Source organism: Bos grunniens, chromosome 7, assembly GCF_055505025.1.
Source record: "Bos grunniens cultivar Pamir isolate PY7600 chromosome 7, Bosgru_T2T1.0, whole genome shotgun sequence".
In the NCBI taxonomy this organism is placed as follows: domain Eukaryota; kingdom Metazoa; phylum Chordata; class Mammalia; order Artiodactyla; family Bovidae; genus Bos; species Bos grunniens.
Genome location: NC_141171.1, coordinates 9884482 through 9956570, shown reverse-complemented (window position 1 = coordinate 9956570; position 72089 = coordinate 9884482). Strand labels below are relative to the sequence as shown.

At 39.1% G+C, this 72089-nt stretch overlaps 4 protein-coding genes and 1 non-coding gene across 5 annotated transcripts; all 5 read right to left on the bottom strand.

Annotated features, from left to right (window-relative positions):
* Positions 1-1147: 1147 nt before the first annotated feature.
* Positions 1148-1254, bottom strand: LOC147368321 (U6 spliceosomal RNA). The gene has a single exon (XR_015168740.1). It is a non-coding gene; the product is annotated as a U6 spliceosomal RNA (small nuclear RNA).
* A 10626-nt stretch (positions 1255-11880) lies between these two features.
* Positions 11881-12750, bottom strand: LOC147368320 (olfactory receptor 7A17-like). The gene has a single exon (XM_086413555.1). The coding sequence runs from the start codon at positions 12748-12750 to the stop codon at positions 11881-11883; it is 870 nt and encodes a 289-aa protein (XP_086269681.1).
* Positions 12751-40157: 27407 nt separating this feature from the next.
* LOC147368319 (olfactory receptor-like protein OLF4) lies at positions 40158-41081 on the bottom strand. Its single transcript, XM_086408787.1, has one exon. It carries the CDS (start codon positions 41079-41081, stop codon positions 40158-40160), a length of 924 nt encoding a protein of 307 aa, XP_086264913.1.
* Positions 41082-50353: 9272 nt separating this feature from the next.
* On the bottom strand, positions 50354-52784 carry LOC147368318 (olfactory receptor-like protein OLF4). Its single transcript, XM_086413554.1, has 2 exons — positions 51839-52784; positions 50354-50409 (listed from the first exon to the last, which is right to left on the bottom strand). Exons 1-2 carry the CDS (start codon positions 52782-52784, stop codon positions 50354-50356), a joined length of 1002 nt encoding a protein of 333 aa, XP_086269680.1.
* A 15997-nt stretch (positions 52785-68781) lies between these two features.
* Positions 68782-69813, bottom strand: LOC147368317 (olfactory receptor 7A17-like). The gene has a single exon (XM_086408780.1). It carries the CDS (start codon positions 69811-69813, stop codon positions 68782-68784), a length of 1032 nt encoding a protein of 343 aa, XP_086264906.1.
* Positions 69814-72089: the final 2276 nt, after the last annotated feature.

The following is a 72089-nucleotide window of genomic DNA, read 5'->3' as shown; positions in this document are numbered from 1 at the left end:
ATGTAGTTGGTACTAACCACAGGGTTTTAATCTATTGCCTGTAGCTTCCAAGGTGGTTCCCTCTGTTATAGCTTCTTCTGTTTGCTGGTCTCTTCAGTGTCTGATTTCCACCCTGACACAAAGGGGACGGTGGAGGACACTTTTTTTTTTTTTTTTTAGGCTCACTTGTTTAGTCATGCTGTGGGGAGGGAGGGACCCTTCAAACAAATAACACTGGCATGTGCTCACAGTGCGTCAGCCACACTGGGTCTGCCCCCGCTCACGGCGCGTGTAGCCTCCCTGCCCACACTGTTCAGGCTCTAGGTTGCTCCACCGGGAACCATCCGTGGCTGGCCCTGGGCTGCTTGCACCTCCCAGGTCCACACCGCTCAGGTTCAGGCACTCAGGTAGTCCTCAGAGGCGCAGAATTGATTGGGCCTGCATTTTGTGGCCTTCCCAGGTCCAAGCAGCTCAGGTGATGAGGTGTTTGGTGAGCGCGGTTGCTGTGACTTATCACCTCCCCACAGCTCGGTTTTCTGGGTGTACAACAGGCGCACCTTTTCAGGTGGATGTTGACCGTCCAGACCCCCAAGAAGTTTTAGTTAGCAAAGAAGCCTGCTTACAGTTTTATAGATAATGTCTCTCTGGGGCTGCGAATGCCCCTTTCCGGCTCTGGCTGCCTGTCACCAGAGGGGAATGGTCTGCAGCTGGCTCTCTCTGTTCAGTCCTTTGTTCTGTGTGTGGACCTAGCGGTGTCTTAGGTTAGGGCTGGCTTTTTGTGTGGTAGATATCCCACAGTCTGGTTTGCTAGACCAAATTATTTCACTCAGATAGCTCTCAGGGTATTCAGGCCAGATCCTTACTCTAAGCGATGCAGCCCGCAGTGTGCCTCCCTGCCCAGCCCCCGCTTGCTAGTGGCATGTGCAGGCGTTTGCGCTGCTTCTCCACTGGGGGAGTTACCCTAGGGCTTGTAATCTGCGGGTTTTAATTGTTTATTTTTTTTTCCTCCCTGTTATGTTGCCCTCTGTGCTTCCAAGGCTCAGCACAGATTCAGCAGTGAGAAGGTTTCCTGGTGTTTGGAAACTTCTCTCTTTTTAAGACTCCCTTCCTGGGACGGAACTCCATCCCTCCCTCTTTTCTCTCTTTTTTTTTGTCTTTTATATTTTTTAAAAATATGGAACGCTTCACGAATTTGCGTGTCATCCTTGCGCAGGGGCCATGCTAATCTTCTCTGTATCGTTCCAATTTTAGTATATGTGCTGCCAAAGCGAGCACTATAGAATGTTTTGTCAAGTAGTACATGCTTGTTTATTGTTGTTGAATGGATCAGGACTTATTTCTCATTTTATATCAACTTTTAATATACCTGAACAACTCCTTAAATTTGTTTGGAAGGATAAAATTGTTGGTAATAGCTGGCATAACTATCTAGCAAAAAATGAAGTTTTGCCCCCCAACATCTAATATTAATAAAATATTAGTACAATTATAGCCCCAGTGCAAACGTAAACAAAACATTTTTGATTAATATCTCGAAATCTACATATAAAATCTATGGGTGTGTAAAATCATCATAAATAGGCAAGATGCTCAGAAGTGAGACTATAGAAATGTACAACTAAATAAAATTTTTAAAAAGTTATGGCCAAAAATATGCCTCAATAGTCACACACAAACACATAAAACTGGAGAAATTTTACTATCTGAAATATCTAAGATGTGAGAGCATCTGTGGATGGTGCCAGTGTCAATTCCTGGTTTTGATATTATGGTATTTAAGATAATGGAAGAAATTGGGCGAAGAGCTCATCGGACATTTCTGAATTTTTCTGTAATGTCCTGTATGTCCACTATTATTTAAAAATAAAAAAGCTAATTATAAAAAGTCATTTGAAAAAATAATTTGTAAAAATTACTTGAGTGTCTGTTTAGTGTAGGAAAATAGGCATATGAGTATATAACAGTAATAGGCAAATCAAATATATATATACTTGGTCACCATTTTGATTATATGTATTATATAATATTAAATATGTTATGTATAATATATTTATGTATATTAAATATATATTTGCTCTAACTCCATATATAGTTTAAGAAGACAACAAGGAAGCTCTTATATACCATCATCTTGGGAAAAACGTGGGCAAAGAACTTTGGAACTGGTAGCAAAGATGACAGTATTTTAGTGGAAAATCTGAAGACAACTCTAACTATTCAAAATACGGATACACTTTAACTCAGGATTCTCCAGCGCTGGCACAATTGACAATCTGATCCAGATCATTGTGGTGGGATCTGTCCTGTGCATTGTAGGGTACTTTGCAATATTTCTAACCACTTCTGAGCCCTCCATGTGTGACAACCACAGTTACAGTGAGAGTTTGACTTTCACTATCTTATATTTCTGTATCACTGATATTCTAGCAGTTTAATTTTAAAGGACATGAAGGACCATCAAAGGGAGAGTAGCACAGGCACACGATGACAGGTTATGCATGTGTGTATATACGCTCGTTGTGTCCGACTCTTTGCGATCCTGTGGACAATAACCCACCAGGCTCCTCCATCCATGGGATTCTCCAGGCAAGAATACTGGAGTTGATTCTATGCCCTCATCCAGGAGACCTGCCCAACCCAGGGACCAAATTCACATTTCCTGTGTCTCCTGTGGCTCATGCATTACAGGTAGATTCTTTACCCGCTGAACCACCTGGGAAGCCCATGATACAGTCATATAAATAATAAATCATTAGAGTCGTAATTGGAGGCAAGTCTATGAGAAATTATTAAGAAGGAAAAAAGATAGGGAAAATGATTGCACTAAGACATGAGGAGCAATTTTGATGTGCAAAGGGTCCTATTCATGCTTTGTATAAAAGTGTATTGGCATGTATATGTAGATAGTATACAAAGATAAGTTTTACAATAAGTTAAGAATTTATGGGACAAAATGTCAGTGGGAATGAAGTTAGTCTATGTCAAGTTGTTTCAAAACAACTGTATGTAACAAAATTGGGTTAAAATCTAAAGAAAATTATATAGAAATATGAAATAGTAATGATTTAACAACATCAACATGGGTCACCAATACAAAATTAAATTGCCAAGACTTGGGGATAGAAAAAAAGAATATAACAGAATGAATTTTTAAATGTAGTAGAATGCATTGCCTAAGTTATTTCCTCTTATATGAATATGTGTGGATTTTTATTTGTTTTAGGAAGACACAAGTGATCTTTAGTTAAATGGTAATGAAGCATGCCTTCCACATGAAGGCCAGGTTTGATGCAACTTTCAGAAACAGATCTAATCACACACACACACACACACACACACACACACACACAAATAATGGAAAGCAAAACAAAAGAAAGCAAAGGAAAACAGCAATATAAAGACTTGGAGAAATTAAATAGAGTGATTTATTAGCACTAAAGATGTAGTTACTTCACTGCCATTTTATTTAGAATAAATTCATTTAGAATGAAGAATTCTAACCTGAGAACTCATTTCTTTCAGAAAAATTAAAAAAATGAAAAAGCAATGGAGGGAGCGCATGAGCTTGATTGACATATTGGTCACATGAAAACTATATACACTCACAATTTCTCTCAAATACATCTCTACATACACATACAGGCATGCATGTGTGCTAAGTTGCTTGAGTTGTGCTCGACTCTTTGTGACCCTATGGGACAGTAGCCCACCAGGCTCCTCTGTTCAAGGAATTCCCCAGGCAAGAATACTGGAGTGGGTTGCCATGCCCTCCTTCAGGGGATCTTCCCAACCCAGGGATCAAACCAGCATCTCTTATGTCTCCTCCAATGGCAGGTGTGTTCTTTACCATTAGCACCACCTGGGAAGCCCCCTTCAGTTCAGTTCAGTTCAGTTCAGTTCATTTGCTCAGTCGTGTCCAACTCATTGTGACCCCATGGACTGCAGGACGCCAGACTTCCTTGTCCAGCCCTTATACATACATAAATCAGCTAAATAGCAAATAGCCAGTCTACGGGGGTAAAAAAAAAAAAAAAACAAAAAAAACAAAAACATAACAATTCGTTGTTTGAAAGATTGAAAGTAACAACAGAAAAATTCTCCTATCTGCCTATACTAAAGCAAAAAATTCACACAGATAATTTGAAATAAAGTAAATGACTAATCAATCCACATACATATTCATCCTCTCAGATAATGAGATAGTTTCAAGGTAAGCACATCTGTATCCCCCCTTTACACTTCTTAATTTTTTCTTTTCTTTTTTTTTTTTCACAGAAAATAATGTGAAAAATATCTCTCACGCCTGCTGTTGCAAAGATATATTTGCAAGCACTTCTTGGCGTGAAATGTTCTCACCATTACAGAAACATTATGGGAATATGCTCCATTTTAAAAGTTAAAAAGAAATGCTTTCACTTTATTTTATAGCCCTCCAACTAATACCCTATCTCTCTATTCCAGGTAATTAAGATATTTGGGCAAACGTTCTACTCTTACTGGAAGGAATTTATGTGTCTCCCCCATTTTCTAATGGGGCTTCCATTCTTAATACTTAATGGACATCACATAGCATCGTCTTCCTGAATTCTATGTTCACTACTCTTTTTAGCATCATTAAAATACATTGATATTTTAATCAAGCAAGAAAACAACCACATTTCCAGTTTTTTAAGGAAACTCCACACTGTTCTCCATAGCAGCTGTACTAGTTTGCATTCCCACCAACAGTGTAAGAGGGTTCCCTTTTCTCCACACCCTCTCCAGCATCTATTGCTTGTAGACTTTTGGATCGCAGCCATTCTGACTGGTGTGTAATGGTACCTCATAGTGGTCTTGATTTGCATTTCTCTGATAATGAGTGATGTTGAGCATCTTTTCATGTGTTTGTTAGTCATCTGTATGTCTTCTTTGGAGAAATGTCTATTTAGTTCTTTGGCCCATTTTTTGATTGGGTCATTTATTTTTCTGTAATTGAGCTGCAGGAGTTGCTTGTATATTTTTGAGATTAGTTGTTTGTCAGTTGCTTCATTTGCTATTATTTTCTCCCATTCTGAAGGCTGTCTTTTCGCTTTGCTTATAGTTTCTTTTGTTGTGCAGAAGCTTTTAAGTTTAATTAGGTCCCATTTGTTTATTTTTGCTTTTATTTCCAATATTGTGGGAGGTGGGTCATAGAGGATCCTGCTGTGATGTATGTCAGAGAGTGTTTTGCCTATGTTCTCCTCTAGGAGTTTTATAGTTTCTGGTCTTATGTTTAGATCTTTAATCCATTTTGAGTTTATTTTTGTGTATGGTGTTAGTGTTTTGGTTTCATTCTTTTACAAGTGGTTGACCAGTTTTCCTAGTACCAATCCCACTGCTGGGCATACACACTGAGGAAACCAGAAGGGAAAGAGACACGTGGTCCCCAATGTTCATTGCAGCACTGTTTATAATAGCCAGGACATGGAAGCAACCTAGATGTCCATCAGCAGATGAATGGATAAGAAAGCTACGATACATATACACAATGGAATATTACTCAGCCATTAAAAAAAATACATTTGAATCAGTTCTGATGAGGTGGATGAAACTGGAGCCTATTATACAGAGTGAAGTAAGCCAGAAAGAAAAACACCAATACAGTGTACTAACACATATATATGGAATTTAGAAAGATGGTAACAATAACCCTGTATACGAGACAGCAAAAGAGACACTGATGTATAGAACAGTCTTTTGGACTCTGTGGGAGAGGGAGAGGGTGGGATGATTTTGGGAGAATGGCACTGAAACATGTATAATATCATATATGAAATGAGTCACCAGTCCAGGTTCAATGCACGATACTGGATGCTTGGGGCTGGTGCACTGGGACGACCCAGAGGGATGGTATGGGGAGGGAGGAGGGAGGAGGGTTCAGGATGGGAAACACATGTATACAATGTGATATATTACAAAACCAATACAATATTGTAAAGTTAAAAAATAAAATTAATTAAAAAAAAAAAAAAGAAAACAACCACAATGGTCTCTGGGATACACTGAGATAAATATTTTCTCAGGTAAATGTTCTTGGGTTTCATTGTATTTGTCATTCTTCTGCAGTGTGTTTTGGGCTTTTGAACTCACCTGCATGGGAACGTTGAGAGGAAAGACCTCGTGTGGAAGTCTGAAACCCTTCCTGGATGGTTGGTGATGGAGACTGAAGCTCTGTCCCCAGACAAGTCAGCGGGAAAGGGCCAAGCATTAGTCCTTCACCAGACTTTGGACTCTAAAAGCAACAACTTGTCTCGTCCATGCCCAGGTTGTACAAGTTCAGGGATACAGCAGAGGAGATATTCACAGTTCTCATTATGTATATTCCCCTCTAGTTATTAATACAATGACCTGTAAGCACATGAAATTCCTGAGGGAGTTGGTCTGGACAGAAAGGATGTTTTTCCCTATTGATAGTCTGTTCTCAGGACACCAGGTAATAAAGCCAGTAAAACTAAATTTGTATTAATATTTCTCTATTAACTCTCTTGCCCTCCAGCTATCTAAATCTCCCAGCACTTTATCCCAATCCCGAGCTTAAGTTTTCTCTAGCCTGTGAGACTCAGGTAACTTGACTAGGTCCCTTGGTTCAATAAAGCATTGACCTATGGTGGGGACTTAGCTCATGAAATCCTTAGAAAAGCTTTTTTACCCTTTCTGAGAGGGACAAGTGTGTTCCTTTAATGTTAAACATTGGGCAGTTCACTCCATGGCTTCCTGAAACTTTTGCTAAAACCTTTAGGAATTCCATATTACACCTGAAGTTAAGAGCTAACAATTAGCCCTTGATTTAAAAAGGTTTGTAAGTTGTGAGATATATTTAGATACTGCCAAACACCATAACCTACCTCAACAGGTTACAGAGATTATCAGATTTAATTTTTAGAGAAGCTTCTTCTGTGAGGTAGTATTACTATAACTCCATCCTCCATTTCAGGAATGAGGTTCAGAGGAATTTCACATTCTGCTAAAAATTACAAACCTGTTTTGGGATGGAGTCTTGACTGGAATTTTATCAGGATGTTTCCAGTTCTCTAACTCTGGTTTACAGTTCCCAGTCAGAGAACTGGGTTTTGATCCTGGAGATATGTGGCAATGTCAAAGAAGATGCTGCTAAACACCCACAATACCCAGGACTCAACACAGATAATTGTCCTGCAAAACTGTTAACAGCTAGAATGTTATAAACACACTTTAAACCAGCACTGCTTCAAGTTTCTAGCTTCCCAGGTGGCTCAGTGGTTAAGAACCTGTCTATCAATGCAGGGTATGTGGATTCGATCCCTGAGTCAGGAGATCCCCTGGAGAAGGAAATGGTAACCCACTCTAGAATTCTTGCCTGGGAAATCTGGACAGAGGAGTCTGGAGGGCTACAGTCCATGAAGTCTCAAAGAGTTGAACACAACTGAGTGACTAGCACACATACACAGCTCCAAGTGTACTGTGCATACACGTCACTGAGGATTCTAATTCAACTATAAATTCCAGCTAAGTAGGTGTTCAGTGAGCCCAAGGGCCTGGCATTTTTAACAGCTACCAGGAGGTGTGATGCTGCAGGTCCTGGTCTGTGGGTCACACTTTGAGTAACAAGGCTATAACTGTGAGTAAGTCATAGGTAAGTTTAGGTGTTCTGTACCAAAAGAAAATCCACTTTTGTATGTAATTTTGAAAGCAAAAGGTTTTACTCACTGCAGAGGTTGTAATGAAATCTGTTTTTGATTCTTCATATAAGGATTCTTGTTGTTTATTCAGTCCCTAAGTCATGTCCAACTCTTTGCCACCCCATGAGCTGCAGCATGCCAGGATTCCCTGTCCTTCACTATCTCCCAGAGTTTGCTCTTGAATTGTATCAAATCACATACATCAAGAAAATACTTTGTAATAACAGGCAAAATATATGTCTCAAAAATATGTCCACATCCTAATCCTAATAACTTTTAATATACATACATAAAGGCAAATTGTTGCAGAAGCTAATAGAAGTATTCTTGTTCAGGTTTCAGAGACTGTAATAGGCCTTTGACTGAACAGAGACCCTGAAGGGAGTTACATGCCAAACTGCTGACCAACATAAAGGTGTGTGTGCTCCATCATGTCCAACTCTGCCACCCAATGGATGGTAGCCCACTGGGCTCCTCTGTCCATGGGATTTTCCAGGCAAGAATACTGGAGTGGATTGCCATTTCCTCCAGCAAGGGATCTTCCCAACATGGGGATTGAACTTGCAACTCCTGCATTGGCAGGTTGATTCTTTCCCACTGAGCCGCTTAGGAAGCCCCATGAATTACCTGGGTTTGTATAAAGTCATTACAATGGACTTCTGAATGTGGAGGAAAGAGGAAGAAAAATTGGAGTCAGAGATTTGAGGATGCTACACTGCTGGCTTTGAAGATGAGGAAGGACCATGAGACAAGGAATGAAGGTGACCCTAGAAAGTAATCTAGGAAGGCAAGACCTTCTTCCCTGGAATGTCCACATGGATCCCAGATTTCCCAGACATCCTGTATTTGGCTCAATAAATGAGCTCTGGCTTCTGACTTCTAGAACTTCACCTGTAAATGCAGGTACAAGTTTATAATTAGAGACATAGCTCAACAACAAGTGGAGGAGCACATAGAGAAATGCTTTTATAGTTAAGACAGAAGCAAGGCAGAGATGCACAGCTGGAGAGAAAGGGGGTGGGTGTCCCCCCCCAGTGAGGAGGAGCATAGTAAAGTGACAATTAAGTGATTTACACGGGTCAGTTCTTTCTGGTCATCGTTTACCTTCAGCCAATTATTTGGCTTCTTTTTCCACACCTGACCTACCCTGGGACTCTCCCTTGGATGCACCTGCATCCCTCAGCCAAGATGGATCTCAAAGTGAAGGCTTCTGGGAGGAGCAAGACTCTTAATGGCCTGGCATTATCCCCTGAGTTTTGACCTCCAAATAAACTTTCTGAGCATGTGCAGGGTCTCCCTTCTCCTTAAAGCAGGGGTGGGGAGAGGGGGAGGGGGGAGTGAGATCCCTTAATCCTTTGCTTTGTCCTGGCCATGTCTATACATGAAGATGTTTACAAGAGGTGAAGACTGGCTGTTTACCCTATTTACCCTGTTTCTGTTGTTACTTCCATTTCAGAGGTCAAACGAAGCCCATTGTAAATGCCTTAAACTGGAGCCCACCTATCTCTTGTCTCAGGAAATGCAAACAGGAGGCCAGTTGTAAATATTTAACCTGAAGCCCATCTATGTCCTGCCTCACTTTGACCCTATATGGTCTAACCAGTACTGTCAAGGTGCTGTTGAAATAATATATTAGCAAAAGAGTGATGACATATACTAAAATATGGTTATTAATTTCAAATTTCATTATAATGTCTCCTTTCACCTTATTTCTTTCCCTTTTCATCTATACTCCTGTCTTGGCTTCATGCAGAAATGCTACTCTTCAAGAACCATTATCTTTTTGACTTTCTGTAACAGTATGTAGATCCTAAACCCGTTGTCTTATTCTTTAACTACATATGGATATTTTTGCTTGGTTATTAAAATCTTTTCTTGAGTGGTCATTAGCTTACAATATTTCCAAAACTCCCTTAAAGTCCCCTCTCTATCTTTAACCCTCTAGTGATATTTCTAAACTATTTAATTATCCTACTCTATCCCTAACAAGTGTGCTTAATTAAGAGAATAAATACATAAATAACACACACATGTACATACTTCATAATTTTGAATGTGTAAGTGAAAAGTGAAAGTGAAGTAACTCAGTCATGTCCGACTCTTAGTGACCCCATGGACTGCAGCCTACCAGGCTCCTCCATCCATGGGATTTGCCAGGCAAGAGTACTGGAGTGGGGTGCCATTGCCTTCCCCGTTTTGACTACACAAGTACTTTTATAGTTTCAGATTTTCTCACAGCATTCTTCTTTACAAATTATGATAATTTTTTTCATATTACCTTTGGAAGTAAGGAAAGGGGGGCTGAGGAATTGCATTTCTAAAAAATACATAACAAAACAATAAAATTATCATACACCTTCTCAAGTTGTGTAAAAATGGAAGCAGGCAGTACATACCGTAAACTGTTAAATGACTTTCTAAATTCTTCAACTGGTACACTGTAAATGAGTACAGTTTACTGCTTGTAATTTTGCTTTAATAAATTTATTAGAATTTTAAAAATGTAATGTCCATGCCAAGGTAGGATATGGAGCAAATATAGCTGAGTCACAGCTGACTGGAATGGGAGATATCTCTTCTAACAGGCAGAAATTAAGGTTTCACATGTGTGTATTAAGATAGTAAAATTAAGGTAATTCACATTTAAAAACTTTATTTCCCCTTGCAAATTAGAAGCTTAACCTCCACATATGAAAGTTGTTCAGTGACAAATTCTTCAAGACAGAAGAGCGGTACAACCACACACAACATCGTGGATGAGCCTTTGAAATACAAGGTAGAGGTTCATGCCGACTACAGACTCATGAGAAGCCCTGCAGAGATCAGAACAACTTCACACTGTTCCATCTCATTGGAAAAGAGAGATACTATATTAAACAATTTTATTTTAGGCAAGTTTGTATACAGCAATAAGTAAATGATGAAATAATCAAAATGGATGAAACTGAGAGCAATAATAATAAACTGATTCTATGTATTCTAGGACCTTGTTCTGAAGTTGAAGATAACATTCATAATCACTCAGTTGTTCAAGTTTGTTTCATATAGCTCTTTGAAAAAGGGACTCCAGTGAGGTCCCTTTGATGCCCCATGGCGAGGTTGGAAGGACATGGATGTTTGCGCAACACCTGTGTCCACAAATCACATACCTGAAGAGAATCTGAGTTTTCTGTGTCATCCTTTAATAATGAGGATAATACTTAATGGATATTATTGATACTGTTCATTCTCTGCCCCCATAGAGGCCTGACAAAATTATGAATAGATGGAGATATTTTATTAAGAGAAATGGAAAGAATAATAATTACTGATAGCACTAGAAATTTCTAATCAGGAATAAAAAATAAATAAATATATATATATATATATATATATATATATATATATATATCCCACAAGTCCTTCAACTTAAAGAATGTACCTTTCAAACAGATACTCATAGTCCATATTTTAATGAATCTATGAATCACCTGAAAATATAGATTTAGTATAGTAATAAATGCATGATTTCATATTTTGCTTTGTCTTAACTAAAGTGAAGTCTAGGGTCATATTATATCAATCTATTTTTTCATATTTGTCTTTCAGTGTAGATTTAACTTGGAAACATGTAGTATATTATCAGTATTTGCCAGTAATGATGGAAGACACAGTGGACACCAGCTGTATATCAGAACAAGATCCTAATAATTAGAAAAAGATCCTATGATCAGTGATAACAACGAGTAATTTAAAATTTGTATTATCAAGAAGAGTAATTAGGACAGGCATATGCACAGAATGATGTTGTGAAAAATTGTAACTACGTTCTCAGTTTTCCTCTTTTATAAACGTATTAATAGTTGCGAATGCCAAAAGTAGGGATCTTCCCCCAGAGGGGTTGAATAATTCATAACTCTTCTTTTAGTCAAGCAAAAGAAAACAATGCTCACTCTAGCCTTACTATTTCATCTGAGGAGAAATTATTCTTAAGATATCATGTAGTCCCTTGATATAAATGGGAATTTCCAATGTTTTATATCCAAAACTGGAAACATGGGAAAATAGGAAACTTAAAAGGGACAAATATAGGATATCAGACATCACAAAGCATAAAAGTGAGTTACATAAATTGTACAAAGTTGAAATCAAAATAAAAATTTCAAGAAAAATAGAAGAGGCATCTTCTCTTTCCACAATCTGACCAAACAATGGCAACACTGGGCTCAATGTTTGAGCTCTGCTACTACAGGTACTTCTTAAGATCTGTGACAATAGGACCTTTTAAAATTACCTTTCCAAAGAGTTTTTGCAGACCCTTCTTTAAGTCTTTATTCCTCAGACTGTAGATGAAGGGGTTCAGCATGGGTGTGACCACAGTGTACATCACCGAGGCTGTTGCACTTGAGTGTGAGCTGCGAGTACCAGCCAAGCTAAGGTAAACACCCAAGCCTGTACAATAAAATATCGAGACAACTAAAAGGTGCGATGCACAGCTGGAAAATGCCTTATACTTCCCCTGAGCAGATGAGATTCTATGTATGGAGGAAACTATCTTAGAGTACGAGTAAATGATACATATAAGGGAACCACCAGCCAGGAACACAGTTTTAAAATACATCTCCAAATTATTGAGAAAAGTGTCAGAACAGGCAAGTTGGATCATCTGATTGAGTTCACAGAAAAAATGGGGAATTTCTAAGACTGTACAGAAGGACAGTCTCAACATCATTAAGCTTTCTAACAAGGAATTCAGGACACTGATGATCCAGGACACCAGCACCATCAGTCCACAGATCCGAGGGCTCATGATGACCGTGTAGTGCAGGGGGTGGCAGATGGCCACAAAGCGGTCATAGGCCATCACAGTCAGGAGGAAGACGTCCAATCCTATAAAGAGTGCAAAAAATTGCATCTGGATAATACAGCCTTCATAGGTTATAACTTTACTCTGTGCCCAAATGTTCTTCAACATCTTTGGGATGGTGGTGGAGGTGAAGCAGATGTCTACAAAGGACAGGTTGGAGAGGAAGAAGTACATGGGGGTGTGCAGGTGGGGGTCTGAGCTGACGGCCAGGATGATGAGCAGGTTTCCAAATATAGTGATCAGGTACATGGAGAGAAAAAGCCCAAATATGAGGGGCTGCAGTTCAGGTGACTCTGAAAATCCCATAAGAAGAAATTCTGAATTTGCTGTTTGGTTCCTTACTGTCTCACGGTGGGTATGATTACCAGGAAAGTGGTAAATATCATGACTGTTTTCATACAAACTGGCATTATTCACATTTTTTAAATGGGACCATATATCTTTTGCCATGAAGAAGTTAATTTCAGTATTTTGTTCATGGATTTGAATCTTTTTAGGGATTTCCCTGTGCCATCTCTAATTAGCAAGTTTTTCCTCAAGATGTCATGTATTCAAGTTTTTAATGAGAAATTCTTTCACGTATTTGAGGAATTTGTCTTGAATTGAGACAAAGACCAGGCACTGTACATGCAATAAATGCACTGTTCTGAAAAACAAAAATTCCAAATTCCAGTTATGGAGAAGAGAAGCAAATAAAAAACAATATAAAGTGTGTCCAATGGTTATTGATGCTACGAAGATAAAGCAGATGTAATAGAGACAGTCAAATAAAGATGCTATTTTTAAATACATGTTCAGGAAGAAACTTCAAACAAGGTGATATTTGAACAGATTTCAAGGAGGAGAGAGCCAGTGACATGAGCATAACTGGGAAAGTGTGTGCCTGGCAAGGGAAGAGTCAGTGCAAGGGCCTGGAAAGTCCTCATGTAAGATGGTTCAGTCCAGAAAAGGAAGCCACTCTAATAAGGGACATGAGCAGGAGGGTGAGAGAGGAGAGATGGCATCAGAAGATGTAGAAAAATGAGATGGCCTTCCTGCTACTGCTGAAACTTCAAGACACAGAGTCCCCGTATCAACATTATGTACTTTCAGCACTTATGAAATTCAATTTTAAAAGACTATATGAAACAAACTGATAGATATCCAAAACCAATCTCTATATATTTATACATACATGTGTGTATATATATACACATATATATTTTAATTATAATTTAATATCAGTGTGGGTCATGTTGCAGTGAAATAGGAAAAAAGAGGAGTGAGTTTTTCCTGTCCCTTTCCTGAGAATGAGGAAGACACAGATAACACTGAGCAGGCCTGAACATTCCCAGTTTTTACTTCAAGTGTTCCTAATCTGTAGTCTTTAACTGAGTTTGCTTTTCTGCCCCCAAAGTCTGCAGGAGCTACATTTTGCACCTATTATCCTTTTTTGCTGTTGTTGTTGTTCAGTGGCTAAGTCATGTCATACTCATGCCACCACATGGACAGCAGCACCACAGGCTTTCCTGTCTAACCCTAACTCTAGCCCTGATTATCCTTTGACTCTATGCTAAATACATCCTTTACCTGGTGCTTACCTTTATAGCACTCTCCCCCTTTTAGTTCTTTCTACATATCAGGAAGAAAGTCACAGAGTCCCCTGACCACCAGACTCAATTACTAGATTACTGATGCCAGCCTATGACTGTTTTTGAAGCAATATAAGAGGAAGAAGACAAGATCCTTGCACATTTGTTGCTCATCACCAACCCCTGACTGTGAGCCTTCATCTTGTATAAGCCTCTATGATTTCAGTGAGGGAGCAGTGAGCAGTGGCATGAAGCAAGATCTAAATTCCCTGCCCAGGAATTGAACCTGGGTAGCCGGATGAGAACCAGGAATCCTAGTTACTGTCTACTAAAAAATATAATCACAGCCTGAAAGTAGAGAGTTATTTCATTTGGTGGGAATGTTAAGGACTCAGAGCCAGGGAGATAGAATCTCAGTAGCTCTGAGAAAACTGCTCCAAGGAGGCAGGAGGGGATGTCAGGCTATATACAAGTTTGCAACAAAGGGAGCAGGCAGTCTGAACATCAAAGATCAGATATCAAGTCAAGGAATTTCTATTCTATGTATGAGAAGATGCAAGCCTCTGGGCTCACTGAATTCATTCCTTTCATATGCATCTCAGCTATCTGGGGCCAACCCTGTTTCCTTGCTCACCTTGCCTCTTGCATTCCCCCAGCTCCTCAGCAATCAACTTGCAGATGGCAGCATCTGCTGGATCACAGCTTAGGGAGCTCACATTCACATTTGGAGGCCAGAAATTGCTGATGGCTGTGACATGTCTTGTTTCTTGATATGGCAGGAGACATTTTCATTTCTCACCGCCAAACCAGCAAGGGCTATAGGCTAGAAGCTGCTTTTCTCTGAATTTTTGCTCCCACTGAAAAGTGTGTTTATCACAGAGGCAGAAACCATAAATGCAGGTACAAAGTTTATTATTAGAGACACAGAACAACAAGTGGGAAAGCATATAGAGTAATGGTTTGTTTAGTTGAGGTAGAAGCAAGGCAGAGATGCACACCCAGAGAGAAAGAGTGTGGGCATTCCCCACTAGTGAGATGATTAATCACTTATATAGGCCAATTATTCTGGGTCTTCATTTTCCTTCAGGCCAATTGCCTGCTTTCTTTTTCCACACCTGACCTACCCTGGGTCCTCCCATTGGATGCTCACACACCCTGCAGCCAAGATAGATTTTGAAGTTAAGGATTCTGGGAGGAGCAAGACTCATTATGGTCTGGAATTATCCCTTGAGTTTTGACCCACAAGGAGCCCTTCTGAGCATGTGTAGTGTCTCCCTTGTCCCCCAAAGAGGGAGGAACAGAAATCCCTTAATCCTTTACTCAGACAGAGTTTTGCCTCCCTTTGTCCTTGCCATGGTTATTTCCCTGAGATGTTTACAAGAGACAAAGACTGCCCATGTATGCTGTTTCTGTTGTTACTTCCATTTTAGGGCAAACAGGACGCTAGTTGTAAATTCCTCAATTGGAGGTCACCTATCTCTTGTCTCAGGACATATAAATAGGAAGCTGGTTGTAAACATCTAACCTGGGGCCCTTCTGTCTCCTACATCACCTAGACTCCTCAGGGAGAGAGGCACAGTTCTTGAGGCATTAGCCTGCTGTGTTCCCTCCTCTGCCAGCTGAGAATTAAAGCCACCTTTCTATTTCCTCCAAATTCTGTCTCTGTATATTTTATTCATTTTTAGTGGGCAAGAAAGCCAAGACTTTGGCTTGCAAAAGCCACTAATTCACTTATAGATTACCAAAATCTTGGGAATAAAATTAAATAAGAGAAAATTTTTTTAAAATATTGAGAGGAAGTAGTATCTAAATAAGTTATCATTTCTTCTTACACAAAGGCCTGTGTGTGTGTGTGTGTGCGTGTGCTTAGTCTCTCAGCCACTTAGTCTCTCTCAAAGCTGACTCTTTGAGACCCCACGGACTGTAACCCACCATGTTCCTCTGTCCATGGAAATCTCCAGGCAAGAATACTGGAGTGGGTTGCCATTCCCCTCTCCAAAGGATCTTCTCCACCCAGGAAACAAACCCAGGTCTCCTGCATTGCAGGCAGATTTTTTACTGGCTGAGCCACCTGGGAAATTCCATTACACAGAGACAAAAGGAATCAAATACACATATGGAATACAAAGGCGATTTTCATCTAATGTAAAGATGATTGCCTTAACAAATAGTTATTTTGGGGCAACATTTAGAAATAGATCTAATCACCAAAGAAGGAAAGGAACAATGAGAAACAGTAGATATGAAAAGTAGTTGGATATATGCAAAGAGTGATTTAATAACACCAAGTATGCAAAAGAGGGGCTTCCTAGATGTCTCAGTGATAAAGAATCTGCTTGCCAATGCAGGAGACTCAAGAGACATGGGTTCAATTTTGCACATACTTATATATATATATATATATATATATATATATATATATATATATACATACACATATTGATGCTTATGAACTGTGGTGTTGAGGAAGAATCTTGAGAGTCCCTTGACTTGCAAAGAGAACAAACCAGTCCGTCCTAAAGGAGATCAGTTCTGAATATTCATTGGAAGGACTGATGCTGAAGCTGAAGCTCCAATACTTTGGCCACCTGATGTGAAGAACTGACCCATTGGAAAAGACCCTGATGCGGGGAAAGACTGAAGGCAGGAGGAGAAGGGGACAACAGAGGATGAGATGGTTGAATGGCATCACCGACTTGATGGAGCAAGCTCCGGGAGTTGGTGTTGGACAGGGAAGCCTGGAGGGCTGAAGTCTACAGGGTCACAAAGAGTCGGACAGGACTGAGTGACTAAACTGAATTGATATATAAATATACATACAGTAACTAAATGGTAAAGAAAAAATTGATTAAAAATTCCAATTCTTTGAGGATACAAACAAAAAAAGAAATAAGAAAAAAATTTTTGAATTTTCTATAAAAGCAAAGGACTTAAGCAAATAGAAAAACAGTCAAATAGAGAATGTAACTAGCTAAGTATTCTAAAAATATATTCAGTCTTACAGGTAGAGAAATGATTGCAAACTAAGCTGGTTAGCATTCCCATTTTCACACAATATTTTTTTATTTGAATATTAACTCAAGATATTGTGAAATGCTTATGTCACGAAAGCTATTTTAAGGTAATGTTTGCCTGCACTCCTTGGATAGGATCTTAAAAAAAAAACCAAAACACTGTACTTACATCACTGTACATGCCTCCACAACACCCTGATCCTCTCTTTCAATTAAAGGCAAACTTCCTTGGACTTAAGTTCTACTTTTACTGGAATAATTTAAACCTCCCATTTCCTCTTCTAATTGAATTTCCATCTTCACTATTGGGGCTTACCAGGTGTCTCAGATGGTAAAAAATTTGCCTGCCAATTCAGGAGACACAGAAGACAAGAGTTACATCCCCGGGTCAGGAAGATCCCCTGAAGAGGAAAATGGCGACCCACTTCAGTATTCTTGCCTGGAGAATTCCATGGACTGAGGAGTCTGGTGGGCTATAGCCCAAAGAGTTGCAACGACCCTTGCATTGTAGAGTTTAATGTTCCCTTTTACTTCTGGCTTCATAAATTAATATATTTAGTTGTTAAGCACAAAAACAACCCCAGTGATCTTAGCTCTGAATTAGTCTGTACTGCCTCTCAGGTAAACTCAGGTAAAGGTTCTTGCCTTGTATTCCCTTTCACCTTATCTTGCAATATTTACTGGACTATTGAACTCACCTGGGTGGAATCTCTGAGATGAAGGTCTCAATATAGATGTCAAAATCCTCTTAGATGGTTGATGATGGAAAAAGAAGGCGTGTTTCCAGATGTTACAGTGGGACAGAGTCAAGCATTGGTTTGCCAGCAGGAGTTATGACTCCAAAAGCAACAACCATGTCCTGGCTGGACTAAGGTTGCCCAGGCTGAGGGATGCAGCAGAGGATATATTTACTGCTCCCTGTGTCTTCTCATTAGCACATTTCCCTTGTTATCACCACCTCTAAGTAATTCATTCCCCATAGGAGTAGACAGAAAGATTTTCCTTTTTATTCTCTTTGTCTACAAGACAATGTAACAAGCCAGACAAATCAGTGTTTATTACTCCTTCCATGAGCTCTTCTGTCCTCCAGAGGAATAAACCTGATGATTCCAGCACCCAATCCCATCCATGAGTTCACATTTTCTCCAGAGTCTAGGCTTGAGGCTTCTTTCTTGTTTAGTCCATAATCAATTGTATGTGTGCTTGCTCAGTCATGTCTGACTATGTCTACCCCATAGGCTACAGGCTCCTCTGTCCATGGGATTCTCCAGGCTAGAATACTAGAATGGGTAGCCTTTCCCTTCTCCAGGGGATCTTCCCAACTCAGAAATCGAACTCAGGTCTCCCACATTGCAGGTGGATTCTTTGCCAGCTCAGCCACAAGGGAAGCCCAAGAATACTGGAGTGGGTAGAATATCCCTTCTCCAGGGGATCTTCCCAGCCCAAGAATATTGGAGTGGGTAGCCTATCCTTTCTCCAGGGGATCTACCCGACTCAGGAATTGAACCAGTGTCTCCTCCATTGCAGGCAGATTCTTTACCAACTGAGATATCAGGGAAGCCTGCACATTCATTAGTAGCACTGTTTATTATCCTATGACACATTCAGAAATAATGATATTTAGGCTTGGGGAGATTACATTTTTCACAATTACATTCAAAACAAAGAAAGACTATTTTGCACTTCCTTGACACACATGAATAGAATAAGGCAGAATGTACTTGGTTTGTATATGGTTATTCCATTTGTACAAACTGTACACTTTACTTTATTTTTCCAGCTCTATTGACAGGTAGTTCACCTATCATATTGTGCAAGTTTAAGGTATACAGTATAATGATCTGTTATATTGATATATCCCCAAACAATTACTCAATAAAATTAGTTAATACCTTGGTTGCCTCTGGAAATTATTTTTTCTTGGGTGACAACAGTTAAGATTTACTCTCTTAGCACATTTCAAGGATATACTTGAATGGCAGTTAACTACTGCCACCATGCTGACTCTTAGATGTTCAAAATTTATTCATCTTATAACTAGAAGTTTGGATTCTTTGACCAACATCTCCCAAAATTCCCCACTCCCCAGGTTCTGGAAACCAGCATTGTATTCTTTATTTCTATAATGCTGGACTTGTTAAGTTCCACATATATGTAAGATAACACAGTATTTGTTTTTCACTGACTAAATTATTTCACACAGCATGATGTCCTCAAAGTTCAACCATATTATCACTAGCGGCAGGATTTCATTCTTTATTACTGCCAAAGATATTATAATATACATACAGAAAACATTTTTTTAAAAATCCACTCACAGACCAATGGACACTTTGGTTGTATTCTTGTCTTGCATATAGTGAGCAATGTTGCAATGAACATGGTTGTACATATCTCTTCAACGGAATTAATTTAATTCTTTGGATATATGCCCAGGCATGGAAGTACTAGATAATATCCCAGTTTTAGGGCTTTCCTGGTGACTCATATGGAAAAGAACCTGCCTGCAATGCAGGAGAGGTAAGTTCAATCCCTGGGTTGGGAATATCCCCTGGAGAAGGGAATGGCAGCCCACTCCAGTATTCTTACCTGGAGAATTCCATGGACAGAGGAGCCTGGGAGACTATAGTCCTTGGTGTGACAAAGAGACAGGACTAGATGACTAACATTTTCAATTTTTTTCATTTTTAAGTGACTTTTCTACTTTTTTTGCATTGTGGCGGTACCATAAATTACATTAACACAAATAGTGTGCAAGAGTTCACTTTTCTGCACATCCACACCAACACTAACATTCTCATTTTGTTCAGTTCAGTTCAGTCTCTCATTCATGTCTGACTCTTTGCGACCCCATGGACTGCAGCATGCTGGGCATCCCTGTGCATCACGAACTTCCAGGACTTGCTCAAACTCGTGCCCATCGAGTTGGTGATACCATCCAGCTATCTTTTTTTATTATTTTTTTATTGAGGTAGTATTTCAATATTTCATTTTATTGAGGTGATATTAGCTTATAGTATTATAACTGTTTAATGTTGCAACATTAGATTCTGAATTCTATGTACACAGTGGTATGCGTAGCACCAACATTTTTTTTTGTTTTCATCTGTTAATATTATTCACCTTCTTTATTCATTTTGTCCTCCATCTATCTCACTTTCCTTCAAGTAACCACTACTCTGTTCTTTTTATCAATATGTACATTTTTGTTTTGTTTGTGAATTGCTATTTTTTATATTCCACATGTATGTGATATTATATAGTATTTGTCTTTTGCTGTCATTTCTTTCACTTAGCATAATACCCTCAAGATCTTTCCATTTTGTTGAAAATGCTAAAGTTTCACTCTTTTTTACCTAAGTAGTATTGCACCGCATGTCTAGGTTTATATATGCGCACATACATATCCTTTATCTTTTATCCATTATATATATCCTTTACCCACATTGCCTGTATCCATTCTTCTGTTGATGAGTACTTAGGCTATATCTATATCTTGACTATCATAAATATGCAGCCATGATCATAGTGATGCATATTAATTAGTATTTTCATTTACTTGGAGAAGGGCCTTCCCTGGTGGCTCAGTGGTAAAGAGTCTGCCTGCCAATGCAGGAAACACAGGAGATGGGGGTTCGATCCCTGGATCAGAAATCTCCCCTAAAGAAGGAAATGGCAGCCCATTCAATTATTCTTGCCTGGAAAATCCCATGGACAGGGGAGCCTGGCAGGCTACAGTCTGTGAAGTTACAAAGAGTTGGACACAACTGAGCACACCTGCACCTTTTACTTGGATAAATACTCAGGAATGAAATTCCTGGGTCATATGTTAGTTCTAAAATTTTTGAAGAACCTCCATACTGTTCTCCATAGTGGTTACAGCAATTTACATTCCCACCAACAGTGTAAGAGGGTTCTGTTTTCTCCATGTTTTCACCAGCATTGTTGGTTCTTATGTATTGATAATAGACAATCTGACAGATGTAAGGTAGAATCTCATTGTGGTTTTTATTTTTTAATTTCTCTGTTCAGTTTTTGATTGTTGTTGTTCTTTTTACACAGTACTTCTTTCCCATCAATCCCAATGATTTTTTTAAATTATTGTAAGATAATTACTTTACAATATTGTGATGGCTTTTGCCATACAACAACATGAAATGACCATAGGTATACATATGTCCCCTCCCTGTTATACTCTCCCTCCCACCTTCCTCCCCCTCTTACCACTCTAGGTTGTCACAGAGCACCAGCTTTGAGTTCCCTGAGTTATCCAGCAAATTCCCACTGGCTACCTATTTCACATATGGTAACATATATATTTCAATGCTCTTCTCTTCTGATTTGCATTTCCCTTAAAATTAATAATGTTGATCTGCCATGAGTCTTCTTTTGAAAAAATATTGTTCAGTTGTTCTTCTCATGTTTCATTGCTTTTTTTTCTTTTTCATTTATATAATATTGAGTTGTATGAACTGATTGTGTATTTTGGATATTAACTCCTTGTCAGTTGTTTTTTGTAACTACATACACCTTATCTACTACAAAAAGATATAGCTTATCTTTTTGCTCGGTAGATGGTTTCATTTTCTATGTAACTGTTTTTGAATTTAAGTAGGTCCCATTTGTTTATTTTTTGCATCTATTTCTTTAGGCTTCTCTCATAGCTCAGTTGGTAAAGAATCCACAGGAGTCCCCGCTTCGATTCCTGGGTCAGGAAGATCTGCTGGAGAAGGGATAGGCTACCCACTGCAGTATTCTTGGGCTTCCCTTGTGGCTCAGCTGGTAAAGAATTCACCTGCAATGTGGGAGACCTGGGTTCGATCCCTGGGTTGGGGAGATCCCCTGGAGAAGGGAAAGGCTATCCACTCCAGTATCCTGGCCTGGAGAATTCCATGGACTCCATGGGGTTGCAAAGAGTTGGACATGACTGAGCAACTTTCATCGTCATCATCTTTTGCTTTACAGCAGAGTTCTAAAAAATATTACCATGTTTATGTCAAAGAGTATTCTGCCTAAGTTCTCTTCTAAGAGTTTTATGGTTTCAGGACTTACAATGGGATTTTAAAACCTCATTTTTATACATAATGTGAGGAACCTATAAGGTGCTAAGATCTAAACACAACTTTTATAATTAAGAAGCATTTTCAGATGAGGGATGGATAGCTATTAGCTAGTAATAGAAAGTTGAAGTTGCTAGTTGTTTTGGAAGAATTGTCATGAATCCAAGCCACGTACAACCCAAGAATTTAGATTAAAAACCAAACAAAGTTAACATTTCTTGAAGATGGGAATTATTGTTTACTAAAGATATTATGGACTGTGATCCACCAAAGGCAATGTTTTGATTAGGGACCTAGTCAAAAGGGTATCCTCAATCTTAGACCCTGGAGAAAACTTGAACTCAGAGTTGGGATGAGGTGCTGAGATCTTAAGGGTTATAACTTTGGAAGGCAGTAGATATCATAGAGGATGATTAATAAATACTGAATCTATCTGGCTCACAACATTGTGTCCTAGATAGGGGGAATGAGTGGAATACTTTTTCTGTCCAGACTAGTGATTTCTCTCAGGGAAATCAATTATTAAAGGTGGTGGTAACAAGAGGGACATAAATGTTTCTTCTGCTGTGCCCCTCAACATGTACAACCTTGGGCTGAACAGTATGTGGTTATTCATAACTCAGTGCAGGACAAACATTTGACAACACTCTGCTGTCTTGTCTGTGAGTAGAACTTCTATCTCTATCATCAACCATCCAAGGCAAATTTGGACATCATTGTGGAGGCCTTGCCCTCAGGGACTTCACCCAGATGAGTCCAAGAACCCAGAAAATACTGCAGGAGAAAGTTAAAGGGAGTGGAAGTCACAAACATTTACCTGAGTTCACATGACAGCCAATTCAGACTAGCCTGAAGCTAAGATCACTGCATTAGTTTGTTCACTTGAGTATTTATTAAATGATGATGACAAAGATATAAGTGAATATTGAACTCAGTCATGTAAAGGACAAAGTCAACCGTTAAATGATGAAAATGGAAGTTTGATTTAAAAAGAGAATATGAGGTAAAATTGCTTCCACTAAAAATAGAAGATAATTCCAAGGACCTATGTGATTAACTGAAATAAAGAAGTAGGGTATTTAAAATGGAAGGATGCATAGTCCCATCACTTCACGGCAAATAGATGGGAAACAGTGGAAACAGCGTCAGATTTTATTTAGGGGGGGCTCCAAAATCACTGCAGATGGTAACTGCAGCCATGAAATTAAAAGACGCTTGCTCCTTGGAAAGAAAGTTATGACCAACCTAGATAGCATATTCAAAAGCAGAGACATTACTTTGCCAACAAAGGTCCATCTAGTCAAGGTTATGGTTTTTCCAGTGGTCATGTACGGATGTGAGAGTTGGACTGTGAAGAAAGCTGAGCACTGAAGAATTGATGCCTTTGGACTGTGGTGTTGGAGAAGACTCTTAAGAGTCCCTTGGACTGCATGGAGATCAAACCAGTCCATTCTGAAGGAGATCAGCCTTGGGATTTCTTTGGAAGAAATAATGCTAAAGCTGAAACTCCAGTACTTTGGCCACGTCGTGCGAAGAGTTGACTCATTGGAAAAGACTCTGATGCTGGGAGGGATTGGGGGCAGGAGGAGAAGGGGATGACAGAGGATGAGATGGCTGGATTGCATCACTGACTCGATGGACATGAGTCTGAGTGAACTCCAGGAGCTGGTGGACAGGGAGGCCTGGTGTGCTGTGATCCACGGGGTCGCAAAGAGTCAGACACAACTGAGTGACTGAACTGAACTGAACTGATAGTGATATAAGGACACTTTTGAAAATACAGAGCATATTTGACTGTGATGACAAATATCCGGACCAAGGAATGCTGACAATTTTTCATGAGAGCAGTTCATGAAACAAATAGTTCACAGCATCTTTCCTCTTTTAGTATTCAAATAAAAATATAATTATTATATGAAAAGGAGTGTGCTAATGAGCTTACTTTGCAATTATTCCATTTCCTGTAGGACTGACTATATTTGTAGATTAATTAGACAGCTACTTTCTCCATGGAAAACTGCCTGATCAAGTCCTTTTGTATTTCTGGTTTACTTCATTCAAGCAAAGAATTAGATTTTTCTTTATCGTATGCTATTTGGAATCAGGTTTCAAGTATTCATTCCAATCCCAAAGAAAGGCAAGGTCAAAGAATGTTCAAAATACCACAAAATTGCATTCATTTCACATGCTAGCAAAGTATTGCTCAAAATTATCCAAGCCAGGCTTCAATAGGACGTGAACCGTGAACTTCCACAGGTGCAAACTGGGTTTAGAAAAGGCAGAGGAACCAGAGATCAAATTGCCACTGGATCATCGAAAAAGCAAGAGAATACCAGAAAAACATCTTCTGCTTTATTGATTATGTCAAAGCCTTTGACTGTGTAGATCACAACAAACTGAAAATTCTTGAAGAGATAGGAATACCAGCCCAACTTACCCGCCTCCTTCAGGATTCGGAACACGTGTACACCCGTGGTGGATTCAAGTTGATGTATGGCAAAACCAATACAATATTGTAAAGTAATTAGCCTCTAATTAAAATAAATAAATTTAAATTAAAAAAAAAAAAAGAAGAAGAAGCAACAGTTAGAACCAGACATGGAACAACAGACTGGTCCCAAATTGGGAAAGGAGTACATCAAGGTTTTATATTGTCACCCTGCTTATTTAACTTATATGCAGAGTTCAGTTTAGTTCAGTCACTCAGTCATGTACAACTCTTTGCAACCCCATGAACCACAGCACGTCAGGCCTTCCTGTTCATCACCAAATCCCAGAGTCCACCGAAACCCATTTATATTAAGACAATGATGCCATCCAACCATCTCATTCTATGTCATCCCCTTCTCTTCCTGTGCTCAATCTTTCCCAGCATCAGGGTCTTTTCAAATGAGTCAGCTCTTCCCATTAGGTGGAAAAAATATTGGAGTTTCAGCTTCAACATCAGTCCTTCCAATGAACACCCAGGACTGATCTCCTTTAACATGGACGGGTTGGATTTCCTTGCAGTCCAAAGGACTCTTAAGAGTCTTCTCCAACACCACAGTTCAAAAACATCAATTCTTCAGTGCTCAGCTTTCTTAATAGTCCAACTCTCACATCCATACATGATCACTGGAAAAACCATAGCCTTGTCTAGACGGACCTTTGTTGACAAATGATGTCTCTGCTTTTTAATAAGCTGTCTAGGTCGGGCATATCTTTCCTCCAAGGAGTAAGTGTCTTTTAATTTCATGGCTGCAATCACCATCTGCAGTGATTTTGGAGCCCAGAAAAATAAAGTCTGACAGTGTTTCCCCATCTATTTCCCATGAAGTGATGGGACCAGATGCCACGATCTTCATTTTCTGAATGTTGAGCTTTAAACCAACTTTTTATCTCTCCTCTTTCACTTTCATCAAGAGGCTCTTTAGTTCTTCTTGACTTTCTGCCATAAGGGTGGTGTCATCTGCATATCTCAGGTTATTTATATTTCTCCTGGAAATCTTGATCCCAGCTTGTGCTTTTTCCAGCTCAGCGTTTCTCATGATGTACTCTGCATATAAGTTAAATAAGCAGGGAGACAATATTCAGCCTTGACGTACACCTTTTCCTATTTGGAACCAGTCTGTTGTTCCACGTCCAGTTCTAACTGTTGCTTCCTGACCTGCATACAGGTTTCTCAAGAGGCAGGTCAGGTGGTCTGGTATTCCCATCTCTTTCAGAATTTTCCATAGTTTATGTGATCCACACAGTCAAAGACTTTGGCAGAGTCAATAAAGTAGAAAGAGGTGTTTTTTCTGGAATTCTCCTCCTTTTTTGATGATCCAGCAGATGTTGGCAATTTGATCTCTGGTTCCTCTGCCTTTTCTAAAACCAGCTTGAACATCTGGAAGTTCACAGTTCAGGTATTGCTGAAGCCTGGCTTGGAGAATTTTGAGCATTACTTTACTATCGTGTGAGATGAGTGCAATCGAGCAGTAGTTTGAACATTCTTTGGCATTATCTTTCTTTGGGATTGGAATGAAATCTGACATTTTCCAGTCCTGTGGCCACTGCTGAGTTTGCTGGCATATTGAGTGCAGTAATTTCACAGCATCATCTTTCCAGATTTGAAATAGTTCAACTGGAATTCGATCACCTCCACTAGCTTTGTTTGTAGTGATGCTTTCTAAGTCCCACTTGACTCCACACTCCAGGATGTCTGGCTCTGGGTGAGTGATCATACCATCCTGATTCTGGGTCTTGAAGATCTGTTTTGTACAGTGCTTCTGTGTATTATTGCCACCTCTTCTTAATATCTTCTGCTTCTGTTAGCTCCCTACCATTTCTGTCCTTTATTGTGCCTATCTTTGCATGAAATGTTCCCTTGGTATCTCTAATTTTCTTGAAGAGATCTCTAGCCTTTCCCATTCTACTGTTTTCCTCTATTTATTTGCATTGATCACTGAAGAAGGCTTTCTTATCTCTCCTTGCTTTTCTTTGGAACTCTGCATTCAAATGGGTATATATATCTTTCCTTTTCTCCTTTGCTTTTTGCTTCTCTTCACAGCTATTTGTAAGGCCTCCTCAGACAGCCATTTTGCTTTTTTGCATTTCTTTTTCTTGGGGATGGGCTTGATCCCTGTCTCCTGTTGAATGAACCTCCATCCATAGTTCATCAGGCACTCTCTCTATCAGATCTAATACCTTAAATCTATTTCTCACTTCCACTGTATAGTCATAAGGGGTTTGATTTATGTCATACCTGAATGGTCTAGTGGTTTTCTCCACTTTTTCAATTTTAGTCTGAATTTTGCAATAAAGAGCTCATGATCCGAGTCACAGTCAACTCCTGCTCTTGTTTTTGCTTACTGTATAGAGCTTCTCCATCTTTGGCTGCAAAGAATATAATCAATCTGATTTTGGTGTCGACCATCCAGTGATGTCCATGTATAGAGTCTTCTTTTGTGTTGTTGGAAGAGGGTGTTTGCTATGACCAGTGTATTCTCTTGGCAGAACTCTATTAGCCTTTCCCCTGCTTCACTGTGTACTCCAAGCCCAAATTTGCCTGTTACTCCAGGTGTTTCTCAACTTCCTACTTTTGCATTCCAGTCCCCTATAATGAAAAGGACATCTTTTTTGGGTGTTAGCTCTAGAAGCTCTTGTAGGTCTTCATAGAACTGTTCAACTTCAACTTCTTCAGTGTTGCTGGTCGGGGCAAAGACATAGATTACCATGATATGGAATCGTTTCCCTTGGAAACGAACAGAGATCATTTTGTTGTTTTTGAGATTGCATCCAAGTACTGCATTTCAGACTCTTGTTGACCATGATGGCTACTCCATTTGTTCTAAGGGATTCCTGCCCACAGTATGCATGTATATGCAGAATACATTATGTAATGATGTATATGCAGAGTACATCATGTAAAAAGCCAGGCTGGATGAAGCACAAGCTGGAATCAAGATTGCTGCGAGAAATAGCAATAACCTCAGATACACAGATGACACTACCCTAATGGCAGAAAATGAAGAATAATTAAAGAGCCTCTTGATGAAAGTGAAGCAGGAGAATGAAAAAGTTGGCTTAAAGCTCAATTTTCAGAAAAATAAGATCATGGCATCTGGTCCCATCACTTCATGGCAGATAGATGGGGAAACAATGGAAACAGTGACAGACTTTATTTTGGGGGGTTCCAAAACCACTGTAGATGGTGACTACAGCCATGAAATTAAAAGACACTTGCTCCTTGGAAGAAAAACTATGACCAACCTAGAGAGCATATTAAAAAGCAGAGACATTACTTTTCCAACAAAGGTCCATCTAGTCAAGGCGATGGTTTTTCCAGTGGTCATGTATGGATGTGAGAGTTGGACTATAAAGAAAGCTGAGCACTGAAAAATTGATGCTTTTGGACTGTGGTGTTGGAGAAGACTCTTGAGAGTCCCTTGGATTGCAAGGAGATCTAAGCATTCCATCCTAAAGGAAATCAATCCTGAATATTCATTGGAAGAACTGATGCTGAAGCTGAAACACCAATAATTTGGCCATCTGATGTGAAGAATCAACTCATTAGAAAAGACCCTGATGCAGGGAAAGATTGAAGGCAGGAAGAGAAGGGGAAGACCAAGGATCAGACAGTTGAATGGCATCACTGACTCAATGGATATGAATTTGAGCAAGCTCTTTCTCCTTTTCCTTTAGCTTCTCTTCTTTTCTCAGCTATTTGTAAGGCCTCCTCAGACAACCATACCCTCTAGGTCTAGCCATATTGTTGTAAATAGTGAGATTTCACTGTTTTATACCTAAGTAGTATTCTATTGTATAGAACACATTATCTTTGTCCAGTCTTCTGCCAATGAACACTTAGGTTGAAACCATAAGTTGATTATCTTAACTTTGTGGCAGTGAATTTAGTAATACATATTATTTAGTGTTTTTACATCTTTTGGATAAATACTCACATGTGGAATTATTTAATCACAGCCTAGTTCTATTTCTAGCTTTTGAGGAACTTCTGTACTATTTTCTATAGTGTCTGCACCAATTTACACCCCTACCAACAGTGTACAGGGTTTCCTTTTCTTGAGATCCTCTTCAGAATTCATTAATTGTAGACTCTTTGATCGGAGAAGGCAACGGCACCCCATTCCAGTACTCTTGCCTGGAAAATCCCATGGACGGAGGACCCTGGTGGGCTGCAGTCCATGGGGTCGCTAAGAGTCAGACACGACTGAATGATTTCACTTTCACTTTTCACTTTTATGCACTGGAGAAGGAAATGGCAACCACTCCAGTGTTCTTGCCTGGAGAATCCCAGGGACGGGGGAGCCTGGTGGGCTGCTGTCTATGGGATTGCACAGAGTCGGACACGACTGAAGCGACTTAGCAGCAGCAGCAGCAGACTCTTTAATAATAGTTATCCCCACAAGTGCAAGGTGACATCTCATTCTTTTTTGGTTTGCATTTCTGTAGGAAATAGTGATATTGATCAACTTTCCATGTTTTGGTTATCTATCTGTATGTTTTCATTAGAAAAAAAAATGTCTATTCAGGTCATTTGCCTACTTTTTATTGAGTTGTTTATTTTTTATATTGAGCTCTTTATATATTTTGGATTTTGATCCCTGCCAGTGATATAATTTGCAAATATTTTATCCCATTCCATAGATATCTTTTCATTTTTTAGTTTCCTCTGCTTGAAAAAACTTTTAAATTTAATTAAGTTCCATTTGTTTATTTTTGCTTTTATTTCCTTAAGCACAAGACAGAGATCCAAAACAATATTGCTATGCTTTATGTCAAAACATATTCTGCCCATGTTCTCACTACTCAGAATTTTATGATTCAGGTCTTACATTTAGGTCCATAATCCATCTTGAATTTTTTTGTTTGTATGGGGTGTGAGGAAATGTTCTAATTTCATTGTTTCACATGTGGCCATTTAGTTTTCACCAGCTTCCCAAGTGGCTCACTGGTAAATAATCTTGCCCACCAGTACAGGAGACACAGGTTCTATCCCTGAGTCAGGATGATCCCCTGGAGAAGGAAATGACAATCCACTCCAGTATTCTTGCCTGGGAAATCCCACCAGCAGGGAAGCCTGGAGGGCTCATCCACGAGGCTGCAAAGAGCTGGAGATGACTGAGCATGCACAAATGTTCATTCAGTTTTGGCAGTGCAACTTGTTGAAGAGACTGATCTTTTCTCCATGGTACATTCTTGCCTCCTCCTTTGCCATCATTTAATTGGTCACAACTGTTTGGATTTATTGCTTGGATGATCTATTGATTCATGCATTAGTTTTTGCACCAGTACCATGCAGTTCTGATTATCATATCTTGGTATTGATAGTATGGTCTGAAGTCTGGGATCCTTATGACTTCAGCTTTGTTGTTGTTGCTGTTGTTTTCCTAGGATTGCTTTGGCAATTCTGGGTCTCTAGTAGTTTATGTGAATTTTAGGATTTTGTTCTACTTCTGTGAAAAATATCATGAGTATTTTCATTCAGAGTGCATGAGATCTGAAGATTGCTTTTGGTTGTATGTCATTTTAAGAGTATTTTCTCTTCCACTCCAAGAGCACAGGAATGTTTTTTATTTTTCATTTCTTTGTATCATCTTTGATTTATTTCATTAATGTTTTATACATTTTGCAATACAGATCTTTCACCTCATTTGTTAAGGTTATTTCTAGGCATTTTTAAATTTGATTTTAACTATATATATATATATTTTACCTTTCTCCTTCTTATAGTTGATTATTAGTGTATAGGGAGCTCTAAATTTCTGTATATTAAAATTTTATCTTGCAGCTTTTCTGATTTCATTTAATAGTTCTAATACACTTTTGGTGGAGACTTTGGGTTTTTCTATTTAAATTATTTTGTCTTCTACATCATGGCTTAATGAAAGACTCCTTTTTGTCTCTCCCCTTCAATCAACAGCCAAGATAACGTCCACAACACAACAAAGGTGCCTCTGCACAACATACCAGGTTATCAGAGAACTCCACAAACCTGTACTTCTAAGGTGGGGACATATAGGAGGTGCCAACTACATACAAGAGGGTGATAGAGCCTGTGACTCAGTATTTCTCAGACCCTTTAGAAAAGCCTTAATCCCAGTGGCCCAGGCAGCATATTGGTAACAGTGGCAACAAGCAAGGTACCAACAATTCCAGAGGCACAGGAAACTATAATTAGGATGAAAGAGAACATCTTTGACAGCAGTTGGAAAGTGCATACTTTTTTTTTTAATTTAAATTTATTTATTTTATCTTTTTTGCATGAGTCCACCTCACAATCTGGACTGCATTTTATTTTATTTTTTTAAGTTTTTTTTAAAATATAAATTTATTTATTTTAATTGGAGGTTAATTACTTTACAATATTGTATTGGTTTTGCCATACATCAACATGAATCTGCAACAGGTATACACGTGTTCCCCATCCTGAACCCCACTCCCACCTCCTTCCCCGTACCATCCCTCCGGGTCATCCCAGTGCATCAAATGATAATGAAGGGCTGCTCAGGTAGAAAGATTGAAAAACCAAAAGAAAAAAAAGAAAAAGGCATGCCACCTAGTGGATTAAAAAAGCAACACATTTTTAATTTAGAAGGAAAGAGAAAACTGCTCCCTTTTTCAAAGGCACCACCTGAGAGGAACAGCACATATCAAACACGAGAAAGAACCACAGAAACATTACCACCCAAAGAAAACAATAACTGTCCAACAGCCAAACTCCAACACTATCATGAAGAAATTCAATATAAGAAAACTGAGAAAGGAGGCTGAATGAACCCAGGAATAAAATTAATGACCAGAAGGAATGCTTTTCTAAAATATTGAAACTTTAAGATAAAACTAAACAGAAATTCTAGAGCTGAAAAGCAAACAATAAGCCCGATGAAGAATGCATTAGAAATCACTGGAAGCAGGACAGAGTTAGTGAGTTTGTAGATGGAAAGCTAGACATGATACAAATAGGAGAAGAAAGAGAAATGAGATATTAAAAAATGAGGAAATTCAAGGAGAGGTAACTGACTCGTTAAAGAAGGGCCACTTTAAGGTAATGAGTATCTGAAAAGGAGAAGAGAAAAAAGAAAAGTGTAGAGAGTTTACTCAAATAAATAAAGCTGAACATTTCCCAAACCTGGGCAAAGAATTGGAAATACAAGTCCATAAAGTTAAGATCATCTTATTACCTCAATGCACAAAGACCTTCTCCAGGACACAGCATATTAAAGTTGTCAAAAATCATGAACAAAAAATCATTTAGAGGCTGAGACAGAAAAAACAGGATAGTAGCCTTCATGAAACACTCATTAGGCTAAAAGAAGATTTCACAGCAGAAATTCTACAAGCCAGGAGGGAATGGAATGGCATTCTCAGAATTCTGGAAGAGAAAAACTTTCACCCCAAAATATTCTATCCATAAAAATTATCATTAAGATATGAAGGAGAAATACTTTTTCATACAAACAAATGCTAAGGGAGTTTTGCAACACTAGACCTAACCTACAAGAAATGTATAAAGAAGCTCTTCAACATGAAACAAAAAAGGCAAAAACACACAAAACTTTGAGTAAGGTGACAAATAGAGTCATAAAATTATAAAATGCTACAGAACAGAGTTTTAAATACCTTATTATCATGTAATGTGCAAAGAGGAGAAAAAGCAGAAAACAATTATGGCTACTTCAATTAGGTAACAAGCTCACAACATAAAAAGGCAACTAAAACACAAAACAGGAAGAGGGAAATTAAGGAATGCATGTGTGCAACAAAAATAAGATGCTATCAGTAGGAAAAGGACTATTTTTACCTATGAGATGTTTACCATAAACCCATGGTGACCACAAAACATAAATCTAGACTAATGACTCAAAACATCAAAAAAGAGGAAGTTGATTAAAACAAATCATAGAAAAATGACCAAATTCAAATGGCAGACAGAAACTCAGGAAAAAGAAAAAAGGAGGGTGGGGAATAGGATAACCAGAATAGAAAAGATAAAATAGCAGTACTAAATCTTCATGTGTCAATAATCATTCTAAATGTGTTGAATGCACCTATAAAAAATAGAGTGGATTAAAATACAAGACCCACATACATACTAAACCCAAGAGACTCTTCATGTCTAAAGATATAGATTTAAAATTAAGTGACGGAGAAGGAGAGCACAAGCAAATGGCAACACAAAAGATGTAGCCATAATCATACCAGAAAAAAATGGATTTCAAGATAAAAGAGGAAACAAAAGACAAAAATGGACAGAATACAATGCTACAGGGGACAGTTCATCAAGAACACGTAATCGTTTTTTTTTTATTTACAAGCACCTAAAATAGGAGCACCAAACATATAAAACAATAGTTAACAGACCTAAAGGGAGAAATTGACAGTAACACAATAATAGCCCATGACTTTAACAATCTTGATATATGAATAAATATCATCCAACTAGAAAGTCAAAAAATAAGTATCAGCTAAATTAAACAGAGAAAAGAAGGCAATGGCAATCCACTCCAGTACTCTTGCCTGGAAAATCCATGGACAGAGAAGCCTGGTAGGCTGCAGTCCATGGGGTTGCTAAGAGTCAGACACGACTGAGTGACTTCACTTTCACTTTTTACTTTCATGCATTGGAGATGGAAATGGCAACCCACTCCAGTGTTCTTGCCTGGAGAATCCCAGGGACAGGGAAGCCTGGTGGGTTGCTGTCTCTGGGGTCACACAGAGTCGGACACGACTGAAGCAACTTAGCAGCAGTAGCAGCAAATTAAATATAAGGCCAGATGCATTTGATATATTTATATAGAACATTCCATCCTAATGTATAAGAATATAAATTTTTTTCTCAAGTGTACATGGGGCATTCTCAAGAATAGGCCGTGTTCTGGGGACACAAAACTAGCCTCAATAAATTTAGGAAATTTTGAATCACATCAGGCTTCTCTTCCAATCATTAATATATAAAACTAGAAATCAAATAAAAGAGGAAAGATGGAAACAAAAAACAGAACTATGTGAAAACTGAAACACATGCTACTGAACAACTATGAGGTCAATAAAAATACCAAGGGAGAAATAGAAAATCACCTGAAGACAAATGAAAATAAAAATATCACATACTTATATCTATGAGATATACTAAAACTGAACTAAGATAGAAATATTTGGCAATACAGGCAATACAGACACAAGAAAATTTCAAGGTAAACAATTTTTATTTGCACCAGAAGAAAGATCACCATACAATTTCATGTTAGCAAAACATGTCAAATTGTTTGCTTTTATAATGGCTTGCTGTGAACACCATATGATATCACTTATATGAAGAATCTAAAATATGACACAAACGTAACAAATGTCCTTATCTCTGAAACAGAAACAGACTCACAGACATAGAGAACAGACTGGCAGTTGCCAAGGGAGAGGGAGTGTAGCGGGGATGGATTGAAAGTTTGGGATTAACAGATACAAGTTATTATATTTAGCATGAATAAACAGCAAGGTCCTACACTATAGCACAGGAACTATATTCAGTATTCTGTGATAAAGCATAATGAAAAAGGATTTAAAAATAAAGCATATCTGTGTATAACTGAATCACTTCACTATATAGCAGAAATTGACACAACATTGTAAATCAACTATACCTCAATAAACTATTAAAAAAAAATGACTTGTTATGCAACAAGAGCTTACTGATACAACAGCCAAAAATGAGCAGAAGTGAAGAATTTTGACATTTGGTTTGCTATCAAGACAACATTAATGACCATTTTGTTATTCAAGTTTAATTTAGATGACATTATTAAAATGTAACTCCATTAAAGTTCCCTTTCAGGTAACCAGAGGAGTTTGAAAGAAAATGAATGTTTGTGGATAAAAACTTATGACCCTAAAACACAGGACTAGACAGGAATTCAATTGTTCTTGTGAGTCACCCTTTTATTATAAAGACTGAAGAGATTCTTTACCATAGAGAGGACATAAAATGGTTATTATTTGTAATGTACATGCATTTCTCCTAAGTTAGTATTATGCCTAACTTAGAAAATAGGAAGATATTTCTTTAGAGCAGCAGCAGAATTCATGTATAGGCAGCACTCTAAGTTTTCAACCAGAAACCAGAAGATAATCTAATAAAAGCACATAAAATAAGCCATTGAATCCTTCACTCCAACATATAAACCTCCTCTCACTTGAATATTGATTTTCCATAATTTAAGGAGTTGACATATAACAAAGATTTTGCTATATCGTATTTCATAATATTGTGATGGCCTCTGGCATACATCACCATGAATGGGCCATAGGCATACATATGTCCTCTCTGGAAAGGAGAGGTCACATTCTTTATGTCAAATATTTATTCAAATTTGTGTTGCCTATTATCCAACTGGTTTATTTAAGTGACTTATGTCATCTAAGACAACTAATGCCTTATTGATTTTCTGTTTGGACCATCTGTCCATTAATATAGTTGGGTTTATAAATTGGTACAGCCACTAAGGAAAATGGGCTTCCCTCATAGCTCAGTTGGTAAAGAATCCGTCTGCAATGCAGGAGACCCTGGTTTGATTCCTGGGTTGGGAAGATCTGCTGCAGAAGGGATGGGCTACCCACTTCAGTATTCTTGGGCTTCCCTTGTGGCTCAGCTGGTAAAAAATCTGCCTGCAATGTGGGAGACCTGGGTTTGATCTCTGGATTGGGAAGATTTCCTGGAGAAAGGAAAGACTACTCACTCTAATATTCTGGCCTGGAGAATTCCATCAACTGTATACTCCATGAGGTTACAAAGTCAGACATGACTGAACAACCTTCACTCACTCACTCACTCATTCACTCTGGAAATCAGCAGGGAGGTTTCTCAATGACCTAAAAATAGAACTATTATATGACCCTGGAAATTACTCTTGGGAATAGTTATATAGTTAAGTCACTCAGTCGTGTCTGACTGTTTGCGACCCCATGAATTGCAGCACGCCAGGCCTCTCTGTCCATCACCAACTCCCAGAGTTCACCCAAACTCATGTCCATTGAGTCAGTGATGCCATCCAGCCATCTCATCCTCTGTCGTCCCCTTCTCCTCCTGCCCCCAATCCCTCCCAGCATCAGAGTCTTTTCCAATGAGTCAACTCTTCACATGAGGTTGCCAAAGTACTGGAGTTTCAGCTTTAGCATCATTCTTTCCAAAGAAATCCCAGGGCTGATCTTCTTTAGAATGGACTGGTTGGATCTCCTTGCAGTCCAAGGGACTCTCAAGAGTCTTCTCCAACACCACAGTTCAAAAGCATCAATTCTTCAGTGCTCAGCCTTCTTCACAGTCCAACTCTCACATCCATACATGATCACAGGAAAAACCATAGCCTTGTCTAGACAGACCTTTGTTGGCAAAGTAATGTCTCTGTCTTTGAATATGCTGTCTAGGTTGGTCATAACTTTTCTTCCAAGGAGTAAGCGTCTTTTAACTTCATGGCTGCAGTCACCATCTGCAGTGATTTTGGAGCCCCCAAAAATAAAGTCTGACACTGTTTCCACTGTTTCCCCACCTATTTCCCGTGAAGTGATGGGACTGGATGCATGATCTTCGTTTTCTGAACGTTGAGCTTTAAGCCAACTTTTTCATTCTCGTCTTTCACTTCCATGAAGAAGCTTTTTAGTTCCTCTTCACTTTCTGCCATAAGGGTGGTGTCCTCTGCATATCTGAGGTTATTGATATTTCTCCAGGCTATCTTGATTCCAGCTTGTGTTTCTTCCAGTCCAGCGTTTCTCATGATGTACTCTGCATATAAGTTAAATAAGCAGGGTGACAATATATAGCCTTGATGTACTACTTTTCCTATTTGGAACCAGTCTGTTGTTCCACATCCAGTTCTAACTGTTGCTTCCTGACCTGCATATAGGTTTCTCAAGAAGCAGGTCAGGTGGTCGGGGATTCCCATCTCTTTCAGAATTTTCCACATTTTATTGTGATCCACACAGTCAAAGGCTTTGGCATAGTCAATAAGGCAGAAATAAATGTTTTTTCTGGAACTCTCTTGCTTTTTCCATGATCCAGCGGATGTTGGCAATTTGATCTTTGGTTCCTCTGCCTTTTCTAAAACCAGCTGGAACATCAGGAAGTTCACAGTTCATGTATTGCTGAAGCCTGGCTTGGAGAATTTTGAGCATTACTTACTAGCATGTGAGATGAGTGCAATTGTGCAGTAGTTTGAGCATTCTTTGGCATTGCCTTTCTTTGGGATTGGAATGAAAACGGACCTTTTCCAGTCCTGTGGGAATATATACACCCAAACTATAAAAGGACAAATTTGAAAAGATGCATGCACCCTAATGTTCATGGCAGCACTGTTTATGATAGCCAAAATATGGAAGCAACTCAAATGTCCAACAATAGACAAGAGTATAAAGAATATGTGCCACAAATAAATAAACATTAATATGTATAAATAATGAAATGTTACTCAGACATTAAAAAGAATGAAATTCTGCTATTTGAAGCCATGTGGATGGATTTAGTTATTATTAGGTTTAGTGAAATAAGTCAGAGAGAGAAAAAATAGTGTATGATATAACTTATGATGTATGGTAAATGATCATATGGAATCTTAAAAATAATACAAGAAGAATATATGCAAACAGGGATATACTCACAGATACAGAACACAAACTAAAAGTAACCAGACTGTAAAGAGAGTGGGGTATGAGCAAATTAGCAGTATGGGAAAAAGAGAGGATAGTTACTGTATAGGCAAGTAACAAGGATATATTGTGTAGCACAGGCAATTATAGACATTATCTTTTATTAACTTTTAGTGAAAAATTGTTGGGGGCCAGCGTGAGGCACTCCACCCATGGCAAAGGTCATGAGGAAGGAGGTTCGACATATGCAAAGGCGGGATCGAGCCTCAGGAGTCCCCCTGGAAATTCTCGAGCATCTACCCCCATAACCAGATCCTGCCTACTTTACTACTTTGTGCTCTCCCCTACACCTCTGACTTTATGGGGGGCTGTCCCCCACCACCTCTTTTGGAGAAGGAGTTAACTTAGAGCTCCAGTTAATAATAATTCCTGGGTGTGATAGGAGTGTTTCAACCTACAAACTCCTCTGAAGGTTCTCTAGCCTGCCTGACAGGCTTGTCCGGCCACATGTGATTGCTCACAGCCTCCCAACCCTGAGAGGCATGAGATCCTTTAAACCTTCTAAAAACAGGTTCCTTAGAAAAGTTAGAAAACCATTAGTATACATATAGTGGGCTGATTAGAAATTGTATTGGTGAAGGGTTTTTCATTTGTTGAGCCAATGTTTGTTGCTAAGACTCCACATCCCCTGTCCTTACACACATTAATGAATATATAGAAGAAATAAGTATTAACCTTTGATATAAATCATGTTAGACCTTAGGACAAGTAAATTCTTTACTTAACTAAAACCCACTACACCCTCACCTTATAGGAATGTAACTTTATTTGAGTGACATCTGTTTTAAGAATAATCACCCTTGGAGAAATAAGTGTTGACTGACCTCTGTCACAAGGAGAGGGTCTTACATTGTCAGCAGGCCCCCCTGGCCAGAAGATGATGTAACACCCCTAAGATCGCTGTATACATTTGTGTGAAGCACCTGACTTTAATAAAAGTCAGGACTGCTGTCCCCGCGTGACTTTTGTATAACATCTCAGTGTATAAAAACAGACTCTGGAAAATAAAGAATTGGGATCAGTTCCTCTAAACACTGGTCTCCCCATGTCTCTCTCTCTCTCAAACTCTGGCTGATTCTCCATCTGGAGCACGGAACCCGCCATGCTTACTAATTATGCCTGGGCTTCTAAGATCCGACCAGGGAGGCCTCAGTGTCTCCTCTCCTTCGGGAGAACGGAAGGACGCCTGCGGCCTACGTAAGTGGTGCAAGCTTCTTGTCTTGAAGTTTTATTGGTCTCCCGCATAAACCAAGCCACTCAGCCTCTTTCCTCCACTGAATTTTCCTACTGAGCTATCCTCATTCTATTACTCTTTACATCTTTGATGAATATTTAAATAGTCACCAACGCCGTCTCCCCTTCGAATACCCTGGAACAGCCGGGGCTGGACCCCGGCAAAAAATAATCTGTAAAAATACTGAATCAGTGTGTTATGCACCTGAAATAAATAAGATATTGTGAATCAACTCTACTTCAGATTTAAAAATCAGGAAAAAAAATTCCAAAAGTGCATTGCCTTGGGGATACCACATGGATACAGGCATTTGATGATCTATTTTTGCCATTAACTATGGTAGGTATGGGGCTTCCCAGGTTGTTCAGTGGGTCAAGAATCTGCTTGCAATGCCAGAGACCCAGGAAACACAGGTTCAATCCCTGGGTTGGGAAGATCCCCTGGAGAAGGCATGGAAACCCACTCTAGTATTCTTGCCTGGAAAATGCCATGGACAGAGGAGCCTGGCAGACTACAGTCCATAGAGTCACAAAGAGTCAGACACAAATCAAGCAACCGAGCATGCATGCACACACATGGTAGGTATGTGAACAAGATAATAGGAACTTAAACAGGAGAAAGAAATTAAATTGCACATTACAAATGACACTAAATTTTAAAAGTCTAGAATATCAGGAAAAAGAGTTAAGGTAGTTATATACAAAGAAATGATACAAACAAAAATCAGATCTGTTGTTTGAGATTTTAATCTTTACAAATACATGAACAGACATAAATGCTTAGAGTAGTTTTTCTTCATAGCAGAACTACAACTCATGACTATTCTTTATACAAACAACAAAAAAGTCATTGATGCTATATGTTTTATTTGAGAACATTTCTTTTTCTTTTTTAATAAATTAATTTTAGTTGGAGGATAATTATGAAATTGTGATAGTTTTGCCATACATCAACATGAATCAGCCACAGGTGCAATATGTACCCCCATCCTGAACCCCTTCCCACGTCCCTCCCCATTGAAACATGCATATTACCATATGTAAAACAGATGATCAGAAAATAAATTATTTTAAGAAGGATTTCTCAGTTGGTGCTAGTGGTAAAGAACCTGCAGGTAAGACATAAGAGATGCAGGTTAGATCCCTGGCTCAGGAAGATCCCGTGGAGGAAGGCACAGCAATCCACTCCAGTATTCTTGCCTGCAGAATCCCATGGACAGAGGATCCTGGCAGGTTATAGTCCATAGGGTCACAAACAGTTGGACTTGACTACAGTGAATTAGCATGCATGTAATTTTAAGAAATTCATCTAGTTATATGAAAAAAGGATTAATTCCCAAATTATCCAGATCCAAGGCTAAGAATAAATCTGAGAAAGTGGGAAAACCATAAAATGAAAAAAAAAATGTTTGAATTATGAGAGATAGCACAAGCCTTAACTAAGGTATATAAATCGTATGAAGAAGCTGAAGTCAAAAAAGGGAAAATTTCAGGAAATAAATTGAAAGAGCAAGTTCAACTTCCACAGCCTGATCAAAGACTAGCAATCTATGATTCTGAGACCTTTCTTCAGCCCAGGTGAATTACGTTTTTTTTATAGCTCACATTTGAAAGAGCGCTCTCAGGGCACTTTTAATGTCTCTGTTCCTCAGAATGTAGATGAAGGGGTTCAGCATGGGTGTGACCACGGTGTACATCACTGAGGCTGTTGCACTTGAGTGTAGGTTGTGGGGAGCAGCAGAGCTAAGATACACTCCTAAGCATGTACAGTAAAATAAGGAGACAACTGAGAGGTGAGATGCACAGGTAGAGAATGCTTTATACTTCCCCTGAGCTGATGAGATTCTACATATTGAGGAAGCTATCTTGCAGTAAGTGTAAAGGATAGCAGCAAGGGGAACACCACCCAGAAGCCCAGCTGCAAAATTCATCACCAGTTCATTAAGAAAGTTGTTGGAACACGCAAGTTGAATCAACTGCTTGAGTTCACAGAAATAGTGAGGGATTTCCACCTCTCTGCAGAAGGACAGTGTCAATACCATTAAGGTTTCTAACAAGGAATGTAGGACACTAATGATCCAGCTAACCAAAACCAGAATTCCACAGTGTTGTGGGTTCATGATGACTGTGTAGTGAAGGGGGTGGCAGATGGCCACAAAGCCGTCGTAAGCCATCACAGTCAGGAGGAAGTCACCCAACCCTGCAAACAGCATGAAAAAATACATCTGAATCATGCAGCCTTCATAGGTTATAATGTGGCTCTGTGTCTGGGTGTTACACAGCATCTTTGGGGTGATGGTGGAGGTGATACAGATGTCTACAAAAGATAGGTTGGAGAGGAGGAAGTACATGGGGGTGTGGAGGTGGGGGTCTGAGCTGACGGCCAGGATGATGAGCAGGTTTCCAAACACAGTGAACAGGTACATGGGGAAGAAAGGTCCAAATATGAGGGGCTGCAGTTCTGGTTCTTCTGAAAATCCCAGAAGAAGAAAACCTGAAACATGTGTTAGGTTCCTTGGTACCATGGGCTGAAGGTAACTATGAGAAAAGGGGAAAATAACATGACTGATTTTTACACAATCAGATATTACTCACATTGTTGAAGGGCTGCCATTTATAATTACTTATCAAAATATTAATTTCAAAAATTTGTTTATCAATTCAGTCCCCTTGGTGGAATTTCTTACATCATCTTTAATTAGCAAGCTTGTTCAACTTTCAGCATTTTCCCTGGCAAGTCAAATATTTCTCATATTTAAGGAGAATTTTTTTCATTTTTTCAGGGCATTTAAATTGTGTGCTGACAATGTTCCAGGTGCTGTCTAGTCAATGAGTATGGGGAGCTTAAAAATAAAAACTCTTACTATCCACTACAGAGAAATATCCAGAGAATTAAAAAAAAAAAAGTATGTATATCTTCTCAGACCGTGACACATGTTATGAAGAAAATGAAAGCAGGTATAAGAGAATGAGTAAAGAAGGGGTGCTATTTTTTATGGATGTTCATGCTAAGGCTTGAAAACTTGAAAAACAAGGTGACATTTCCATGAACATATCAGATGAAATGTGTGCCAGGCAGGGAGAACAGCAGTGCAAAGAGAGGTACTTCTTTAAGATGTGCGGTATGGGAAAGGTAATGGGCAGGAGGGAAAGTGAGGAGAGATGATGTCATAGGGTGCTGAGGAGCAAGGTGGCCTCCCTGCTGCTGCTGAAACATCAAATATCAAAGAGTCCCTTATATACATTATGTATTTTTAGAACTTTAGGAAATTGTTGCAAAGTTGGCTTGTAAATACTAATGAATCCTTTCTATCAGTTGAGTTTAGAACTCTGTTATAAGATTCACCTTGGAATATATGTGCTCAGTACTCCTGCTTGGACGACTTCACACACTTCACAGGGCATGAAAACACACACACACAGTAGAATCTTCTTTCCTATGCTGTGTAACTTCCATGTCTTTTTCACCCCTAACTACCCTTATTAAGTTAAATGTTGATATAACTCAAGATGATCATGGCAAACTATCTAGAAATGGCATTCAGAAATTCCAATTTGTAAATTTTCCAACATTCCAAGATAGCTCTATGGGTAAAGAATCTGCATGCAATGCAGAGGACACAAGAGACCCAAGTTTGATCCCTCGGTCGGGAAGATCCTTTGGAGAAGGGCATGGCAACCCACTCCAGTATTCTTACCTGGAGAATCCCATGGACAGAGGAGCCTGGTGGGTTACAGTCCATAGGGTTGCAAAGAGTTATACACAACTGAAACAACTGAGCACAGTACCAATAAACTTGGAGCTCTGTTTTGGTATAGCCATTTTATGCTTTGTATTAAACTTATGTTGAAAATGTATTACATAAACTCATGTAGTTGTTCAGTCGATAAGTCATGTCTGATACTTTCCATGGACTGTAGCACATCAGACTTCCCTGTCCTTGACTATCTCCTAGAGTTTGCTCGCATTCATGTCCATTGAGTCTATGATGCTATATGCTTGTGTGTGTGTGTGTACACACACACAAACACACACACACACACACACACACATATATATATATATATATGATTTTCTTTCTCAAATATATATATGGACTTCCTTAGAGGTTCAATGGTTAAGAATCTGGCTGTCCATGCAGGGGTCACAGGTTCAATCCCTGGTCCAGGAAGATTCCACATGCTGCCAGATAACTAAGCCCATGCATCACAACTACTGAGCCAGAGTGCCCTAGAGCCCGTGTTCCTCCAAACAGAAACCACCACAATGAGAAGTCTGCACAGTGCAACTAGAAAGTGGCCCCTGTTTGCCCAACTAGAGAAAAGCCCACACATCAATGAAGACCCAGCACAGGAAAAATAAATAAATAGATAAAACTGGAAAATGATTTATGTATGTATCAAGGGAGAGAGACGGGAACTGGACATAAAAGAAAAGAAAAATCTAATAAACTCAAATGGTCCCTGACAGATTGTGGTAAAGAAAACCTTCTTTGGTTCTGGTGACATTTCATGTGTTTCTATACTCCCTTGAGTATAAAAAAAAAAAAAAAAAAGCAAAATGGCTGTCTGGGGAGGCCTTAAAAATAGTTGTGAAAAGAAGAGAAGCAAAGAGCAAAGGAGAAAAGGAAAGATATAAGCATCTGAATGCAGAGTTCCAAAGAATAGCAAGGAGAGATAAGAAAGCCTTGCTCAGCAATCAATGCAAAGAAATACAGGAAAACAACATAATGGGAAAGACTAGAGATCTCTTCCAGAAAATTAGAGATACCAAGTGAATATTTCATGCAAAGATGGGCTTGATAAAGGACAGAAATGGTATGGACCTAACAGAAGCAGAATATGTTAAGAATAGGTGGCAAGAATACACAGAAGAACTGTACAAAAAAGATCTTCATGCCCAAGATAATCATGATGGTGTGATCACTCACCTAGAGCCAGACGTTCTGGAATGTGAAGTCAAGTGGGCCTTAGAAAGCCTCACTACGAACAAAGCTAGTGGAGGTGATGGAATTTCAGTTGACCTATTTCAAATCCTGAAAGATGATGTTGTGAAAGTACTGCACTCAATATGCCAGCAAATTTGGAAAACTCAGCAGTGGCCACAAGACTGGAAAATGTCAGTTTTCATTCCAATCCCTAAGAAAGACAATGCTAAAGAATGCTCAAACTACCACACAATTGCACTCATGTCACAGGCTAGTAATGTAATGCTCAAAATTCTCCAAGCCAGGCTTCAGCAATATGTGAACCATGAACTTCCAGATGTTCAAGCTGGTTTTAGAAAAGGCAGAGGAACCAGGAGATCAAAATGCCAACATCCACTGGATAAATCAAAAAAGTAAGAGAGTTCCAGAAAAGCATCAATTTCTGCTTTATTGACTATGCCAAAGCCTTTGACTGTGTGGATCACAATAAACTGTGGAAAATTCTGAAAGAGATGGGACTACCAGACCACCTGACCTGCCTCTTGAGAAAAATATATGCACGTCAGGATGCTACAGTTAGAACTGGACATGGAAAAACAGACTGGTTCCAATTAGGAAAAGGAGTATGTCAAGCCTGTATATTGTCACCCTGCTTGTTTAACTTCTATGCAGAGTACATCATGAGAAATGCTGGGCTGGAAGAAGCACAAGCTGGAATCAAGATTGCTGGGAGAAATCTCAATAACCTCAGATATGCAGATGACACCACCCTTATGGCAGAAAGTGAAGAGGAACTAAAAAGCCTCTTGATGAAAGTGAAAGAGGAGAGTGAAAAAGTTGGCTTAAAGCTCAACATTCAGAAAATGATTATCATGGCATCTAGTGGTCCCATCACTTCATGGCAAATAGATGGAGAAACAGTGGAAACAGTGGCTGAATTTATTTTTCTGGGCTTCCATATCACTGCAGATGGTGATTGCAGCCATGAAATTAAAAGATGCTTACTCCTTGGAAGGAAATTATGACCAGCCTAGACAGCATATTCGGAAGCAGAGACTTACTTTGCCAACCAAGGTCCATCTAGTCAAGGCTATTGTTTTTCCAGTGGTCATGTATGGATGTGAGAGTTGGACTGTGAAGAAATCTGAGTGCTTAAAAATTAATGCTTTTGAACTGTGGTGTTGGAGAAGACTCTTGAGGGTCCCTTGGACTGCAAGGAGATCCATCCTAAAGGAGTTCAGTCCTGGGTGTTCACTGGAAGGACTGATGTTGAAGCTGAAACTCCAGTACTTTGGCCACCTGATGCAAAGAGCTGATTCATTTGAAAAGGCCCTGATACTGGGAAAGACTGAGGGCAGGAGGAGAATGGGACGACAGAGGATGAGATGGTTGGATGACATCAGCCACTCAATGGACATGGGTTTGGGTGGACTCTGAGAGTTGCTGATAGAAAGGGAGGCCTGGTATGCTGTGTTTCATGGGGTTGCAAAGTCAGACACGACTGAGCAACTGAACTGAATACTCCCTTGACACACAGGAAAAATGATAAAAAAAAAAAAAATACACTTACCCCAAAGATAAAGCAGTGATGTCTTTATGCTTTAAAACATTTGCAGATTATACCACTCAAGATAAAAATGAGTAAAGGCAAAAAAAAAACAACGCTTATAAAAAGATGTATATAAAGTACAATACATAATGTAAAATGAATGTTGGCCACTTTTAATGTGGTATTCTGTGCTTAGTCACTTTAGTCATGTCTGACTTTTTGCAAACCCATGGACTGTAGCCCTTTAGGCTCCTCTGTGCATGGGATTCTCCAGACAGTCTTTTGGACTCTGGGAGAGAGAGAGAGGGTGGGATGATTTGGGAGAATGACATTGAAACATGTATAATATCATATATGAAACGAGTCACCAGTCCAGGTTCGATGCATGATACTGGATGCTTGGGGCTGGTGCACTGGGACGACCCAGAGGGAGGGTATGGGGAGGGAGGAGGGAGGAGGGTCAGGATGGGGAACACAGGTATACCTGTGGCAGATTCATTTCGATATTTGGCAAAACTAATACAATATTGTACAGTTTAAAAATAAAATAACATTAAAAAAAAAAGAAAAGTGAAAAAAAAAAAAAAAAAAAAGAATACTGGAGTGGCTTGCCATTTCCTCCTCCAGGGGATCTTCCTGACCCAGGGATCGAACCCACAACTCATGTCTCCTGCATCAGCAGGCAGGTTCTTTACCACTAGTGCCACCTGGAAAGCCCATCTTTAAGATGAGGCAGTAAAATCTGTTTTTCCTGTGCCTGTTTTATATTTTTTTGTTTAATTGTTTTTATGTGGTCTGATAGCAGACTAGGCAGTCCTCTTTCTCTCTTTTCATATGTGGCCCCTTCTCTTTGCTATCCTTGGGTTTTCACCATTTTTCTGTTAATTCTTGTATGCACACTTTGGTCCTAGGTTGCCCAACCATCAGTGACCTCCAAGGTCCATACACGTCAGATATACATGTCATGATGTTTCCAACCTTCTGAGTAACATTCTTCGTATTAGTTGTCTGAGACATTGTGTTATTCATACATTTCTTTCATTGTACTCATCTTCTCAATGAACACAGAGTCCAAGCAGACAGAGACTTCACCTGTTATGTTCAACTTTGTATTTTAACCATGTGTGTATATATATGTGCTTGTACAAAAATGAATTTAGAAAAAATGAAAAGTTGGGGAAAGGAGAATGAAACCAGGTTAAATAGTATGGTTTCAATACCACTTTAGCAAACAAAATTGAATGAAGCGTTGAAAACTAATTGTATAAGAAATATAATAGCAATAACTTATGGGTTTTCCTTGTGGTTCAGCTGGTAAAGAATCCAACTGCAATGCATGAGACCTGGATTTTATTACTGAGTTGGGAAGATCCCTTGGAGAAGGGAACAGCTACCCACTCCAGTATTCTGGCATGGAGAATGCCATACACTATATGTAGAGTCCATGGGTCGCAAAGATTCGACATGACTGAGCGACTTTCTGACTCATGATATAAAAATGGATTAATTAAATTGACAATGACCTAGATGTCAAATAACATAAAACATAATCTTCCTAGAATGATCTGGTATATAGCACATTCTCAGTTATTTGTTGGATACATTAGGACTTAGGTCTCTATTTATGGACATTTAATATGTGGTAAGGTATTTCATTTTATTTGGAAGAAGTGAATTGTTGATAAAATTAAACACAAATGTCTATTTATTTTGCCAAGTCTGTAGTTTCTCACCCTAAAACATCTTGCAAAAAATTAGAAAGATTATGACCTCAGTGTAAGTGTAACAGACACTTCATAGTTAAACATCTTATACCTATAAAGTTTTTGTGTGGGCAAAATCATGATAAATAAGTCAAGATACTCAGAAGTAAGATGATAGACATTTTTAACTAGAGAGAATTTTTTAAATTTATGACCAAAAGCATGTAGTTAAAGTCAGTTCAAAAACAATCTTTTGTAAAAAGTATTTGAAATATTGATATCTATAGAAAAATGGACATATAATATGTGGGTACATAATAATAATAATAGGCAAATCAAAATCATGACCAAGCATAAAAATCTTTGCTTGAACTCAGTATATAGTTTAAGAGGGAAACAAAAAATATTTTTAATACCATTGTCCTGGGATAAACTTAAAGGCCTTTCAGATTTTGGGGTAAGAATAATTACCCCCAAATGTGCTAGTAGTAGTAAAAAAGCAGTCTCTGATAAACAATCTGAAGATAGCTATTAATAGTCAAACTACAGATATTCTTTTTTCACTTTCAATCAATTTTTATTTTAATAATGAGTAAGATTTTTTTCCATTAGGAATTTAAATGCTTTCAGGCTGACAAACATCTTTAACAATTACCATAGTCAAGAATATATCCAAAGTGGACAGTACAAACAAGATGCTAATTTTTGGGAACAACCCTAGCAGTCTGGTAGTTAAGACTTCATGCATAATACAGAAAGAGAAGTTTTAAAATAATCTAAGAATTTATGGAAAAGAAATATTAACTTGAATGAGACTAGGTCAAGTAGAGTAGTTTCAAAACAACTGTATGTAACAAAATGGAATGAAAATCTATGCTATATAAAAATGTGAAATAGTAACAATTTAACAAAATCAACATGGCTCATTAATATAAAGTTAAGTTGCCAATGACTTGGAAAAAAAGAATGAAACAATGACTTTTTAAATGTAAGGAGAAAGCAGTATTTAAGTTATAATTCTACCTTATATGAATAGTTGCGGATTTCAGTGTATCCTGGTGGCTCAGATGGTAAAGAATCTGCCTACAATGCAGGAGACCTGGATTCAGTTCCTGGATCAGGAAGATCTCCTGGAGAAGGGAATGGCAACCCACCCCAGTATTCTTGCCTGGAGAATTCCATGGACAGACGAGTCCATGGGGTCACAAAGAGTCTGGCATGGCTGAGTGACTTTCGCTTTCAATTTTCACAGAAGGTATAGTGACCATTAGTCAAATGATAAACAAGAATGCCTTCCAAATGATGGTTTGATGTGAAGCAACTTTTAAACATAAGTCTAATCAAAAGGAGCAATTAGGGATTTCCCTGGTGATCCAGTGATTAAGAATCAGCACTTCCATTGCAGAGGAGACAAGTTCCACCCCTGGTCAGGGAACTAAGATCCCATATGTCATGTAGGGTGGCCAAAAATAAATAAATAAAGGACCAATTAGAAACAGCAGAGATGTAAATGCATGTTGGAAAAACTGTAATTGGTGATTTATTAGCACAAAGGATACAGAAATTTCAACTTCATTTTTGTCTAAAACATGGAATTTAGAAAGATGGTAATGACAACTCTGTATACGAGATAGCAAAAGAGACACAGATGTATAGAACAGTCTTTTGGACTCTGGGGGTGGGGGGGCGGGGGGATGATTTGGGAGAATGGCATTAAAACATGTATAATATCATATAAGAAACAAATCGCCAGTCCAGGTTTGATGCAGGATACAGGAAGCTTGGGGCTGGTGCACTGGGATAACCCAGAGGGGTGGTATGGGGTGGGAGATGGGAGGGGGGTTCAGGATGGGGAACACGTGTACACCCGTGGCAGATGTATGTTGATGTATTCCAAAATCAATACAATATTGTAAAGTGAAAAATAATAATTATAATAATTTTTTTAAAATAAAAATAAACAAAAAAATGATTGACAAGTGGAGAATATTAAACTGACAGCTCAATTTCTTTCAGAAAAAAATATTTAAATAAAAACAAATATATAGTGATGCATGTAAGTGGAATCTAGAAAAATGGTACAGAGGAACCTTTTTGTTGGGCAGGGATAGAGACACAGATGTCAGGAAAACACATATGGACACAGCTGGAGGGGTGAAGGGGGATGAATTTGGAGATTGGGACTGATGCAGGTGCACTGCCATGTGTAAAACAGATAGCTAGTGGGGACCTACTGTGCTGCACAGGGAGCTCGGCTCGGTGCTCCATGATGACGTAGATAGATGGTATAGGGGATGGGAGGGAGGTCCAAGAGGGAGGGGATGTATGTATACATACAGCTGATTCACTTCATAGCACTACAAAAACTAACACAATGTGGTAAAGCAACTATACGCCAATAAATAAATAAATAGAAGGCAATGGAGAATATACAATATGATTAATTGAGAAATTTGACCACACCAAATTCATATATATTCACAATTCCCCTCAAATACATATATACATAAATAAAGAACAAAATGACAAATAACCAGTATGAGGGGGTAGTGGTAACCTCCACCTGTTTATTTGAAAGATCATAATTATAAACACAGAGAAGGCAATGGCAACCCACTCCAGTACTCTTGCCTGGAGAATCCCAGGGACAGGGGAGCCTGGTGGGCTACCATCTATGGGGTCGCACAGAGTTGAACAACACTGAAGCGACTTATCAGCAGCAGCAATTATAAACAAGAATAGATACACGTGTCTCTTTCTCTTCTGGTTTCCTCAGTGTGTATGCCCAGCAGTGGGACACGTGTACCCCAATGTTCATCGCAGCACTGTTTATAATAGCCAGGACATGGAAGCAACCTAGATGTCCATCAGCAGATGAATGGATGAGAAAGCTGTGGTACATATACACAATGGAGTATTACTCAGCCATTAAAAAGAATACATTTGAATCAGTTCTAATGAGGTGGATGAAACTGGAGCCTATTATACAGAGTGAAGTAAGCCAGAAGGAAAAACATAAATACAGTATACTAATGCATATATATGGAATTTAGAAAGATGGTAACGATAACCCTGTATACGAGACAGCAAAAGAGACACTGATGTATAGAACAGTCTTATGGACTCTGTGGGAGAGGGAGAGGGTGGGAAGATTTGGGAGAATGGCATTGAAACATGTGAAATGTCATGTATGAAACGAGATGCCAGTCCAGGTTCAGTGCACGATGCTGGATGCTTGGGGCTGGTGCGCTGGGACGGCCCAGGGGGATGGTATGGGGAGGGGGGAGGGAGGAGGGTTCAGGATGGGGAGCACGTGTATACCTGAAATTAAAAAAAAAAAAAAAAAAGAGTCGAAAGCAGGGTTTTGAAAAGATATTGATACATTCATGTTCATAGCATTATTGACAAAGCCAAGAGGAGGAAGCAACTCAAATATGCATCAATGGATGAACCAGTAAACAAAACATGATGTATACATATAATAGAACATTATTCAGCCTTAAGAAGGAAAGAAATTCTGACACATGCCACAGAATGGATGAACCTCGAGGACATTATGCTAAGTAAAACAAACCAGTCACAAAAAGACATATTCTGAATTATTTCATTAATGTGCGTTATCTAGAGCAGTCAAATTCATCAAAATAGAAAATGGGAGGGTGGTTGCCAGGGGCTGTAGGAAAGAGAAGATGGGTACTTGTTTAATGGGCATAGAGTTTCAGTGTCCCAAGATGAAAAAGTTCTGGCAACTGGCTGCACAACTATGAATACACTTAATACTACTTAACTGTACATGAAGAAATGGCTAAAGTGGTAAATTTATGTTACAGGCTTTTTATCACAATAAGAATTTATTATTCAAAGTTTCTCAAAACTGTATGACCTGATAAATATAATTTACATTTTCAAAAAAAAAAATAAACAAGAATAGAAATTCTCCAGTTCTATTCTACCAAGGAAAGGAGTCACAAAGATAATTTGAGATACAGAAAGTAAATAGTTATCAAATCCACTTACATATTCAAGCATCACAAGTAATGGAATAATTCAAGTTGATTAGCCTTCCCCTTTATGCAAATCAATTATTTTCCTTCCTTTTTCTTCTCCATAGAAGATGCTGCTGTTGCAAGGATGTGTTTGCAAGCCTTCTTTGGTGTGGACCTTTCTCATCAATAAGGAAATATAGTCAAATATGCCCTATTTTGAAAGTTCAAAAAAAATGCCTTCACTTCATTTTATGTCCCTCCAGTTAATGCCTTACCTCTTTCTTCCAGTAAATTTGTAAAATACTTGGATATACATTCTATTATATTCTGCCTGGAAGCCCTTTATGTCTCTCTTCCCTTTTGTAATTGGGCTTTCTTTCCTGTCATTTAATTGTCATCACTCAGCATTGCCTTACTGAGTTCTCTTTTTAGCATCTAAAAAATACTTTGATATTTCAATCAAACAAGCAAACCACCACAGTATTCTTTGTACTCTGGGATAGACTGAATTATTTTTCACGTGTCCTCAGACAAATATTCTTGATTTTCATTCTCTATGACCTGTTCCTGCAGTGTCTTTTGGGCTCTTGGACTCACCAGCATGGGAACTCTGAGAGGTAGTTCTCTAGGCAGAAGTCTGAATCCTTTCCTGGATGGTTGATGATGGAGACTGAAGCTCTGTGTGCAGACGAGACAGCAGGAAGGATTAAACTATCGAAACTTGAGCCAGACTTACAGCTCTCTCTGTCTGCTCATTATGTACTTTCCTCTTATTTTACAATGGCCTGTAAGCACATGAATTCCCTATGGAACTTGGTCTGGACAGAAAGAAATTTTTCCTGCTGATTCTCTGTTCTCAAGAGATCGGGTTATAAGCCAGGAGAATTCAGATCTATTGGGCTTTCCTGATGGCTGAGCGAGTAAAGAATCCACCTGCAATTCAGGAGATGTAGGAGATATGGGTTCGATTCCTGGTTCAGGGAGATCCCCTGGAGGAAGATGTGGCAACCCTCTCCAATATACTTGCCTGGGAAATCCTATGGACAGAGCCTGATTGGCTACAGTCTAAAGGGTCGCAAAGAGTTGGACGTGACTGAGCGACTAAGCACTTAAAACCTATGCCAATAGGACCTTTTATGATTCTCTTTCCAAAGAGTTTTTTCAGACTTTTATCTAAGTCTTTATTTCTCAGACTATAGATGAATGGGTTCAGCATGGGTGTGACCACAGTGTACATCACCGAGGCTGTTGCACTTGAGTGGAATCTGTGGGTACCAGCAGAGCTGAGGTACACTCCTAAACCTGTACAGTAAAATAAGGAGACAACTGAGAGGTGAGATGCACAGGTGGAAAATGTTTTATACTTCCCCTGAGATGATGAGATTCTGCCTATGGAAGAAACTATCCTAGAGTAAGAGTAAAGAATACACATGAGGGAACCCCCAGCCAGCAACACAGCTCCAGAATACATCATCACATTATTGAGAAAGGTGTCAGAACTGGCAAGTTGGATCATCTGATTGAGTTCACAGAAAAAGTGGGGGATTTCTAAGAAGGTACAGAATGACAGTCTCAACAAACTTAAGCTTTCTAACAAGGAATGCAGGACACTGATGACCCAGGACACCAGCACCAACAGTTCACAGAGCTGGGAGTTCATAATGACTGTGTAGTACAGTGGGTGGCAGATGGCCATGAAGTGATCATAGGCCATCACTGTTAGGAGCAAGGTGTCCAGTCCTGCAAAGAGTGTGAAAAAATACATCTGGGTGATGCAGCTTTCATAGGTTATGACTTTTCTCTGTGTCTGGATATTCCACAGCATCTTTGGGATGGTGGAGGTGAAGCAGATGTCTACAAAGGACAGGTTGAAGAGGAAGAAGTACATGAGGGTGTGCAGGTGGGAGTCTGAGCTGATGGCCAGGATGATGAGCAAGTTTCCAAATACAGTGATCAGGTACATGGAGAGGAAAAGACCAAATATGAAGTGCTGCAATTTTAATTCCTCTGAGACTCCCAGAAGAAGAAATTGTGAAACTCCTGTTAGGTTTCTTATTGCCATGTGTTGATGGTGACTATAGAAAAATAGGAAAATAGCATGATTTATTTTCACAAAAGAAGCATCATTACTCATGTGGTAGAAATGCTACCATTTATATTTTGCCATCAATAATTGCTTTCAACATTTTGTTCATGGATTCTGTGCACTTGAAGGAACCTCCCGTGTCATCTCTAGTTAACAAAGTTGTCTCATGGTCAGTTTCCCCCAACATGTTATGAATACTACAATTTTAATGAGAGATCCTTTCATACTTTGAGGAATATAAATTGAATTGTGACAATATTCCAGGTACTATCTATGCAGGGAGTTAGGGTGTTGGAAAACAAAAGCTCATAAAATCTGGCTGTGCAGAGAGCATATAAGCAAATAAAAAGTTACATAGAAATTTAAATGTATATATAGCATGTCTTATGCTTGTGGGTCTCTTAAAAAGAGACCCATAAAATAAAAAGAATAGAAAGCTGGCATAAAGGCAAGGGTGAAAAGGAAATACTATTTTAGGCATGTTTAGACAAGAACTACAAACAAGATGTTATTTGAACGGACTTCAGAGAAGGGTGACTGTCATGAACAGACTTGGGGAAGGGTGTCCTTACAAGGGAGCAGCCAGTGCACAGGCTGTGAGGAGAGTGCTTGCTTAAGATGACCCAGTTGATAAAAGGAAGCCAATGTGGTGAGGGAAAATGAGCAGGAGGGTTAGTAAGGAGAGATATTGTCAGAGAAGGTTGAAAAATTATGTAGCCTCCGTGTTACTGCTGAAACTTCAAGTCATGAAGTTCACATGTGTCTTCAGTGCTTTCAGTCAGTTCAGTTCAGTCGCTCAGTCGTGTCCGACTCTTTGAGACCCCATGAATTGCAGCACACCAGGTCTCCCTGTCCATCACCAATTCCTGGAGTTCACTCAGACTCACGTCCATTGAGTCAGTGATGCCATCCAGCCATCTCATCCTCTGTTGTCCCCTTCTCCTCCTGCCCCCAATCCCTCCCAGCATCAGAGTCTTTTCCAATGAGTCACTCTTCGCATGAGGTGGCCAAAGTATTAGAGTTTCAGCCTCAGCATCAATCCTTCCAATTGTGTGGTAATTGTGACCCAGGACTGGTCAGCCTTCTTCACAGTCCAACTCTCACACGCATACATGACCACTGGAAAAAACCATAGCCTTGACTAGATGGACCTTTGTTGGCAAAGTAATGTCTCTGCTTTTCAATATGCTATCTAGGTTGGTCATAAATTTTCTTCAGTGCTTTAGGAAACTCCATATTTTAAAAAGCCTATATGACTTCTCTCAGTTATCATAGTGGCTTCAAGTTCCAATCATGTTGTTGCTAATGGCAAGATTTCACTCTTTTCTTTAGAACTGGTATATAGTTGAGCTAAACTGTTTATTAGTTTCAGGTGTACAACATAGTGATTTGATATTTTTATAGGTTATGCTCCATTTAAAAGAATTACAAAATATTGGTTATACTCCCTATACTGCATATTACAGATTTATATCCTACTTGTTTTATTTCTTTATTATTTTTTTAAATTATTTATTTATTTATTTTGGCTGTCCTGGGTCTTCATTGCCATGCAGGCTTTTATGATAAGTGAAATAAGTCAGACAGAGACAAACAAACACTTGTAACATCTTGCTTATATGTGGAATCAAAAAAACAAAGCCAAAAGCCAAGCTCATAGACAGAGAGAACAGATTCTGGCTGCCAGAGGCAGGAGCAGGGAGTGGGAGTGGGTAAACTGGATGAAAGGGGTCAAACGTACACACTTCCAGTTATAAGACAAATAAGTCATGGGGCTATAATATACAGTATTGTGACAATAGTCTGCATTGCATATTTGAATATACAGTATTGTGACGATAGTCTGCATTGCATATTTGAAAGTTGCTAATAGAGTAAATCTTAAAAGTTTATATAAAAACAAAAAATTATAACTACACTTGGTGATTTGTATTAACTAGACTCATTTTGGTAACCATTTCACAATATATGTATATATATATTGAATCAATATGTTGTAAACCTGAAACTAATATAATATAACATACGTTGATTACAACTCAATAAAAGATACCTTTAAAAATGCCTATAGGAAACAAAATTTAAGGAAAATCTAGAAATTACTTCTCAAAGAAATGATATACAATAATTGTAATTTAATAATATCAAGTGTGTTACTATTCAAGTTTAGATTTGGAAATGAAAGAATATGACAGAAAGTCTTTTTTAATGTGGGGAGGAAGCAGTACCTAAGTTATAATTTCCTCTTCCATGGGGACATGTGGACTCAAATTCAGGTATGGAATACAAAGTTGTCTTTGATTAAATGTAAAGGAAAATGCCTTCCAAATAGTAGTGGCTGAATATGTGCAACTCTCATAGATAGATCTGATCAAAATAAAATAAACAATAAGGGATAAGAGATAGGAAAGGTAGTTGGAAATGCATTAAAAGCATGATTTATTAGCACCTAATATACAGAAGAACATTTTCATTTCTATTTAAAGCAAGGGTTTTCTAAGTAAAGAACATTTAAGTGACAACTCTATTCCTTCAGTTAAACTTTTTTTTTTTTAAAGCAATAGAGATGAACTGCAAAAAATGAAAAGCAACAAGATGAATTGACACTGATTTTACCACACAAAATTTATAAATTCTCACACATTATATATAGTTTTATATATACAAAAAATAAGTAAATAGCAAGCAGCAAGCTTGATGAAAAAATTTAATTGTTTGGAAGAATAAAATATAAAATGGTAATAAAACATGCTGGATTCACCTAGAGGGATGGGGTGGGGAGGGAGGTGTGAGGGGGTGTCAGCTGGGGAAACACATGTATACCTATGGCCAATGCATGTTAATGCATTGCAAAAGCCATCACAATATTATAAAGTAACTATCCTCCAATTAAAATAAGTAAATAAATTTCTATAAAATAAATTAAAAAAGGAAAGGTCCTGATTAGTCATGTCTCCATATTTTCAACAGAGAAAGCGATTGGTTAGCTAATCTACACATGTATTCACTCTTAAAGGAAATAACTACTGATGAAACACATTACTACACCATTTTTCACATGATAATGTGTTTTATTTTCTACATTGAGAGGAGAAATACTGTGAAATATATATATCTCATGAACTGCTGTTTTAAGAAAATATATGGAGGCATTCCTTAATCTGGATACTTCTCATCATAGTCAAATATGCTCCATATTAAAAAAAAAATACAAAAGTCCTTGCATCTCTGTACATCCTTCCCCAGCTAATACCCTTTGTCTCTACTCCAGTTAATTGCAAACTCCTTGAACTTAGATTCTACTTTTACTGGAAGCACTTTATACCTCCTATTCCCTCTTCTCATTGGGCTTTCATGTTCATCTTTTAATGGTCAACCTTGACCTTGCATTATTAGTTCAATTTTCACTTCTATTTTTGGAATAAAAAATTAATATATTATTAATCAAGCACACAAACAATTTCAGTGATCTTGCCTCTGGGTTAGCCTGGACTGGCTCTCAGGTGAACTCGGGTGAATGTTTTTGATTGTTATTCCCTTTGACACTCTGCAGTATTTATCTGGTTCTTGACTCACCTGGGCGAGTCTCTGAGAGGAAGGTCTCAACGGAGATGTCCAAATTCCTCTTGAATGGTTGATGATGGGAATAGGAGCTCTGTTCCCAGACAAGACAGTGAGATGCAGTCAAGCATCAGTCCCCTAAGTCAGTTATGTCTCCAAAAACAACAACCGAGTCCTGTCCAGACCAAGGATGCACAGGCTGAGGGATGCAGCAGAGGAGATATTTACAGCTCCCTGTGTCTACTCATTACCATGTTTCTCTCTTGTTTCCACCACCTCTAATAACTGATTTCCCTGAGGGACACTGGTCTGCACAGATAAAAAAATTTTCCTGCTCATTTTCTATGTTTAGGAGACAATGTTACAAGTCAGATGCATTCAACATTTATTACTCTTTACATGAACTGTCGTGTCTACCCAAAGGAATAAACCTTAAGTTTCCCAATAACTTATCCCAACCATGAATCCATCTTTATCTAGAATCCAAGATTGGTATTTTGTCTTGATTAGGGCCCTAATCAAGCACTAACTGTAGTGGGTCACAGCCCCTAAAATCCTATCACCATCTTTAAGAAGTGGGTTAACAGTGTCATTTTAGTATAAAACCTTAGACAGTACACAGCTTGGATTTATGACAATACTGCCAAAACAATTACACATTTCATAATTCCAGCACAAGACTGGTTATTTTGTTCCTCATAAGAAAGTGTTTGTTAATTGTAAGAGGTATATTTAGATCTTAGCATCTCCTAGAGATTGTATGATTTATCTTTGGAAAACTTTATTCTGTGAGGTAGTACTATTATGAACTCGGTTTTCCATTGTAGAAATGGGGCTCATAGGGATTAGTGATCTCCCAGTTGTAATCTGAGTAGAAGTAGTGACAGATTCTATTTTCTTGGGCTCCAAAATCACTGCAGATGGTGACTGAGGCCATGAAATTAAAAGATGCTTGCTCCTTGGAAGAAAAGCTGTGACAAATTGAGACACACATTTTATTTATTTTTTTAAAATTTTTTATTATTTTTTTTTTACTTTACAATATTGTATTTGTTTTGCCATACATCAACATGCATCCACCACAGGTGTACACGTGTTCCCCATCCTGAACTCCCCCTCCCACCTCCCTCTCCAGACAAGCATTTTAAAAAGCACAGACATCACTTGGTTGACAAAGGTCCATGTTGTCAAAGCTATGGGTTTTCCAGTAGTCATGTAATGATGTGAGAGTTGAATCATAAAGAAAGCTTTATGTTTTCAGATTGTGGTGCTCTAGAAGACTCCTGAGAGTTCTTTGGACAACAAGAAGAACAAACCAGTCAATCTTACAGGAAATAAATCCTGAATATTCACTGGAAGGACTGTTGCTGAAGCTGAAGCTTCAATACCTTGGCCACCTGATGTGAAGAGCTGATTCACTGGGAAAGACCCTGATGCTGGGAAAGATTGAAAGCAAAAGGAGAAGGAGGTGGCAGAGCATGAAATGTTTAGGTAGCACCACCAGCTCAATAGACATGAATCTGAGCATATTCTGGGATATAGTGGAGGACTTGGTGTGCTATATAGTCCATGTCATCACAAAGTCATACATGACTTGGCAAATGAAAACAACAACATCATGATGAAAGCTAACTTGATTTATTGTGGTGATTAGTTTGTGATATACACAAATGATCAAACCATTATGTTGTACACCTGAAACTAACATAAGGTAATATCAGTTATGTTTCATTTAAAACAACAACAACATAAGGGCTGGTTTAGTCAAAACATTTGTTCAGATCAAAATCACAAACATTATGGGCCTGGGCAATGCCCCCCAGGCATTCTTAGGCAACGGCATCATATCAGTAGATAGACACTGAAATTGGGTTCATGAGACAGTCCACATTATCAGGAAGAGTGGTTAAAATAATGACGTAAAGCAGAGTGACAATACCAAAGTTAAACTGGTTTCATCTTTCCCCCTACAAAGGCATTGCATAAATGATCTTAGATGCCAAGTATAGTTTTATTCATATCAGTATAACAACTCATGATTGCTCTTTCATGGAAACTAGGGGCAATTGTGTGGGACAGTATAAGTCTTTTGAGAAGAAAATATTTTTAAGAAATCTAAATCTCTCCATGAAATATATGTTAATTTACAAATATATCTGATACAAAGTAGAGAAAACTTTGGGAATATATGAAAATGGCCCCAAAGAAAACTGTCTGTATACCAGACAGAGCAGAAAGATTAATAAATTGAATTGTTGAAATTGAATACAAAGGTTGAATTCAACGAAATAGAAATCCCAGGAAATAATTGGCAACAAATTATATTCCACAGTGCTCAAAGAATCACAATTTTATGTTCTGAAGTTTTGAGTCATGCAATCAAGGACACTTATTCACCTCCAGAATGATTGGTCATTTTATACCTGCCATCCCATATAATCTCTTCAGAGCCCCATTAATATCTTCATTCCTCAGACTGTGGATGAAGGGGTTCAGCATGGGTGTGACCACAGTGTGCATCACTGAGGCTATTGCACTTGAGGGTGAGCTGTATAGCAGCAGAGCTAAGGTACACTCCTAGGACAGAAGAGTAAAACAAGAAGACAACTGAGAGGTGAGAAGCACCGGTGGAAAATGCTTTATTCTTCCCCTGAGCTGATGAGATTCTACATATAGAAGAAACTATCTGAGAATAAGAGTAAATGATACCAGCAAAGGATCCACAGCCAGCACCCAGTTGAAAAATACAACACAGCATCTTTAAGAAAAATGTCAGAACAGGCAAGTTTGAATATCTGATTGAGATCACAGAAAAAGTGGGATATTTCCATGTACAGAAGGACAATCACAACATCATTAAACTTTGTAACAAGGAATTTAGGACACTTAGATCCAGGACACCAGCATCAGCAGTCCACAGAGCTGGGGACTTGGGGGTGATATTGTAGTGCAGGGGGTGACAGATGGTGAAGAAGTGGACATAGGCCATCAAAGTCAGGAGAAAGTTGTCCAAAGAGTATGGAAAAATACATCTGGGTGATGTAGCCTTCATAGGTGATACCTTTGCTGTGGGTCTGGGTGTTCCATAGCATATTTGGGATGGTGGTGGAGGTGAAACAGATGTCTACAAAGGACAGGTTGGAGAGGAAGAAGCATATGCGGATGTGGAGGTTGGAGTCTGAGCTGACAGCCAGGATGATAAGCAGGTTTCCAAGCACAGTGATCAGGTACATGGAGAGGAAAAGCCCAAATATGACGGGCTGCAGTTCTGGTTCCTTTGTTAATCCCAGAAGAAATCCTGAAAATTGGGTATCATTGCCTGGTCACATGTTTGATGGTAAAGACTAAAATTTTAAAATACTATGATTAATTTTTATATAAATGGACTTCAGTAACATGTTGAAAATGCTGCAATTACAATTGTATGTCAAGCAAAAGCAAACATAAGAGAGATTGGGTGGTTTTGTTATTTTCATTGGAAGTTCAGGAAGACTGAAAAACAGGGGTATATTTGTACATAAACCTTAAGGAAAAATAGTTGGCAAACAAAGAGTTATCTGGGGAAGTGTGTGCCCTGCAGGGAAAAAAGTTAGTGCAAAGGATCTGAGGAAGGTTCTTATTTCAGACATTCCAGGCTCAATATATTTCCAGTGTGGTGAGCAAAGAGCACAGGGAGAGTGATGACAGATAGTGTCAGAGAGTGGACTCCTTACCACAACTGGGACTTCAGGGCACAAGGAGTCCATTGTTAAATTCTGTTCATTACTCATCATCAATTTTGATTTCAAGGCATCCTGTGACTAGGCATGGATCCTAGTCACAAGGATTCTCCTTATCTTCATATGTTGGTTAACATTCTGGTTTCTGTCTTTTAAAGGTCACTTTACTGTATGTGAGTTCAAGTAGTCAACACTCAGAACTGCATCAGCCACAAGACACACAACACACAACACAGAGCATATTTTGTCCTGTTAGGGGCACAATACACCCAGGCTTTTCTCATCCCTAAAAGAAAGTGAAAGTGTTACTCAGCTGTGTCCGGCTCTTTGTGACCCCATGGGCTGTAGCCCACCAGGCTCTTCTGTCCATGGGATTCTCCAGAAAGAATACTGGTATGCACTGCCACTGCCTTCTCCAGTGGATCTTCCCAACCCAGGGATCAAACCCAGGTGTCCTGCATTGCAGGCAAAGTCTTTACTGTCTAAGCCACCAAGGAAGCATCTTCTCATTCCTAACCACCAAAATTAGGGGGGGAAAAAAAAAAACAACTCTAGAAATAAAGCTGTCAATCAAATTATCTTTACCCTAAAGAGTAAAGAAATAACATTCATAGTCCAGTTGGTGAGCCTGCCTGGGACATGTGAACTTGGTGCTTCATTAAAGTGTGACCATTTTCTGTCTTGTATTTAAATAAGTATAAAAACCTCAGCTATTTGTAAGGCCTCCTCAGACAACCATTTTGTCTTTTTGCATTTCTTTTCCTTGGGGATGGTTTTGATCACCGCCTCCTGTACAATGTTATGAACCTCAGTCCATAGTTCTTTAGGCACTCTGTCTATCAGATTTAATTCCTTGAATCTTTGTCACATTCACTACTTTATAATTGTAAGGGATTTGATTTAGGTCTTACCTGAATGGCCTGGTAGGTTTCCCTACTTTCTTCCAGTTGTCTGAATTTGTTAATAAGGAGTTCATGATCTAAAACACAGTCAGCTCCCAAAGTTGTTTTGCTGATTGTATAGAGCTTCTTCATCTTCAGTTGCAAAGAATGTAATCAATCTGATTTCAATATTGACCATCTGGTGATGTCCATGTGTAGAGTCATCTCTTGTGTTGTTGGAAGAGGGTGTTGCTATAGCCAGTGCATTCTCTTGGCAAAACTCGGTTATCCTTTGCTCTGCTTCATTTTGTACTCCAGGGTCAAACTTAACTCTTACTCAGGTATCTCTTGATTATCTACTTTTTTTTTTTTCTAATTTTATTTTATTTTTAAACTTTACATAATTGTATTAGTTTTGCCAAATATCAAAATGAATCTGCCACAGGTATACATGTGTTTTGCATTCCAGTTCCCTGTAATGAGAAGGACATCTTTTTTTGATGTTAGTTCTAGAAGGTCTTGAGGGTCTTAATAGAATCATTCAACTTCAGTTTCTTCAGCATTAGTGGGTGGGGCTTAGGCTTGGGTTACTCTGATATTGAATGGTTTGCCTTGAAAATGAACAGAGATTATTGTGGTGTTTTGAGATTGTACCCAAGTACTGCATTCCAGATTCTTTGTTCACTATAAGGGCTACTCAATTTCTTTTAAGGGATTCTTGCCCACTGTCAGTTCAGTTGCTCAGTTGTGTCTGATTCTTTGGGACCACATGGACTGCAGCATGCCAAGCTTTCCTGTCCATCACCAACTTCCAGAGCTTACTCAAACTCATGTCCATTGAGTCAGTGATGCCATCCAACCATCTCATTCTCTGTCGTCCCCTTCTCCTTTTGCCTTCAAACTTTCCCAGCATCAGGGTCTTTTCCAATAAGTCAGTTCTTCTCATCAGGTGGCCAAAGAATTGGATTTTTCAGCTTCAGCATCAGTCCTTCCAATGAATATTCAGGATTGATTTCCTTTAGGATGGACTGGTTGGATCTCATTGCAGTCCAAGGACTCTCAAGAGTCTTCTCTAACACCACAGTTCTAAAGTATCAATTCTTCAGAGACCAGCTTTCTGTGTAGTCCAACTCACATCCATACATGACTACTGGAAAAATCATAGCTTTGACTAGATGGACCTTTGTCAGCAAAGTAATGTCTCTGCTTTTTAATATTCTGCCTAGGGTTGTCATAATTTTCTTCCAAGGAACAAGTGTCTTTTAATTTCATGGATGCAGTCACAATCTGCAGTGATTTTAGAGCCCCCCAAAATAAAGTTTCTCACTGGTTCCATTGTTTCCCCATCTATTTGCCATAGTAGTAGATATAATGGTCATCTGAATTAAATTCACCCATTCCCATTTAGTTCACTGATTCCTAAAATGTTGATGTTCACTCTTGTCATCTCCTGTTTAATCACTTCCAATTTACCTTGATTCATGGACCTAACATTACAGGTTCCTATGCAATATTGCAATAGGAATAAGCACAGGCAGCTGCAACAGCACACAAGCACGGCCGAGAGGAGTTACCCCACGTCTGAGGTCAGAGGCCGCAGCGGAGAGGAGCTACCGCACCCGAGGTCAGGGGCGGCGACCGAGAGCGCCAGACTGTGACAGCAAAGGCGTAGCCGAAAGGAGCTACACCCACCCAAGGCCAGGGGCAGAGGTCAGGAGGAGCTACCTGACACCCAAGATCAGGGGAAGCAGCCATTTAAGCGACCCCACTTCCAAGGAGCAGTGGCTGTGTGGGCTCAGGAGGGCCTAGAGGAGCTACTCCATGTTCAAGGTCAGGAAGGGTGGCAGTGAGGAGATACCCCTCATCCAAGGTAAGGAGCACCAGCTGGGCTTTGCTGGAACAGCCACAAAGAGATACCCCACGTCCAAGGTAAGAGAAACCCAAGTAAGATGGTAGGTGTTGCAAGAGGGCATCAGAGGGCAGACATACTGAAACCATAATCACAGAAAACTAGTTAGTCTAATCACACGGACCACAGCCTTGTCTAACTCAAGGAAACCAAGCCATGCCATGTGGGGCCACCCAAGATGGGCAGGTCATGGTGGAGAGGTGTGACAGAATGTGGTTCACTGGAGAAGGGAATGGCAAACCACTTCAGTATTCTTGCCTTGAGAAACCCATGAACAGTATGAAAAGGCAAAATGATAGGATACTGAAAGAGGAACTCCCCAGGTCAGTCGGTGCCTAATATGCTACTGGAGATCAGTGGAGAAATAACTCCATAAAGAATGAAGGGATGGAGCCAAAGCAAAAACGATACCCAGTTGTGGATGTGACTGGTGATAGAAGCAAGGTCCGATGCTGTAAAGAGCAATATTGCATAGGAACCTGGAATGTTAGGTCCATGAATCAAGGCAAATTGGAAGTGGTCAAACAGGAGATGGCAACAGTGAACATCGATATTCTAGGAATCAGCGAACTAAAATGTACTGGAATGGGTGAATTTAACTCAGATGACCATTATACCCACTACTGTGGGCAGGAATCCCTTAGAATAAGTGGAGTAGCCATCATGGTCAACGAGAGTCCAAAATGCAGTACTTGGATGCAATCTCAAAAACGACAGAAGGCTCTCTGTTCGTTTCCAAGGCAAATCACTCAATATCACAGTAATCCAAGTCAAGCCCCAACCAGTAATGTTGAAGAAGCTGAAGTTGAATGGTTCTATGAAGACCTACAAGACCTTTTAGAACTAACACCCCAAAAAGATGTCCTTTTCATTACAGGGGGCTGGAATGCAAAAGTAGGAAGTCAAGAAACACCTGGAGTAACAGGCAAATTTGGCCTTGGAATATGGAATGAAGCAGTACAAAGGCTAATAGGGTTTTACCAAGAGAACCCACTGGTCATAGCAAACACCCTCTTCCAACAACACAAGAGAAGACTCTATACATGGACATCACCAGATGGTCAACATCAAAATCAGATTGATCATATTCTTTGCAGCCAAAGATGGAGAAGCTATATACAGTCAGCAAACACAAGACCAGGAGCACACTGTAGCTCAGATCATGAGCTCTTTATTGCCAAATTCAGACTTAAATTGAAGAAAGTAAGGAAAATCACTAGACCATTCAGGTATGACGTAAATCAAAGTCCTTATGATTATACAGTGGAAGTGAGAAATAGATTTAAGGGACTAGATTTGATAGACAGAGTGCCTGATGAACTATGGACTGAGGTTCATGACATTGTACAGGAGACAGGGATCAAGACCATCCCCAGGGAAAAGAAATGCAAAAAAGCAAAATGGCTGTCTGGGGAGGCCTTACAAATAGCTGTGAAAAGAAGAGAAGTGAAAAGCAAAGGAGAAAAGGAAAGATATAGGCATCTTAATGCAGAGTTCCAAAGAATAGCAAGGAGAGATAAGAAAGCCTTCTTCAGCGATCAATGCAAAGAAATAGAGGAAAACAACAGAATGGGAAAGATGAGAGATGTCTTCAAGAAAATAAGAAATACCAAGGGAATATTTCATGCAAAGATGGGCTCAATAAAGGACAGAATGGTGCGGACCTAACAGAAGCAGATGATATTAAGAAGAGGTGGCAAAAATACACAGAAGAACTGTACAAAAAAGATCTTCATACCCAAGATAATCATGATGGTGTGATCATTCACCTAGAGCCAGACATCCTGGAATGTGAAATCAAGTGGGCCTTAGAAAGCATCACTACGGACAAAGCTAGTGGAGGTGATGGAATTACAGTTGAGCTATTTCAAATCCTGAAAGATGATGCTATGAAAGTGCTGCACTCAATATGCCAGCAAATTTGGAAAACTCAGCAGTGGCCACAGGACTGGAAAAGGTCAGTTTTCATTTCAATCCCAAAGAAAGAAAATGCCAAAGAATGCTCAGACCACTGCACAATTGCACTCATCTCACACGCTAGTAAAGTAATGCTCAAAATTCTTGAAGCCAGGCTTCAGCAATACGTGAACCATGAACTTCCAGATGATCAAACTGGTTTTAGAAGAGGCAGAGGAACCAGAGATCAAATTGCCAACATCTGCTGGATAAATCAAAAAAGCAAGAGAGTTCCAGAAAAACATCTATTTCTGCTTTATTGACTCTGTCAAAGCTTTTGACTGTGTGGATCACAATAAACTGTGGAAAATACTGAAAGAGATAGGAATACCAGACCACCTGACTGGCCTCTTGAGAAGCCTATATGCAGGTCAGGAAGCAACAGTTAGAACTGGACATGGAACAACAGACTGGTTCCAAATAGGAACGTCAAGGCTGTATATTGTCACCCTGTTTATTTAACTTTTATGCGTAGTACATCATGAGAAATGCCAGGCTGGAAGAAACACAGGCTGGAAGAAACACAAGCTGGAATCAAGATTGCTGGGAGAAACATCAATAACCTCAGATATGCAGATGACACCACCCTTATGGCAGAAAGTGAAGAGGAACTCAAAAGCCTCTTGATGAAATTGAAAGAGGAGAGTGAAAATGTTGGATTAAAGCTCAACATTCATATAACGAAGATCATGGCATCTGGTCCCATCACTTCATGGGAAATAGATGGGGAAACAGTGTCAGACTTTATTTGAGGGGGCTCCAAAACCACTGCAGATGGTGACTGCAGCCATGAAATTAAAAGACACTTACTCCTTGGAAGTAAAGTTATGACCAACCTGGATAGCATATTCAGAAGCAGAGACATTACTTTGCCAACAAAGGTCCGTCTAGTCAAGGCTATGGTTTTTCCAGTGGTCATATATGGATGTGAAATTTGGACTCTGAAGAAAGCTGAGCACCGAAGAATTGAGGCTTTTGAACTGTGGTGTTGGAGAAGACTCTTGAGAGTCCCTTGGACTGCAAGGAGATCCAACCAGTCCATTCTGAAGGAGATCAGCCCTGGGATTTCTTTGGAAGGAATGATGCTAAAGCTGAAATTCCAGTACTTTGGCCGCCTCATGCAAAAAGTTGACTCATTGGAAAGGACTCTGATTCTGGGAGGGATTGGGGGCTGGAGGAAAAGGGGAAGACAGAGGATGAGATGGCTGGATGGCATCACTGACTCAATGGACATGAATTTGAGTGAACTCCGGGAGATGGTGATGGACAGGGAGGCCTGGTGTGCTGAGATTCATGGGGTCACAAAAAGTCAGACACGACTGAGAGACTGAACTGACCTGATGTAATATTGTTCTTTACAGCATCAGACTTTACTTTCACCACCAAACACATGTGCAACTGGGTGCTGTTTCCACTTTTGCTCAGGTTCTTCATTCCTTCTGGAGCTATTTCTCCCTTCTTCTCCAGTAGCATATTGGACACCTACCAACCTGGGGAGTTTATTTCAGTGTCATATTTTTTGCCTTTTCATAGAGAAGCAAAATGCAAGGAAAAATGGAAAGTTATGCCCATTTGAATGCAAGTTCAACAAGGAGAGATAAGAATGTCTTCCTACATTACTTTGCCAACAAGGCTCCATCTAGTAAACACTATGGTTTTCCCACTAGTCATGTATGAATATGAGAGTTGGACCATGAAGAAAGCTGAGCACTGAAGAATTTATGCTTTTGAACTGCAATGTTGGAGAAGACTCTTGAGAGTCCCTTGGACTGTAAGGAGATCCAACCAGTCCATCCTAAAGGAAATCAGTCCTGAATATTCATTGGAGGGACTGATACTGCAGCCGTAGCTCCAATACTTTGGTCACTTGATGCAAAGAGCTGACTTATTTGAAAAGACCCTGATGCTGGGAAGGATTGAAGGCAGGAGGAGAAGGGATTGACAGAGGATGAGATGGTTGGATGGCATCACTGATTCGATGGACATGAGTTTGTTCAAACCCTGGGAGATGGTGATGGACAGGAAAGTCTGGTGTGCTTAGTCATGGGGTTGCAAAGAGTCAGACGCTACTGAGCAACTCAACTGAACTGATACTTAAATGATCTTGATAATTGCTTCTTTTTCCATTGATTTTATGTGGGAAAAAATAAAGTAGAAAAATTCCTAAAAAAATAAATTAATAAATAAATAAACTATTTAAAAGCACAACTAAAAAAAAAAAAAAGAAAGAAAGAAAAGAAAGTCTTCCTAAATGAACAATGCAAAGAAACAGAGGAAAGCAACAGAATGGGAAAGACTAGAGATCTCTTCAAAAAAATTAGAGATTACAAGGGAACATTTCATGCAAAGATGGGTACAAAAAAGGAAAGAAATGCTATGGACCCAACAAAAGCAGAAGATATTAAGAAGAAGTGTCAAGAATACACAAAAAGACTATACAAAAAAAAGATCTTAATGATCTGGATAACCACAGTGGTATTACCACTAACCTAGAGCCAGACATCTTGGAGTGTGAAGTCCAGTGAACCTTAGGAAGCATCACTGTGAACAAAGCTTGTAGAAGTGATGGGATTCCAGCTGAGCTATTTCAAATCCTAAAATATGATGCTGCAATAGTGCTGCACTCAATATGCCAGCAGAATTTGAAAACTCTGCAGTGGCCACATGACTGGAAAAGGTCAGTTGTCATTTCAATACCAAAGAAAGGCAATGCAGAAGAATCTTCAAACTGCCATACATTTGTACTCATTTCACATGCCAGCACAATAATACTCAAAATCCTCCAAGGTAGGCTTTAACAATGCATGAACTGAAAACTTCCAGATGCACAAGCTGGATTTAGAGAAAGTAGAGGAACTAGACATCAAATTGCCAACATCTGTTGGATCATAGAGAAAAGAGAGTTCCAGAATAACATCTACTTCTGCTCTATTGACTATGCTAAAGCCTTTGACTGTGTGAATGGCAACAAACTGTGGGAAATTCTTAAAAATATGGGAATACCAGACCACTTTAGTAGCCTCCTGAGAAACCTGTATGCATGTCAAGAAGCAACAGAACCAGACGTGGAACAACGGATTGGTTCCAAATTGGGGAAGGAGTACATCAAGTCTGTATATTGTCACCCTGCTTACTTAACTTATATGCGATAGAGAAGCCATAATTGTAGGCAGCATAGAATTTTTTTAGCCAAAAATGAATAACACAGGGAGCTCAACTTGATGCTCTGTGACAACCTAGAGGAGTAGTATGGTGTGGGAGGGAGGCTCAAGAGGGATACTCCAGTATTCTTGCCTGGAAAATCCCATGGACAGAGAAGCCCGGCAGGCTACAGTCCATGGGATTGCAAAAGAGGCAAACACAATTTAGCGACTAAACAACAACAGCAACAACACATGGTAGATATTGGGGACACAGGCTGAATAATTGTATGACACCAAAAGACCAGTTCTAAAACTCAGTGGCATGAATAAAGTCGATATTATCAGGAAGGACAGTTAAACTGGTGATACAGAAAAATTACAGAGCCAAAATAAAAACACTGGTTTCAGACTTTACTCTACAGTTGAATTCTATAAGTTACTTTAGCTGCCAAAGGCATTTTTTCCTCATGAGTAGAGAAGAATTATTTTAAATACTTGAGAAGATGGATGTTTCTTAAGACAAAGGCCTTAAGAAATCCAATTTTTCCTACCAAATAAATGGAAGTTTCCAAATATTTCTCACCCATGTTTGGGAAAAATTTAGGGAAAGTAGAAATATAGAAAAAAAAATGGAAAATTGTCCATGCATCAGCTATTAAGAAAGCTTAATTGAGTTACTTAAATTATATGATGAATTTAAATCAAAGAGTGCAAAACCCAGGCAATTCATAAAAGGAACAAATGCTCTTTCAACAATCTGATCAAGAATCACAATTTCTGACTCTAATGCTTTGAGCACTGCAATTACCAGCACTTCCTCAGCCCCAGGACAAATGGCCCTTTCATAGCTGCCACTCCAAAGAATCTTCTCAGAGCCCTCTTTATGTCTTTATTTCTCAGACTGTAGATGAAAGGGTTCAGCATGGGTGTGACCACAATGTACATCACCGAGGCTATTGCACTTGAGTGTGAGTTGTGGGTAGCAGTAGAGCTAAGATACAATCCTAAACCCGTACAATAAAATAAGGAAGCAACAGAGAGGTGAGATGCACAGGTGGAAAATGCTTTATACTTCCCCTCAGCTGATGAGATTCTACATATGGAGGAAACTGTCCTAGAGTACGAGTAACATATACCAGCCAGGGGGACAGCACCGAAAAGCCCAACTGCAAAATACATCACAGCATTATTAAGAACGATGTCAGAACAGGCAAGTCGGAGTACTTCTTTCAAGTCACAGAAAAAGTGGGGGATTTCCAAGACTGTACAGAAATACAGTCTCAGTACCAGTAAGCTTTGTACCAAGGAATTCAGGGCACTCATCATCCAGGACAGGAGCACCATCAGTCCACAGAGAATAGGGCTCATGATGACTGTGTAATGCAGGGGGTCACAGATGGCTATGAAGCGGTCATAGGACATGACAGTTAGAATTAAGTTCTCCAGCTCTACGAATAGTATGTAAAAATGCATCTGGGTGATGCAGCCTCCATAGGAAATGGCTTTGCTCTGTGTCTGTATGTTCACCAGCATCTTTGGGATGGTGGTGGAGATGAAACAGATGTCTACAAAGGACAGGTTGGAGAGGAAGAAGTACATGGGGGTGTGGAGGTGGGAGTCTGAGATTGTGGCAAGAATGATGAGCAGATTCCCAAACACAGTGATCAGAAACATGGAGAGGAAAAGTCCAAATATGATAGGCTGCAGTTCTAGTTCCTCTGATAATCCCAGAAGAATAAACTGTGCCATCCCTGTATCATTTCCTTGTACCACGTGGTGGTGATCACTACTAGGGAAGAAAAATATAGCATGATTAATTTCTACATGTGTGCACATTAACACAGTAAAATGCTATGAATTACAATATTTAATCATCTTTAAGTAATCTACTGTGTCATCTGTGATTAGAAATTCCTGTCTAACACTCAACCGTTTCCCCAAGAGGTCATGATTATACTGTTTTAAATCAAATGTCTTTCACATATTCTAGAAATTCATGTTGAGTATCAACCATCTTCTAGGGTAAATGTGTGAGATGCTGAGAACAAAACTTCCAACAATGCAATGATGAAGAAAGAATATGAGCTAGCAAATGAAATATATATATATATATATATATCATCTCATGTGGTGACAGATGATATGGGGGGAAAAGGCAGGTATAAATGTAATAAAATATCCATGCATGGATATGTTACATTTTACTGAGAGTTCAGGAAGATATGCAAAAAAAAAAAAAAAGAGACATTTGAACAGAGACCCGAAGCAAGACAAAGCAGAGACATCAGTCTCTGGGGAACCAGTGTTCCCTATTGGGAAAAGAGTCTGCAAAGTACCTGAGGGCAGGGCTTGTTTCAAATATTCAAGACTTAAAAAGCAGCAAAAGTGTCAAGGGAAACAAGCAAGAGTGAGTGTGAGGAGAAATAGTATCAGAGGATGATAAGGAATAAGGTTTTCCTACTACAGCTGAACTTTCAAGACACAAGAAGTACTTCATCCACATGTTGTTACTTTCACATTTTTACATTTGTTTTGATTCCTGTGAATTAAAATGAATTGACTCCTTTATTTGCATCTTCTGGTTGACATTATTGTGTCTGTGTTTTAAGGGTAACATTTTTGAGTTGATTATTTAAGAATCACTTTCCAGAGAACTGCTCATTCCCCACAACACACACACACACACACACACACACACACACAACACACACACTTACACACATCATGTCTTACTGGGCTTGTAACTCTCTGACTCTTCTCACTTTGGGCTACAGTAATTACGAAAGCAGCGATGAAAGATAGTCATCAACACTATGTTGTTTTTGCCCAAGAAAATGTAGAAATAGTACCCAAGTTCTAGACGGTAAGCTTCCTATGAACTGTATTCCATTTAAATGTGACTACTTTGTGCCCTGTATTGGGCTTCCCCTGTGGTTCAGCAGTAAATAATCCCCCTGAAGTGCAGGAGATGCAAGAGATACAGGTTTAATCCTTGGGTTGGGAAGATCCCCTTGAGGAGCGCATGGCAACCCACCCCAGTATTTTTGCCTGGAGAATCCCATGGACTGAGGAGCCTGGTGGGCTACAGTCCATGGACTTGCAAAGCATTGGACATGACTGAAGCAATTGAACAAGCATGCATGCATTAAAAAAAAAAAAAAGGAGTTCAAAAAACTGATAGAATGAAAAGTCCTGTGGAGGAAAATAAGGTCTACCTGTGGGTCACATTCCTTGGTGGTTGCCTTGTCCTAGGATACAGGCCTTGGAGTATGTATACCTCACTTATGCAGACATTTCAACCTCTATGACAAGTCTGATGGCATCAGGGATTTACACCATGGTCTCCCCTACAAACCTGTATTGAATACTTTCATTTTCAAAGCAAAATCTAATAAACTCAGCTGGTCCCTAACAGACCATGGAAAAGAGAAAGATTCCTTGATTCTGATAGCTTTCCAATGACAGTTATATTGCCTTGATACTCAAAATATCTCATAAAATATTCTAGAGCAATTTATCAAAGCAGGAAGGAGTAATCATTTTAGGACAACAGGAGCATTCCAGTAGAAAGTAAGCAAAGGGAATAAGGCTTCCTTGGTGGTTCAGATGGTAAAGAATCTGCCTGAAATGCAGGAGACCCAGGTTTGATCCTTGGATCATCAAGATTCCCTGGAGTAGGAAGTGGCAACCTACTCCAGTATTCTTGCTTGGAGAAACCCATGGATAGAGGAGCCTGGCGGGCTACAGTCCATGGGTTCACAAAGAGTTGGACACAACTGAGCAACTAACACTTCCAAGGGAATAAACCCACAACTGACAACAGAAAATAGACAATACACAATTATAGATGAGGATTTTAAAAGATAAATTCTCTAGGCTGGTGCACAGGGATGACCCAGAGGGATGGGATGGGGAAGGAGGTGGGAGGGGGGGTTCAGGATGGGGAACACATGTACGCCCATGGCGATTCATGTCAATGTATGACGAAACCAATACAATATTGTAAAGAAAATAAATAAATAAAACTGAAAAAAATAAAAAAGATAAATGGTAACAGACTTTTGTAAATGATCTTGAGTACAAAGCTTTTGATTCATAAAACTGACTTTTGA

What these genes read in the sequence shown, in the direction of transcription:
- LOC147368319 (XM_086408787.1), bottom strand. Translation starts at nt 41,081, where the DNA reads ATGGTACCAAGGAACCTAACACATGTTTCAGGTTTTCTTCTTCTGGGA.
- LOC147368320 (XM_086413555.1), bottom strand. Translation starts at nt 12,750, where the DNA reads ATGTACCTGATCACTATATTTGGAAACCTGCTCATCATCCTGGCCGTC.
- LOC147368318 (XM_086413554.1), bottom strand. Translation starts at nt 52,784, where the DNA reads ATGGCAATAAGAAACCTAACAGGAGTTTCACAATTTCTTCTTCTGGGA. An exon ending in AAAAGGTCCTATTGGCATAG is followed by an intron (nt 50,410 to 51,838) that starts GTTTTAAGTGCT and finishes TCTTTCCTACAG; the next exon opens with CCCCTGGCAACCACCCTCCC.
- LOC147368317 (XM_086408780.1), bottom strand. Translation starts at nt 69,813, where the DNA reads ATGTGCACACATGTAGAAATTAATCATGCTATATTTTTCTTCCCTAGT.